This window comes from Sesamum indicum, linkage group LG13 (genome assembly GCF_026168435.1).
Source record: "Sesamum indicum cultivar Baizhima isolate 11 linkage group LG13, ASM2616843v1, whole genome shotgun sequence".
Lineage (NCBI taxonomy): Eukaryota > Viridiplantae > Streptophyta > Magnoliopsida > Lamiales > Pedaliaceae > Sesamum > Sesamum indicum.
In genome coordinates, this window is record NC_142669.1 from 2,637,988 (window position 1) to 2,707,419 (window position 69,432).

Here is a 69,432-nt window from a genome sequence, read left to right on the forward strand (position 1 = left end):
AAGGCTTCCATATGACAACACCTGTGACTCAGCTCAGTTGGTTGACCACCTAGTCAACTAACCTACTGAAATTGTATGGACGTCCAACATCTGTTGCTGATGAAACGCGACACTCATCCAATGAATGCAATACTTAGTGCAATCTCAATAGGACTCTTGATGCCCAATCTCGAGGCCCTCGATTTGAAACGTTGCAGTTCAACCCTTAGAAGTTGGTTTCATAGCTGTTATCCAATGTGTAGCCCAACTACATGGGTTATTAAATTGTACGTGGACATCTATTGTGACGTCAAAGCAATGCTTAACATAATTTGGCAAGCACAACAGACGCATGCGCTAAAGGTGAATACTTACCATATTCATCGGGACAATATTGCTTAAATAAAAATTACTTGAATGGTTTTCAAAACCGCCAATCTAATTGACTTTTGGTCACCTATACTAACAATCTCCCACTTGACCTTAAATCCAATTACTCATGTTTTCAGATTAATCTGATTATAAGGAATCTGCAATACCGGCTAGGTCTTATGGGTCTATTATAGTTTCTACCGATGTCATGTTGTCCAACCACACGTCATATCTTCCTGTCGCTCCAAGCAGATGATGGTGTCTATGATTTTTTTTGGATCTGTAATCAGATCTTGGGCCTTTTATCTTGTGCCATAGCCTAGTTGTCATCCTCCAAAGTGACAACTAACGTGGCTATGCTAGGTAGCATACCCAACGATCGTGTCTCATTTTTCAATCCTACCCATTTTCTAATATAACTTTTAAAGTTGACATATATTCAATTTTTCCTGATGAAGTTCCTTATAGTATTCCTCTTTGTAGCTTTCAAATATTACCATATCATCATTAATGCTTGAATGTATGCTTCCTTTGAGATTAAATATTATTCATATAATGTTGGAAGCTACTATCGCTATAGCCTTCTAGATAATGTGCGTCAGGAGCTCTTCTTTAATCCTTATTCAAGTATTGAAGATAGCCCTTCAACAGCTTTCTGTTGCCTCGTCGGTGCACAATTGATATCCGTTGTTATGCTTAAAAAGCATAAGAAACATCGAGTTCAGTGCATCGAAGAACGTTCCCATGCTCCTTACAACAAAGACGTAGGGGATGTCTAACATCTAAGCTCTTGATGAGTCTACCATGACTGAATCTTGGATAGCTTATCCCTAGATAGGAATCCAATTCCTATTATAGAGAACTTTATGAACAATATTCGTGTTTTAGAGTTGCAACACGTCTTTCTATCATTCCAAATTATCGAGACATTTTTAACATCTAAAATACTTGGAACACAATTGAGCTCCCACTAACCTTCCATCTTGTTTTTGACCAAGTCATGTACCTCATGAGCTTGTCAAAACAAGTATTCTAGATGCAGGACGTTCAAATCTAGTTAGGACTCCATCAGTTCTCTTTGTCCAATTTCAGAAACTCATACCTTTCAGGTAACTGGAACTGTTTGATCGTCTGGAGAACTTAGACATGGTCAGTGAACCCATATAAATCAGACTCTGAGTCTAATTTGCCTCCCACTAGTCCTTTGACGTATGCAGGACCATTCCTCATACTCAAGACTTTTGTAGGACACAGGTTTGCCAACTCGTATCAAATATGGTGTCTGGATTACGACCTTAAGAAAATACCATTTTTTCTCAACTTGATGATTTTCGAAAGTCCACATCTAGATGAGCTAGCTAATTCAGTAAAACACCGATAAAATCATGTCCAATCAAGGTTCGATTTCTTCCTTACCAGAGACAGATATGAAAGCACCGAAAAGTGTGAGTGGATCGGTCTGGGAACGCGCAAGCGGAAGCGCTAATATAAAATTACGTGAATTAAAACAAAACGCAATAAAATTATAATTCCAAAGGGCGTACTCTTGGAGGTTCGGACATTTGATGTAGTTAATAATAACAACAATAAATGGGTCTAATGGTAGAATAAAAATGAGAGTTACAAAATTGTAAATCAAGAATTACCTCTTTGCTTGATTTACATCGAACCTTCTTTGTTTGATCCGTTCACATCATATTTCAATGTACAAGCCTTCTAAAATTGCGTCCAACCATATTGGAATTTGGAATCTCTCAATTCAATTTGTTAGAAAAGAATGGTGAAAAACACACCAAGTGTTTGAAAATGAGGGGTGGCTAAATTTTTTGAGGTTCTAGAGGTAGGAAATTATTTTTGTATGTTATGTATTCATTAGTCATTTCAAATAACTAATATACATATATATACCTTATATGGATGCATTAGAATGTGTCTAGGTTCATTCTACAATCCATAAGGTAATAAATTCTTTAATCCAAATAAAGGATGACTAACATGGCACTTTCCAAAAGTGAAGTTGTTAGTCAATAATTTCCTTCTCCTAGAATTTCCATCAACTTAATTATGGCTTGGCTGATTTTATTTTAAACTAAAATATAAGGGCCAAATAATTTTGATTAAATTGAATTTAATTAAATCTCATATAATTAAGCCCATCATATATTTAATCCAATTAATATATGACCTCAATAAGCCTTTATTAACTAATAAGTTCAATTTATTAAATAATAAAGATAAGCCCAAATATAAATTAATCCTATTAATTTATTCTTGGTCTCCTCTATCCAATGGATTGCTCTCATTTATAAGTAATCCAATTACTTATGGACTTAATTCTCAATTAATTCCTCGTCCCTTCTTGGAGATTTGTGTGTGACTCTTTAGGTTCACCTTTCAGCTAGACTTGGGCTAGTGTCGAATATTATTATTAATTAAATCTAATTTAATCAATAATTTTCGATCAACCGTTGATCAAGAAAGCCCATCAACATGGGTGACCGTCTAACAACAGTCCATGGCACTAGAGACTAGGAAAATATTCATGTGAACTTTAAGGCTCTCGAGTCCATACGGGTACGGTCCTTCCTTGTACCATTTCCCATCCTTAGTCTAGGGCATGAAATTGGGTATCGGTTCCCATCCTGGACTAGACGTCTATGCTTAGTACTTGACATCTCGTCACGCCAAATTGCTAGACAAGGAGCCTCTTTTTCCTATTCGATCAACGACTGTGGCCACAAGTTTTATAGAGCGTTAACACATCTTCAAGTTCATAGGAGATATGGTGACCAAAAAGCCAATTCGACTGGCGGTTTTGGGAACCATTTAGCAAACTTTATAAATATGATATTATTTTGATAATGTAGTAAGCATTCATCTGTCGCACCATGTGTTTGTTGTGCTTACTATTTACGTTGAACGGTATTTTAACGTCACAATAAATGCCCACAAATCAATTGAATAACCCATGTAGTTAGGTTGCACATCGGATGGCAACTATGAAACCAACTTCTGAGGGTTGGTCTAAAACGTTCCAAGTCGAAGACCTCCAGACTTGGCATTGAGATTCCTATAGAGACTTGCACTAAGTATGGCATTCATTGGATGAGCGTCGTGTTTCATCGGCGAAGGACTTGGGATGTTTTTGCAATTTTAATGAATTGATTTACAAGGTTGTTAATTGATTGAATTGACTCACGAAAATTGTCATATGGAGGCCTTGGAGGCTTGGTCGGACTAGTATTCTCGGCTCCGATAGTATGGGATTAGTCCTTGGACTTGAGGAATCATGGGAGTCACATGCATATGATGGCTATATCTTGGATCTGATGGATGACTTTGTCTTTAATGTGGTCATTATAAGCCTTATCCAGTGTAGTCGGATTATGTATGGAGGATGGTGGACTTCAAGATAGAATCCATCCCCTATCAGTATATGATGGATATATCCCCTATCCACTCTGAGATGGTTCAGACTCTCTAAGTTTATTGTCATAACAACTGGTTGAGTAGAAAATGGTTTTCTTTGTCGATCAATAGAGTAAACGCATCTCAAATATTCAGCATAGTTGCCTGGTCCAGAATGGGAACCAACTTCCAATTTCATGCCCTAAAATAAGACTGGGAGATGGTAGATGGAAGGAACGTACCTTGTATGGAACTCGAGAGCCTAAATATTCACGCCAATATTCACTTAGCCTGTAATGCCATGGACCGTTGTTAGACGACCACCCATCGTGATGGGTATTTCTGATTAAAGATTAATTGAAAATTAATTAAATTAGATTTAATTAATTATTTGTGTTGGACACGATTCTCAAGTTTAGTTGAGGGTGAACCTAAAGAGTCATGTAGAAATCACTATGGAATTGGTGGAATTAATTTGAAATTAATTCGAGAAGAAACGAATTAATTTAATTGGATTAAATTAATTCAAGAAAAATATATAAATGATTGGATCATTTATTTAATAATCTATTTGATTGATGGATCAAGAATTAATTAATTGAATTAATTAATTTTGGGCTTAACACCTTTAAATTAATTGGATTAATTTATTTGGTTTGGCTTAATTAATTGATTGGATCAATTAATTACAGTTTGGGGTTAGATTAATTTAATTGGATTAAATAAATCTTTGGACTTAATTGGAGTAAAAATAATTTAATTAATTATTGTGCAATGGACTTTGGTTGGACTTAATTTAATTTGATTAAATCAAGCCCGGTCCATACTTGAAGTCCAAACCCATTTGAGGGAGGTTCGAGCAAGTTAATGAGTTGAAACTCCTCACCATGATGAAGATAATGGAGTGGTTATTTCATCATAGTTGAAGGTTATATGCATATGTGTGTATCGGTTGCCCCAACGGCAAACTTGGTAGTTATTTGAATTTTGAATTCAATTGCATATAATATACAAACCTGCAAACATATCATGTATAACCAAGGTAAGCCACGAAAATTTGCTCTCTTTTCTCTCCAAAAATGTTCTCCTTTTTGTTCTATATTGAATTGGATTCAATTAAACACATAAAATATTCCAAAAGCACTAATCAATAGTATTAGTTTGGAGTTGTTTTTCTTCTTGTTCTTCGTTCTATCTAGCAATAGAAAAAGAATTATATCTCTTCCTGAACTGTCCAAAAGCCTTCTCTTCGAGACTAGGTCGCAATATGTGACTGTGATCCCCGATTCGAGCTTCGAGACAACTCCTGAGAACACAAAAGACGGGTTAAGCCAGTCGGGAGGTTTCCCGACGAAGGCTCTCCGACGCTCAAGTCAGTATAATTTGCCTGAGAAGGATATGATGAATAATTTAGTTCTTAAGAAAAATGAACGTTACCCGGTTAAGAGCCTTTTGCCTACTTTATGTATGATCCCCGTCCATGCGTAGAACTGGGTAAGTGCGGATATATGGCATTCTTGCTTTATTTTCGCACCCCAATTTATAGCTTAATTGGATAATCCCATGATCGTAGCATCCATAAATTTCTCCTAGGGAATAATTAGTGGGATTTTACCCCCTTTCATGTGGGAGAGTAATTTACCCCAATCATCAGTCCCCGGAGTTCTGGACGCGATATTAAGTTGCGTGTAGAACTCGAACAATTTCGTGGGCATTAATGACCTCGGATATGGTGAGCCACGTGTCAGGGATGTTGTGCCTCTTCGGGTACCTGATGCCACATGTCGCTCAATGTGTGGCTAGTTTTGAATTTGAAACTCACTTTTCCCCATATATATCGATACATATTTCAAATGGGGTTTTTACCGGCATCTTCTTCCTCAAGTCATTGCTCCTGCTTACCCTCGATTATTCAGACATCGACCTCCTGCTTCTCCAGGTACAATGCCTTCCTCAAGTTTTGATTCTGGTTCTCATTCTTCTCCTCCCCCCATTTCCCGTAGGATCGAGTCCGATACGCCCAATGAGGGTCCGTCTAGGGTTAGGTTAAGGCGTGTATCGCGTAACCCCCCTCGCGCTGTGTCGGGCTCTGATGGTACCCCCGATGCTGCTTCTGAGTTTAAACCTTGGGAGAATATAGTCAGTACGGTTAGACAGCAGGTTCATCTGATACGTGAAAAATATCATATTCCTCCGAGTTTCGAGATCGTTATCCCTGCCCCTACCGATCGTATGCATCGCCCGCCTCGGGGTTTTTGTTCTCTGTCTCTAAACCATTTTGATGCAGGTTTGAGGTTGCCTCGTGCCCCTTATGTTTCCCAAATCCTTAGGCGTCTAGAATTGTGCCCTATGCAACTTTCGCCAAATTCGATCCGCCATATAATCATTTTCATCATCATAATGAGGGTTCACCGTTACGAGCCCAGTTTCGACAATTTCTGGTCTTTGTATTCCTTCACTGCATCAGCGAGATCAGCAGATAGTGGTTTTTTCTATTTGTCCGCTCGTAAAGAATGTAGGTTTCTAGCCCCCCTTACCTCCAATGTAGGTCCTTGGAAAAAAAGGTTCATTTTTGTTCGACCTCCACCTGGTCGAGGGTGGCCCTTTTGCTGTGATTGGGTGTTAGAGAAGCCCAAGCCCGTGGTCGAAGGGGGAGGGTTAGAAGATGATCTAATTAGGAGTCTCTCCTCTTACCGATACGACCCGAAGAAAATCTTGATGGAGGAAGTCCTCCGACTCGCGCATCTTTCTCCTGCTCCTATTCCGGTTGAGGGCTCTTTAGGTGAAAGATTTCTCTTTTGCTTCAAATTTTTGAAGGTCGTAGAATTTACTAACCCTCCTCCTTCTTTGAACTGTAGACGACATGGTTGGCCAGGCTCGCCTCACTAAACGGATTCGAGCTATCCGAGCTCAATCGAATGCAGCAGTGGTTACACCGGCTGCGCCTTCATCCGCGACATCTCGTCCGGTCGAGGATCCTATGATACCGGAGAGTTCGAGACCTAGGAGCCCTCCGATCGAGGTAGGAAGTGAAGATATCCGATCGCGCACACGCCTTCGAGCTGCTCAACCGGGGTCTGGGTCGCCCGACCGCTCTCGCACGGACGAATCCGAACCGGGTGGTCTGATTACTCGCCGACGGCGAAGGGACAAGAGCCCCATGGGATCCAACACAAGGGCTCGTACTCAACCTCTGGTCGCGAGTTCGTCAGTATCCGCTGCTCCTGGTGATCGTAGAGGCTTAGAAATGCTAAGCGATATTTCGGAATGCTGGCGTAAGGCCCGCGAGGATCTCAGGGCTCCCAATCATCCTATGGCCGCGCGTGTTGGGGAGAAATTTGTCCCTGACTGGAATGTATCACCTAATAGCTCGGTGCTGGGGTCCCACTCTGGTCAAGAATCATGGGAACTATATAACGCGACCTGCCTGCCTTTCGATCAAGCAGCTTTGATTCAGAGCCCTTTTACCCGATTGGAGGAACATGCTGCTCATTCTCTCATTCAGGTATTATTTCGTTATTGCCCGTCTTCCTACTGGCTTTCCCCTAATTCGTATTTTTCTTTTTCAGACTGCCAACTTTGTCCGTAGCATCTCTTTAAAGTGTGCTGGGTTCCGACGAAACCAGCTTGCGTCTGAACGTGCGAACGCTGATATGCGGACTAAACTCGGTGAAGTTACAGCTCGGGCGGAGAGCTCGGAAACTCAACGTGCGATCTTGGAATCCCGAGTTAAGGAGTTAGAGGAGAAGATGGCTTCTGAAATATCGAAAGCTACTGAGCTAGGTCGAGAGGCAGGTTTTGCGGCTGGTCGATCGGCTGGCAAGGTAGAAGGTCGCGAAGACTTTTTGAACTCGGATGATTTTGCGACTCGCCTTCGTGAGGCCCGTATTCAGGGCGCTCGCGATTTCCTCAAAGCTCCTGCCTTCGACACTGCTTTAGAGATCAGAGCAGCAGACTATCTTGTACAAGATTTTGAGCGATGTAAGGCTCAGGTATCAACTTTACATGGATATGTCCCTAATTTTGATTTGTCCAAGCTAGATCCGGGTGTAGATGGAAATATGCAACCCTTCCCTGAGGAAGATGATCCCCCTGTCGGTGAGGACGAATTTGCTGTTTTATTGAATGAAATCGAGAACATGTAAAATTTCAGACTCGTTTTGCATATTCGAGCTTCATTTGTAATTGTGGAACCCATGGCCTTTCAGGTCTTAATACATGTTGCTTTCGATAATTGCGCTTTGTTATTCGACTTGTTTTGGAAGTAAACATGATCGTATTCCTACGATCCTAAGTTTTATTTAACCTTTTTCAGGTAACCGGTGCGATCGAAAATAGACGATCATTTAAGTAAACACGATTATATGCCTACAATCATAGGTTTTATTTAACCTTTTTCAGGTAACCGACGCGATCGCACTAAGCTATTACATTATTTAGCCTTTTTCAGGCATCCATAATTTATTCTGCTGCATCTTTGCACGGCTTTTCTCTGGCTCCTGCAACTTGGCCTTTTTCAGGCGTAAAATTTCCTCAAATTTCGAATATTCCAAGGTCGAGGAAGATTCCGACCATTGGTGTCTTGTAGAACATATGACCCCTTTCTTCGGATTTCGATTACCTTGAACGGTCCTTCCCATTCAGGATCGAGCTTTCCTACATGTTTTGAGACTTCCACTTTCTTAAGGACCAAATCACCTATTTGGAGTTCTCTCGGTCGCAACCTTTTGTTGTACTGCCTCATCATCAAGGTTTTGTGGTGGAGTATTTTAGCGTATGCTGCGTCTCTTTTTTCTTCTACTATGGTTAAGTCGAAAGCCCTCGCCTGGTCGTTCTCACCCGGGTCGTATTGCGCGATCCTTTGAGTCTCCTCGCCGATTTCTGCAGGAATGATAGCTTCAGAACCGTAAACCAAACAAAAAGGGGTCTCACCTGTAGACGACCTCGGGGTCGTCCTATATGCCCACAGGACACCTGGAAGTTCTTCGTCCCATGATCCCTTCGACTTGATCCTGGTTTTTAAGTATTGCATGACAGTTCTGTTGGTCACCTCCGTTTGCACGTTCGACTGAGGATGACCGACCGATGTGAAATTCTGCTGGATTTTTAACTCTTTCAACCAATTCGTGATTTCCTTACCCTGAAATTGTGTGCCGTTATCCGAAATTAGTATCCTAGGAATTCCAAACCGACAGATAATATTTTTTCAAATGAAGTTAATCATCTCTTTCTCTGATATCCTAGCCACCGCTTCGGCTTCGACCCATTTCGAGAAATACTCGACCGCGAGTATTATAAATTTTTTCTGTGCCTTGGTGGGAGGTAGGGGTCCTAATATATCGATCCCCCACTGATCGAATGGACATGAGATCTGCACTGGTTCTAGGGGCGTGGCAGGGACGAGTATACGGGAAGAAAACTTTTGGCAGCTCTCACATTTCCGCACTAGTGCCTTCGCATCTTTCATCAAGGTGGGCCAGAAGTACCCTTGCCTGGTGACCTTCAGTGCCAGCGACCTTGCCCCCGAATGGTTTCCGCAACTGCCTTCGTGAATTTCTCTCAAGACATATTCTGCCTGCTCATGGTTTAAACATTTGAGAAGTGGTCCCTCGTGCGTTCTTTTATACAGTTCTGACTCGATCATAGTGAACCTTGTTGCTTTCAGCTTTATACTTCTCGCACGCGCTGGGCTCTCCGGCAAGATTCCTTTGCTAAGAAACGTCATCAGTTCATCCTTCCACGTACAGGGTTGTTTTACGGCCTTTATATCTATCGTCTCGAAGATAGCCGGTTTCTCCTTTATCATTATTGTGATACTGCGACTTTTTACACCGGACAATAACGCTCCAAATTTGGATAGAGAGTCCGCTCTGTCATTTTCTTCTCTTGGTATCTGCTGGACAGTACATTTCTCGAATCTTTCCATCCATGATTTAGTTTTCTTGAGGTACAAGGTCATGGTTCGCTCTTTTGCTTCATAACGCCCTTCGACCTGCATTGCCACCAATTGGGAATCCGTGTATACTTCTAAGTTTCTTGCTCCCACCTCGTGGGCTAGTTCTAACCCCAGGATCAACGCTTCATACTCCGCCTCATTGTTAGTTGCTTGGAACGACAATCTCGCAGCTACCTCTATCTCTATCCCTTTGGGTCCTTGTATCAGAATTTCGGCACCGCCATTACTAGCGTTCGACGATCCATCCACGTGTAGCATCCATGATTCATTCTTCGGTGCGTTCTCGTTTGACATTTCGATCACAAAATCTGCCAGGATCTGGCCTTTTTCAGAAGTCCTAGCCTGGTAATCAATGTCATGTTCCCCCAACTCTATCGCCCACTTCACCAAGCGACCCGAAACCTCTGGTCGAGATAGAATGTTCTTGAGTGGTTGGTTCGTCAATACTACGATTTTATGCGACTGAAAATATGGCCTCAATCTTCGTGCTGTAACAACTAACGCGAGGACCAATTTTTCGATCATGCTGTATCTTAATTCGGCCCCTTGCAACATCTTGCTGACGTAGTAGACTGGATTCTGGATCTTGTTCTCTTCCCTTACCAGGGCCGAACTTACTGCGTGCTCGGATACAGCCAGATATAAAAACAAAGTATCCTCCACTCGAGGATTCACCAACAATGGCGGTTTTCTCAGGTAATCCTTGAGTTGGTTGAACGCTTGCTCGCATTCATCCGTCCATTCAAAGTTTTTTGGTTTTCTCAATACTTTAAAGAAAGGTAAATTCCTATCTGCGGATTTAGAAATAAATCTACTGAGGGATGCGATCTTACCAGTTAACTTCTGGACGTCTTTTATCGAGCTTGGCGACTTTAGCCCGAGGATCGCTGCAATCTTTTCAGGATCGCTTCAATTCCTCGACTACTCACCATGTAGCCTAAGAACTTCCCTCCTCCAACTCCAAAGGTGCATTTTGTGGGGTTGAGTTTCATTCCATACGCCCTCATTATAGCAAAAGCTGTACCGAGATCGCGCATGTGCATTTCCGGTCGCTGACTTTTGACCATCATGTCGTCGACATAGACCTCCATTGTTGACCCAATTTGTTTTTCGAACATTTTATTCACGAGCCTTTGGTATGTCGCACCTGCATTTTTTAGACCAAACGGCATTACGTTATAACAGAATATACCTTGCTCAGTTACGAACGACGTTTTGATGCGATCCTCTTTTGCCATATGGATTTGGTGGTAGCCCTGATACGCGTCCATCATCGAAAACAATTCAAATCCTGCTGTTGCGTCAACTAATTGGTCTATCCTGGGCAACGGGTATGGGTCTTTTGGGCATGTTTTATTCAAGTCCGTGAAGTCGGTGCACATCCTCCATTTCCCAGATGCCTTCGGTACGACTACTACGTTCGATAACCATTCCGTATAATGGACTTCAGATATGTACCCAGCTCCCAGTAGTTTATCTACCTCTGCTTGGATGATACGGTTCTTTTCGATCCCAAATGCTCTCTTCTTCTGCTGAACCGGTCGGGCGCTGGGGTTTATGTTCAGCCGATGTACGATGATTTCTGGGTTGATTCCTTTGAAATCTGACGGGCTCCATGCGAACATGTCAAGGTTGCTGCGCAAAAAGGTAATCATCATTGTTTCGAGTCCTCTTTCCAACTTTGAACCTATTTTCGTAGTTTTCGACGCATCCCCTGGAACTAGCTCGATCTCTTTGTGTTCATTGATAGGTGTTATTCTCTCCTCACTCTTGTTCACTAGTGATTCTTCAAATTTCCTTTTCCTATCCACAGTCTCTTTCTTCATGGAAAGATTATAGCATCGTCGAGCCTCCTTCTGGTCGCAGGCAACCTCTCCTATTCCGGCAGGGGTGGGAAACTTCATCCTCAGGTGGTAGGTAGATACGATGGCCCATTAGTGTTTAAACCTGGTCTACCCAAGATAACATTATAAGCGAAAGGAGTTTCAACCACGAGAAATTTTACCATTAGTGTTCTCCTCCTCGGTTCGTCACCAATGGAAACGGGTAACTCGATTGTTCCCAATGAATCCACTTCGCCTCCTCCGAAGCCGACCAGTGGTGACCTCACGGGGCCTAGTCTGGTATCACCTAGGCCCATTTTGGTCAATACTTCTCGGAGGATAATATCTGCTGAGCTCCCATTGTCCACCAGAACTTTATGGACCGTGAAGTTGGCGATGTCCATTTTGATTACCATTGGGTCGTTGTCGTCTCCCATCTTTTCTTTCAAGTCTTGAGCCCCGAAGGTAATGTCCACTTCTGGTGATACGTTCATGATCTGTCGATCGGTGATCATAGCCATCCTTCGTTCGATCTTCTTCCTTGCTCGCTTTGAGTATCCTTCGTCAGGTCCTCCAGCTATCGAGTGAATAACCCCTTTCACAGGGGCGTCTTCGCGAGCATTATGCCCTGCACCCATACCGTTTCCTGCTCGCCTTTCTCGGCTCCGCGATCTGCTTTTGCGACTTTCATCCTGATAATTTCTTGCTATCAGATCCTTGAAGTATCCCTGGCGGATGAGATGCTCTATTTCGTCTTTAAGTTGGTAACATTCGTCAGTATCGTGGCCTCGTTCCCGGTGGAATCTGCAATACTTATGTGAATTTTTTCTAGCTGGGGTTGCCCTTGTGGGTTTTGGCCATCTGAGCACGTCTTTTCTTTCTAGCATAAGCAGTGCCTTCGCCCTCGTTGTGTTGAGGGGTGTATATTTTTGGTATTTACGCTGGTATTGTTCTCTGTTCCGTTCGTGCCTCGATCGTCGATCCTCCTTATCATAAATCCTGCGACCTCTTCCCTCATCGGATCTCCATTCGCCATCCTTCAAGGCATTCATTTCTTCTTCGTCTATGTACTTCTGGGCCATGTTCATGAGTTGCTCGATATCCGACGGGGGGTCGCGCGCTAATGCAGATGCAAATGCTCCCTTTTTCAGCCCATGGATCAGGATGCTTACCATCATGTCGATTCTTAAATTCGGCACTTCCAGCGTCCCATTGTTGAAACGTCCCATGAAACTTTTTAGTGCTTCATTGTCTTGTTGTCTGATGGTGAATAGGTGGGTAGCAGACCTTTTCTGCTTCCGTTTGCTGGCAAAGTGGAAAGCAAATTTTTGCGTGAGCTGCTCGTGTGACTCGATGCTCCCCGGCGGTAGAGTGACGAACCATTCCTGGGCTTTACCTGTCAGAGTGGTAACAAATAATTTAGCATTAATTGGGCCTGGTTGTCCATAAAGGTTCATCACCATATCAAATGCCGCTAAATGTTCTAATGGATCTTTTGTTCCATCATATTTAGTGAGATCTGGCATCCTGAAGTTCGGTGGTACGGTCTCTGTTAGAATTTGGTTGCAGAATGGCGAGTTTCTATGTTGAGACACGATCTCTCCCCTTTTTTTTAGTTCGTCAATTTGCCTCCCCAGATTGACGATCTGCCTCGATACACTTTCGACCTCCGCACGCGAGATCGCAGGTCCCCTAGCTTGGCTCTTCTCTCTACTACTCGAACCCACCTCCGAGGGTAGGCGTTTGTTCTGATCCTTTCTGCCTGTTCCCAGTGTCTTTTCTGGCTCTCTTTCCTCGAATAGTTTCCTCCGCGTACCACCTCTTTCAACGGGTGTGGTGGTCCTTCGTTTGTATGCCACGATAGCTTTCCTTCCTGCTTCTTCCATCAATTGCTGTAGCTCCAGCTTCGTCAACTGAATGATGGGGTCTGTAGTCCCCATTGTTGTATCCAATCCCAGGATATTTCTGCCTGATTCGCCTTCCATGTTCTCCAAAACCATTGTTTCCCACAGACGGCGCCAAATGAACTGTCCAAAAGCCTTCTCTTCAAGACTAGGTCGCAATATGTGACTTCGATCCCCGATTCGAGCTTCGAGACAACTCCTGAGAACACAAAAGACGGGTTAAGCCAGTCGGGAGGTTTCCCGACGAAGGCTCTCCGACGCTCAAGTCAGTATAATTTGCCTGAGAAGGATATGATGAATAATTTAGTTCTTAAGAAAAATGAACGTTACCCAGTTAAGAGCCTTTTGCCTACTTTATGTATGATCCCCGTCCATGCGTAGAACTGGGTAAGTGCGGATATATGGCATTCTTGCTTTATTTTCGCACCCCAATTTATAGCTTAATTGGATAATCCCATGATCGTAGCATCCATAAATTTCTCCTAGGGAATAATTAGTGGGATTTTACCCCCTTTCATGTGGGAGAGTAATTTACCCCAATCACTTCCTTAGTGTCATGTGGTCAAATTAAAGGGGTTCTAATTTAAATTCTAAAGTGAACGGGAGAACATAAAGGGAACAATGCACGTTGTTGTTTAACGATAGAAACAAAAGGTAAAGTTTCATGTTTTGTTTCTATGCTTTTTGTTTCATCCTCTAACCACTTGTCTAGTATGTTTATTTATTTATTATTATGCTTTCGGGAATTTCAAAGGGAACACCCCTTTGATTCGTTTTAAATAATTCTTTATTTCACACTTTCGCCCTGTTACCGGCCATACCGATTCTTTCAATAACTCTGTCATATTCTGACAGGGGACGGATCATCTTGTTGGAACTCACCGTCCTCACTACATACTCCGATCGTATTGGATAAGGCTTATGATGATCGTGTCTGTGATATAGTCACCTCTCGCATAAACCAAAGATACAATCATCGTATGCATGCGACTGCCATGATTCCTCAAATCTAAGGACTACTCCCGTACTATTGGAGCCGGGAATTTGAGTTATAACAATCAAGCCTCTAGGGCTTCCATATGATGATTCTCGTGAGTCAATTCAATCGATTCGACACCTAGCCAATCAACCCACAAAGATCGCAGAGGCATCTAACATCCGCCGCGGATGAAATACGATACTTATCAAATGAATGTGACTCTTAATACAAGTCTTCATAGGGCACTCAATGTCCATTCTCGAGATCCTCGACTTGGAGTATTTCAAACCAACTCTGGGCAGTTGATTTCATAATCCCCATCTAATGCACGACCCAACTGTTACACGGTTGTTATAGTGGTCTATGGGCATCTGTTATGAAGTCAAAGCGTGCTTGACGTAATTTGGTAAGCACAATGAAAATGTGTGCCAAAGATGAATACTTACCATATTCGTCGGGACAACATTGTTTAAATAAATTTGCTTGAATGGTTCTCATGTTCCCCAATCTAATTGGCTTTGGTCACCTATTCCAACAATCTCCCACTTGGTTTTAAACCCAATTACTCATATTTTCAGATTAAACTGATTATGAGCAATCAGTGATACCTGCTAGGTCTTATAGGTCTAGTTTTGAATCTGCCGATGTCCCGCGGTCCAACCGCACGTAATATCTTTGTATGATCGCTCCAAGCAGATGAAGGTGTCTAAGATTTTTTTTTAGACCTATGATGAGATCTCGAGCCTTTTACCTTGTGCCATAGCCCAATTGTCATCCTCCAAGGTGACTACAGGTGTGGCTATGCTAGGTAGCACATCCAACAATGGGGTATTGTTTTTCGGTCCTAACCGTTTTCTAATATAACTTTTAAAGGTTGCCATATATTTAATTTTCCATGATATGGTTCCTTGTGGTATTCACTTGGAACCTTTTTAATATTACCATATTATCATAAATCTCGATGTACGTTTCTTTCGAGATTAAATATTATTCATATGATCACGGAAGCTAATATCTCTATACCAATCTAGAATCAACACTCCATTAATGTGGTTCAAGGGCTCCTCTTCAATCCTTATTCAGGTATTAAAGATAAACCTTCAACAACAGTTTGTTGCCTCGTCGGTGCACACTTGACATCTGTTGTTATGCTAAAAAAGCATAAACAACATCGGGTTTAGTGCACCGAAAAGCATTCCTTGCTGCTTACAGCAAAGACGTAGGGGATTCCAAATGTTGTTACCAATTTACGCGCTACTTTCTTTCTTTATACATTTCTCCTTTCTTTTCTGATAGAAATTGTTTTATCTGGATCTGGATTATGTTTCATTTCCAATAGAAAACCTTAAAAAATGCTGAGAAAGTGCATACATGCAATCAGTTTAGTAACTCAACATTTAACTATGGTTATATTTACGTTAGCTTATACTTTTCTTGATTGAATCATAAGCTAGTTATGTTAACAATATCATGCAAAAATGTTGAGTAAGGCACAACGTGAGTTTGGGGAATAGATACCACTTCAAACGCATTAATGGTGTGAAAGTTTGATTTTCCCTAAGTGAAGCTAATATACCACGATACCCTTAAACAAAACAGGGATTTCTTTGACATTGACCAATATCTTCTTAAATTATATATTACTGTGCAATTTCCAGTTTCAAAATCTGTCTATACACGCCGGCGGATGCACCAAGTTTAATTATTACTTTTTATCTTCTTTTGCAAGCAGTAAGCAATTTGTACAATACAGACCACTATTGGATGTGGTTTGTTTGATCTGAAATATTCAATGGTTCGTGTTATTAAGTATGTTAGAGTTTTTCAGTCTGGCCACATGCATTTTGTACTTTGCTAGTAACCAAGAAACAAAACCATCAAAATTATTCTGTATCCCCATTAAAATATTAGTGGGTAATAAAGGAAATTTTGCACAAGGTCTTAACTGTCATATACTTTTTCATTCATACAAGTAGGGAAAAGTATTATTTTAGTTCGCTAAGTATGCCTAATTTTAATTTTAGTCTGATAACTATATCTATTTTTTTTAGGTTCAGTAATTTCGAAATTGGTTACTTTTAGTCCTCTGACAGATTTTTAAACAATTTTACCCCTATTCAACTTTTGAAAGGCAGTTTAGTCCATATGCACTCATAGGGGTAAAATTTTCGGAAAATCTGCTAGAGGACAAAAAGTAAGCAATTTCGTAAGTTACTGGACCTAAACAAAAATGAACATAGTTATCGGACTAAAATTAAAATTAGACATATTTAACGAACTAAAATAATACTTTTTCCATACAAGTATATGGGAATAGAAATGATACACCATTTTTCCAAAGCTAGCCTTCCATGTGCTGTGCTACATGCCGCCTCTCTCCAGCCCCTCTCTTTGTAAGATTTTTGTCATGTCTACACTTCAAAACATGCATGCATAGGCAAATTTGACTTCATACAAAGATGGGTTCGATTCTATTTTTACATTATTGTGGTTACGTGTATAATGATGATCCGGGTCGAAATTAGCGATCTCCTGAGACGATCTCACTATAGATGGACTAACTCTTCCGAACCAGATTTTGGGATCCCTGAGAATAAAACACGAACCGTGAGCTCGTCGGGCACGTCCCCGACAATGACCCTCCAACGCTCAAGTTAGGTTGATCGAGTGAAATGTATGCGATCTCAAAGTTCGAGCTCAATTAATGCGTAACAGTTACCTCATTTATGGCGTATCGGGGTCTATTTATAGAACACAGTTGTACGTCGAGTACTGGGCCACAGGGCCTTATCCTATCGGTGTGTGTTCTGATCGTATGGCTGTCATTGTCCAGGTCTTCGGTCAGTCTGTGCGATCCGGGTCGGGTCCTCCGCGACCCGCCCGCTAAAAAACACGCGGATCCTAATCGCGTAACGACTGTAATACCCTTAATGAAGGGCAAATCGGTCTTTTTGCAGGGTGACATGTGTATACCCATCAAATGACTTATATGTTTACACTAAAAAATTAAGTGACCATTAGAGAGGTAATTCTTCTTCTTGATATAACTTTTTTGTGATTAAAAAGGCTGTGAGAGTGGTTCATGCTAAACATTGACTGGGTCTCATCTGCAATTAAGGAAACTGATACATATTCCATGATATTGGTGAAATCTTTGGTTGACTTGTGCCTCATGAATTGTTTAGAAGCTTATTTTTGCATACACTAAGTGCTGACGTATAGACAGGTGGAGCTGTATTTGGATCCATTGTAGGAGGCTCTAAGATTGAGGAGCGGAAACGCTGTGCACAGGAAGTTGCGAAGCGAAATGTGTTTATAGCTATTACTTTTTGGGTCTTCTGACAAATTGAATATGATGCCAATTTGTGAATTAGTTTCTCGCGTAATTCGAGGTTCAAATGTTTTAAGCTAAGTTCAGTTTAATTTCCATAGTTAAGAGAATTTGTCAACTGAATTGCAAATAGGATGTGCTAGCAAATGTGAGGAAATCAAAGTATTTGGTCAGTTAATGTGAAAGTGAACCTATTTCTGGGATTGTTGATGTGATAGTTTTTGGTTTACACACTCCCAAAGCTTGGAAGAAACGCATTTTGAAAATGGACTTTTTAAAATGAAAATGGGGGTCAGGGTAGAATAACTTTCTGTGTATTTGAAATCTGTCATGTGTATTTCAAAAGATTTTCAGGATAAGCCACTTGAGATTAACTTAATATAAAACTATTTCACCTTTTGGTTTCTGAAGATATCAAAATTAGGTAAGTATTGAAAATTGGGATCAATGTTGCTTTATGATTTTAGTTTAAATTCTTTTTGGGGGGCGGGGGCGGGGGTGGGGTGGGGTGGGGGCATATGTCACATTTGGATTCTACATAGCGCAATAAATATATAATATGTATCTTAATGGATTCTAAGTACCATTTCGTTTCTAAAAACAGCATTTTCTTTATCCATCCTCAGACTGATTGTATTATGCAGGTGTAGAAAAAGCTCAAGAAATCCATAGAATAACAATCAGTAGTATGAAGGAGAACAACTCTCTTTTCATAGATTGAAAAAGAAAAATCAATCCTTTACAGTTGCAAACTCCCAGTTTAAATAGCAGTAAAAAACAGAGGAAGAAGAAGAAAGAAGAACTGACTAACGACTAAAACTAACTTAACAGCTAACCAACTACTCAAGTGACACGTCAATGTGTTTAAGTAGAAATGCGACAAGGAGAAAACATAAAACTCAAAACATGTTACTGAGAACAGGCTTCTTGTTCTTCATCATCTGTAACATGGTGATCTTCATTACTGCAGCAGCACACATCTTCAACTTTCTTCATCCCCCCTCAAGATGGACCTTGGGAAAAGAAAGCAAACCCATCTTGGTAGGAGATTGGAAAACTGATGGCCAGAGAGAGACTTCGTAAAAATATCGGCAAGTTGATTGGAGCTCGAAATATGTAGAGGGAGGACAAAACCAGCTTTATACTTCTCACGAACGATGTGACAGTCGATCTCAAGGTGCTTCGTGCGCTCGTGGAAGACGGGATTGGCGACAATGTGCAGTGCAGCCTGATTGTCGCAATACAGAGAGATGGGAAGAGGGACTGAAACCTACAGATCATGTAATAAGTAAGAAATCCATAACAATTCACAGACTGTGGAGCCAAGGCTACGATACTCCGCTTCTGCAGTCGAACGAGCAACCGTGGTCTGCTTCTTGGACTTCCAAGAGATTAAAGACTTCCCCAAAAATACACAGTAACCAGTAAGAGAATGACGTCAATCCACACAACCAGCCCAATCCGCATCGCAATAGGCAGTAAGGGATAGGGAATTGGAGACAGGAAAGAAAAGGCCACGCTCTGGACAACTCTTCAGGTAGCGCACGAGGTGAAGTGCAGCATTCATGTGAACAGAACATGGAGCTTGGACAAACTGACTGAGTTGCTGTGCTCCAAAGGCAATATCAGGGCATGTGAAGGACAGATAAAGAAGACGTCCCACCAATCTTCTGTAAGGCTCAGGATCAGCAAGAACCGGAGAATCATGAGCAGAGAGTTTCAGACCTGTGGGCAATGGAGAGAGTGCAGGGCGAGCAGAGGAAAGTCCGGAGTCAAGAATGATGTCTCGAATAAATTTGTGCTGAGTAATTTTTGGTACCCGCAGATGAACAGGCAATTTCGAGGCCGAGAAAATATTTGGCAGGGCCAAGATCCTTGATTGTGAACATCTTGTGCAAATATTGTTTAACCTCTGTAATCTTTGAAACTAAAGAACAAGTAATCAAAACATCGTCGACATAAACAATCAAAGCAATCAAACCTGCTGTAGTCTGTTTTGTGAATAGGCAGTGGTCATGTGGAGACTGAGTAAATCCAAAAGCAATCAGTTTAGTGGTGAACTCCAAATTCCATTGCCGAGAGGCTTGTTTCAAGCCATAGAGAGAACGTTTCAGCTTGCAAACTTTATTAAGGGCAATAGAATAACCATCAGGAGCATGCATGTATATAACTTCATCAAGATAACCGTGAAGAAACGCATTGTTAATGTCAACTTGATGGATAGGCCAATTAAAACTGGAAGCAACAGCAAGAAAAGTACGAACCGTGACTGCTTTGGCCACAAGAGAGAACCTGTCAATGTAGTCGACCCCTTCCACTTGGTTGTATCCTTTAGCAACCAAGCGTGCCTTATAACGATCCACACTGCCATCAGCTTTGAGTTTCACCTTATAGACCCATTTGCAGCCTATAGCCTTCTTCCCCTTCGGTAAATCAACAACCTCCCATGTGTCATTGTCCTCAAGAGCCTGAAGCTCTTGTCTCATGGCATCCTCCCACTCCTTGCAGCCCTGCGCATGTTTATAGCAACTAGGTTCCTGAACAGTGGATAATGCAGCTAAAAAATCAATGTGTGAGGCTGCAACATTAGAAGGGTGAAGGATAGAAGTGGAGGAGGAGTTGCAGTGGAAATCATTAAGCCAAGCAGGAGGTCTAGTAGGTCTTTGTGATCTGCGAGGAGCTGGGACAGAAATAGGACTTGTTGTTAATATCAGGAATATAGGAAGAAGAACTAAGAGGGAGGTCTGAGTTGTCTGAGGGAATTGAATCAGAATGATGGTAAGGATTGTCAAGCAATTGTACAGGCATGAGAACAGGGCCAATTTCAGAAGTGGCATTGGAATTTTGGTATGGAAATATATCCTCATGGAATGTAACGTCCCTGGAAATTATGACTTTCTTATTATCTAAGTCATATAGTTTAAAAGCCTTTTGGCCCTGGATATAACCAATGAATACGCACTTGAATGCTCTAGGAGTGAACTTTGATTTATGTGGGAGGGTATTGGAAGCAAAACACAAACAACCAAAAGTTTTGAGATGGGCATATGATGGACTAGTTTTGAGTAGGAGTTCATGGGGTGATCTCCAACTAAGAACGGCTGAAGGAAGTTTGTTAATGATGTGTGTGGCAGTGAGGATAGCTTCAGCCCAAAAATAATCGGGTAAATGAGACTGAAACATGAGGGCTCTAGCAACTTCTAAAAGATGACGATGTTTTCTTTCCACAACCCCGTTTTGTTGTGGTGTATAAACACAACTTTTCTCATGAATAATACCATTTTTCTGTAACAATTCTTGGAAGGATGAACTGAGAAATTCGGTCCCATTATCAGTTCGAATACATTTTATTTGGGTGCCAAATGCGTGACTATTTGTGAAAGAAAGGTGGATAAGATGACTGTGGTTTGAGATTTATGATGCATGATGTATGTCCAGGCAGTTCTTGAAAAATCATCAACAATGGTTAGTATATAATAACCCCCAGAAATTGAAGATTGTTTATATGGCCCCCATACATCCATATGAATAAGATCGAAGGACTTGACAACATGATGAGTGCTAGAAGGGAAAGGTTTTCTGGTTTGTTTAGCTTTAGGACAGATGGAGCATATACAATCTTTATTCATATCAGTAATGTTCAAATCACTAATGTGGGAAAGTACAAGAGAGTTTGCATGACCTAAGCGTTTATGCCAAATTGCATAATTGCTCGAAGTGTTAGAGGTGTATACAGCAGAAAAAATGGAATGAGGATGAGAGTCAACTGAAGCAAATGAGCTATAGTCCAGAAAGTATAACTTGCCAATTTGTTTTCCTACAGCCATGATTCTTTTACTCATCTGGTCCTGCAAGATACATGAAGATGTGAGGAAAGTGAAGGTGACAGGAAGTTGCTTGCACAACTGTGATACTAATAACAGGTTATATTGGAATTCAGGAATCAAAAGCACATTCATTAAGGTTAGTCCAGGGAAAAATGTGATATTGCCATTATGAGTTGCAAGGGATGTGCTATTGTCAGGAAGATGTATTTCTATGGGTTTATAAGTTTTGAAAGAGAATGAAAAAGTGTTGCATCACCACTCATATGATTAGTAGCCCCACTATCCACAATCCATTCTTTAGTCCTACCATAATCTGATTTATTATTCTGTACCAATGTACCTGCCATTTCGGTGTCTTGAGCAAAATGAACTTTCATAGGATTCTAAGGAGCTTTATTTTGAACCATCTGTAAAGCCTCCAACAAGTCTGACAATAGCTCATTCCTCTGTGATTTTTCCATGGAAATTGGACCATCATTCACTGCAAAAGCTCTGCTGCTACCTCTCTTCCTTTGTTCATTTAAGTCTTTGTACCAGTCCGGAAATCCATGTAACTTGAAACATGAGTCTTTGTTATGTCCTTGTTTGTTGCAGTAATCACAAACCAAGCTTCTTTTATCAGTTATCCCCTTTTTCTTCATGTAGTTCTTATTCCCAGAGTTGAATCGGAATTCCGTTCCTTTCACCTGCATGTTGAGTTCTCATGAATGCCCGCATATTCCAAATTTACGATTCTCTGTCTTTCTACTCGCAACACCATTGAGTAGGCCTTGTTAACATTTGGTAGAGGATCGAGTACTAGAATTTGACTTCTAATACTATCATGTGGCTCTCCTAATCCCATCAAAAATTGCATCAACTGATTGGCCTCATTCTGTTCTATTTTCATGTTGTTGCAGCCACAAGTGCAGTTCCCACATGAACACATAGCAGGCGGCATCAAACAAATCAATTCATCCCACAGCTGCTTCAATTTCGTGAAGTATGCAGTAACACTTAGATTACCCTGTGTTACTGAACTGATTTCCCTCTGAATTTTGTACAATAGGGGACCATCACATTCCCCATATCTCGTTTCTAGTTCTATCCAAAGTGTTCTAGCTGTGGAGGCATAGAGAAAAGCATTGACCATATCTTTTGTCATGGTACTTAGTATCCAGGTTCGCAGAACTGAATCTGCAATCTTCTACTGCTTCAAATCTACCGAACCTTCATTCGGCCTCTCAAAGGATCCATCAATGAATCCTAACTTATCCTTCCTTTCCAAGGCTATGCGAATGGATCTGCTCCACGTCAGCCAATTCGCACCATTGAAAGGTGCAGAAACCATCACTAAGTTGGAATGATCTGCCAGTTGATTTCTCACAATTGATGATTCAGTTCCATAGTTCATCCCAGCGACCGGGATATCAGGGGTTGTATTGGAGGAGCTCGCCATGAGCAATGCTCTGTTTTATGCACGAATCAGCTCAGAAAATAGACAGGATGAAAACATCCTGTAATCAATACAATTATCCGCCTCAGTATGCAGAGACCATCATTACGATGGCTCTGATACCATGTAGAAAAAGCTCAAGGAATCCATAGAATAACAATCAGTAGTATGAGGGAGAACAACTCTCATTTCATAGATTGAAAAAGAAAAATCAATCCTTTAGTTGTAGACTCCCAGTTTAAATAGCAGTAAAAAACAGAGGAAGAAGAAGAAAGAAGAACTGACTAACGACTAAAACTAACTTAACAGCTAACCAACTACTCAAGTGACACATCAGCGTGATTAAGTAGAAATGCGACAAGGAGAAAACGTAAAACTCAAAACACGTTACTGAGAACAGGCTTCTTCTTCTTCATCATCTGTAACATGGTGATCTTCATTACTGCAGCAGCACACATCTTCAACTTTCTTCAGCAGGTTTCTGTATTGGTGGCTTTGGCCTTGGAGAGAGTATGGACGAACGCCCTGCTCTTCTCAATGCTATTACTGTAAGACTTTATAAATTTTCAGTAGAAAGTCATTCCCATGGTGATATCTTCTTTGCATTACTGTTGTACGATTTGAACCTCCGAGATTATGTATAGGATAAAAAGTCCATGTCATCAATAAATTCCCTCAAAGTCACGTATCATGTAAAAAATTAGGTGTTGCAGATTTTTTAGATGGAGAATTTCAAGAGAAAAATGGTGTAATCTGTAAAGGAAACATTAAATTGGCAACTTCCATATTTAAGGCGTAGTGTAGATTCAATTTTGCTCATGCTTATATTTGTTCTTTTGGTCTTTAGTTTCATTACTATCTCTTACTTCACTCTTATAATTTGATGCAATCTGCTTAAACTACTTCAAAAATCTATATGCATCGCCTTTCTCATCTTTGGTTTGTGTCTTGGGGTTTCAAAAAGATATTAATGTTTGTGAAACTTCCTTGTTAAGCCTATTCTATTGATGATGTTGTGCATTAGTACATTGAAAGTTACATGTATTACAGCAGGGAACCATAACGACTCTCTCTTCAACTGAATATGTTAACTAGAGTTGCAAAGTTACACTTGGCTAAAAACATGGCTGTATCAGTAAACATTTGTTCTTTGGGTTTAATAAGTTCCTACGGCAAATTTCCATGCCATAAATCTTGAGGAATTGATGAATTGCATCCTTAGGTGGTTTACATATTAGATTTTAAATATATGTCTAGAAGGCAAAACCAAGAAACTGTTCATACATTGTTTCTGATATTAAAAGTGAAGTTAACTAGCAGTAAGACTGCATGAAAAGCAATTCCAAGCCCGGAAGCATTGTGTTTTAAGTGGTAGACAGAGTAGCTGTTAAAGATGATATCATTTGATGAAGATTTGTAGAGGAACAGCCCTTGAAGAAAGTAAGGTTCTCTGGTTGCCCATATTGCTTTGATGCAGGGTAGTATGACAGCCTAGTGATAAAGGGAAAAATCAAATCTGCTAAGATATTCATATTGATGCTAATTGATAATTGATTTACTTCAAATGGTGCTATTGTTATTTTAGTGACGTTCTACTCTTATTAATGCATTTGTTTATCTGTATAAGTTGGCATATTCTTATGTGCTTAGTCATTTCTTTTCTTGTACCGGAGGAAAAGCCACGCCAAGTATGTGGTCTTGGACTTGCAGGTATTCACTAATCTTATATTTACCATTTGTTTGCCTCTTTCCTTGAATCTCTCCATCTCAAAGTTTTGCAGCTTGAGTAGGTCCACAGGTTTGTATTTGATCCACCATATCGACTCTTAGGCACCTGCGCTTTTGGTTATGATGGAATAATTTTTTTGCATGGACCCTCTTTTTTCTAGTTTTTAGACCTTGACTGTCATTGATCTTCATCTGCTTAGCTATTCTGCAGAGGAAGTCTTGCAAGGTGTTGCTGCCGGCGTTGACCTATTTGACTCCACGTATGTATCGGAGCTTGCCAACACTATTTCCTCTCTCCTTTGCGTACGGTGCGTTGCCTCTTAATATACTATGAGATGTGTACAATTATGGAACTTTATACGAGTGCTCAGCTGTGGTGTAGGAAACAAGAACCTAACCAAGAAAAATCAAGAAGATAAAAAATGTAATTGAATAATAATTATTTGATTTCTTGCTCTTTCGTGGTTGTTCTTGCTAGCACGAAAAAATCATATCCTACTACTGGAAGCGTGGACATCTTGGAGAATATCTACATTGGAATCTCGATTGCGACATCCATTGAAGGAAGGAATCAAGGCTAGTAGCCAATTCAAGAAATCAACAGGGGCATGGTTCCGTTTACTCTCTTGTTCCTTTCTTGTTTTTTCTTGGTCTATATTTGTTTCTGTTCACTGGACTCCTAGAAAAGATCAGGGATACACCCCTTGATCGAGAATTGTATGCCTGTACTTTGATTTATTTCAATTTTGCGCTTTCGCTGTGCTGCTCGGGCCGATCCACTTCCTTCCATCACGTAGGATCTTTGGTGGCACACCTCACAAAATCAAATAAGGACCAGCAGCCCCCACGGGCACATGTGGCGCCTCCAGAGAGAAGTAACCTATAAACCCTAAAAGTTTGGACTCCGAATGGGAGAATCCACAACGAACTCGTACGAACCCTCGAGAATCGTAGATCTCCAACCGCCAAGAGATAATCCTCCACCGAATTCGGGGGGGATCCTCTAACTACTGGGGACTCTCCACCGAATCTTAGGGAGATTCAGCTTCATCTAACAATTTTGACATCATGCTTCCCCAAATTTGTGTTATTCTTCAACCAACTTAGGGTTACGTATAAATAGAGATCTCTCCCTTTGGGGAGAAGATATATTTCTATACTTTGAGCTTACACCTACAACTTTCACCTTTATGCTACAACTTTAGTTGAAAAAAGCATTGTTCATATTTAGAGCTTTATTTCAGTTTCAATATCTCATTTGTACACAAGAATGAGGAATATTACTCTCCTTTTGACTTATTTTCGCTCACTTATTCCTAGCATTCTACTTCACTATTTTTCATTTCAAGTGGACCCGAGAACCTAATTTTTTGATTGCATCAAACGGGGCCCATCTATGGGACCACAAAATTAAGACATGAGAGGAAGCTACCAACACCGGAACTAATATCTCCTCTGGGAGAATGGTCCCCCCCCTCCTCCGATAGAAGACCTCCAACAAATGCTTACTACTTCCATTCAGGGCCCAACTTCAACGACCTCACCATTATCATTATCTACTGTTAATGTCCCTACTAACCAAACTTTTAATGTGCAAGGAATCTTGCGATAGGACATCCCCTCTTGAGCATGACAGGAGCACCTTCCCTTATGAAAAGGTGGCCCCAGGGACTAAAAGGCACATTGATAAGCTTAAGCAGGAACTCTTAGACCTGTAGAGGTGTGTCATTGGGGTCCCCTTGGGGGAGGAAGAGGGCAGCCCATTTAGCAAAGAGATCCTAGCAGATGAACTCCCCCTCAACTGTAAGGAGCCCAATCTACTAGAGTATGTTAGAACTATTGTGCCTCAAGAGCACCTGTCCTACATCGAGAATGTTGCCCTTCTCCATCGTTATACTGTTAGGATAAAATATCTTATATTCATAACCACATTCACACGATTGACCCAAAAGTAATTCAACCAATTACACACGTGGTCATCTAACCATTTGGAGAATTTTGCTCTATCTTTCTGCACCAATTTGTCAGCAGTAGACGGCATCGATGGACAATCATGAGCCTTTTTCCCTATAGCAAAAAGAAGGACAATCGCTGAGGGAGTATCTTCAATGATTTAACTTAGCGGTCTTATAGGTTTCTTAAGCTACCTCTAATATACTAAATTGTGTTTTTACCAGCGTTTGAAATATGGGGGCTTCTTCAAGTTCTTAGCAAAGAAGCCCCTTCTCAATTTTGACATTCTCCCAGCCCGAACAAAAACATGCATTATCTTGGGGAGACAAAGAAGTACAAGCATGAAGTCTTTGGTCAAAAATGTGACGAGCAGGAGGCCCCACTCCACACAGACCTCGAGGCATAAGTCCTGCCTTTGAGCAGGCACCCTAAACCCTGATGCTAGCAGGCACTTAGGTCCTTTATTAGGGAGACGCATAAGATTTGTTCAGTGTAGGCACAGAAAGCCCTGTCTTCCACACATGAACATAATTGCCCTGTGTCAAATGGACACCTTATCCTCCCTTCGGTGAGGCCCCTAAGTCTTGCTCCAAGGAAACACCCTCAAATAAGCTCTCCTTTGTGGAGGCGCACAAGCCTTGCTCCCTGTAGGCATGAAGTAAGCTATTCTTTCTCTAAGCGTGCTTATGCTACTCATATTTCTTTGTAGGAATGCAAAAAAAACAAAAAAATGACTCTTTCTTTGAGCCAGTCTCTTGCCTCTAAGACGCCTACTCTAATAAGTGTCAAAACCTCCACTTATTAGGGACGGGCTAAATTATGCTCATAAAAATAGGTTAGCCTAAAGAGGCCCAAACAGCCCAAAAAGAATAAAGGAATACAAGGCCCACAGTGCCTCCAAAGAGGCGCAATTTGAGAGAGGGCCCATGAAAATAAATTGACCGAACAAAATCCACTCGACCCAAATCCAAGAGGCCCCCTATCCAAGAAAGGGTTAAATTTATTTTGACAAACCTGTGAAAATTTAAATATTAAATATTACCACTCTGTTAGGAACAAAGACTCATATTGTTTTAGGAACAATGATTAGAATGCCCCTCCATATATATGAGGAAAAATTATATATTTATATAATATATTATATAAATTCTAATAAAATGTACCTATAATATATCTATAATGTATAAAATTAAAATTTTATATAGGAAAAGTTATTTTTTAGTCTGTTAAAATATACTCAATATTAGTTTTATTTTGATAATTATTCCCAATTATTTTACGGCCATTAAGTTTCAAAATTGATGAAATCTAGACCTTTAGTGGTCGGAATTTCGATTTTGATCGAAAAATGACATGGCATGGGAAATTGGACATTTTTTGGGAGTTTTATTCCTACGTGGCTTTAGAAAATGAGTTGGATGAGATGTTGGATATAATTATATTACATATATTATTATAATTTATAAAAATAAAATTATTATTTCAAAAAAATAATAAACAAGAACCGCCCCGCCCCCCCCAAGACCAACTCCCCCTTTCCCAACCAGTTTACCCTCACCCCCCATCCGTCTAGGCGGCCCCTCATCGTTTCAATGAGTTGTCAGTCATTGCTCCTACCATTCAACTCCCAGCTCATTGCGATCATTCCCCCCAATCAATTCTCAGTTTCATCAACCATAGCGATTGCGCTCTCATCTTGACCAGCGCAACCTCTTGCTGTTGATTAGTGGTCCCCGACGTAACCTATGGTTGAGAACCACCACCATTCGAACCGCCACCTTCTTGCAAGTTGAACGAACCCCTTCCCATCCAATTTCATCAACTCTTCACAAAGATCTTAGGATCGTCAATGTTAGAATAAATGACATGGAAGCAATTAGATTGGCATGTAATCCATTCTAACAATAACTCGATTTCATGTAATATTATTTAGTGAGTAAAATAGTATTCGCTACTGGCATTTTCTTTGTTCTGCTCATTATATATGTTTGTATTTCTTAAACAGAACAACAAAGCCCACAGGCCACTTTAACAACCATGCAACATTTAGATTGCACATTGAATGGCGGTCATTAAATCCGACCAGCACTATTTCACGAAGGGAAATAGAATAGCTGGTCTACTGATCTATCCCCAATACACCATGGACTATGAGCTAACAAACCAGTGGACCTTGTTTGATACTAGAATCGACATCAGGTTCTGCCTATGAAAACCGCAGGAAAATGACCCCCATGATAGATTGTTCATCACAATTGTTTAATAAATTCACAGTGAAATTAACTATATCCTTTCCAGCAAAGTTTTAAATTAAAATGAAATCAATTAAACAAGATTGGACCACAGAGGGACCTTATGTAAAGAGGAATAAGTTGAGGACCTGAATTAAGTGTCGCATTCATTTGATCAGTACCGTGTTTCATTGGCGACAAACGTGGATATCTATGTGATCTTAGTGGGTCGATTGGCTAGGTGTCGAATCGACTGAACTTATTCACGAAAATCGTCATATAGAAGCCTTGGAGGCTTGATTGGTATGACTCAAATCCCAGGGTCTGATAGTACGGGAGTAGTCCAGAAACTTGAGGAATGACGGTAGTCATATGTGTACGATGACTGCATCTTAGATTTGTGAGAGAGGTGATCGTGTCTCAGACATGGTCATCATAAGCTTTGTCTAGTGTAGTCAAAGCATATAGCGAGCACAGTGAGATTTAAGAAGAGGATCAGTCTCCTGTCAATACGTGACAGAGATATCTCCTATGCGCTTGAAGATGTGTTAACGCTCTATAAATCTGTGGTCATAGTCATTGGTCGATTAGGAAAAGAAGTTCTTATGTCGAGCAATTTGGCATAACGCGATCTCAAGTATTAAGCATATAAGCCTAGTCCAGGATGGGAGCTGACACCTAATTCCATGCCCTAGACTAAAGTCGGGAGACGGTAGATGGAAGGACCCGACCTATATGGACTAAAGAGCCTAAAAGTTCACAAGGATATTTGCCTAGTCTCTAGTGCCATGGACCGTTGCTAGACGACCACCCATGGTGACGGGCTTTTTCTATCAAGGGTTGATCGAGATTATTAACTAAATTAGATTTAATTATTAATATTGGTTAACACTAGCCCCAAATCTAGCTGAAAGGTGAACCTAAAGAGTCACACTCAAATCACCGAGAAGGGACGAGGAATTAATTAGGAATTTATTCCATAAGCAATTCGATTACTTACAAATGAGAGAGATCCATTGGATGGAGGAGCCTAAGGATAAATTTATATTGGACTTGCCCTTATTATTTAATAAGTCGGACTTATTAATTAATAAATACTTATTGGTCTCATGTATTTAATTGGATTAAATATATGATGGGTTTAATTAGGTAAATTTTGATTACATTAGATTTAATTAAAATTAATTGGGTCTTGTATTTTATTTTATTAAAATTGGCCAAGCACCCCTAGTTAAACTCGTCTAATTCTAGGAAAGGAAATAATTGACTAGCAATTCTTACTTTTGAAAAGTGCTATGTTGGTCATTCTTTATTTGGAATAAAGAATATATTACCTTATGGATTGTGGAATGAACCTAAACACATTCTAGTACATCCATATAAGGTATATACATTAGTTATTTGGAATAACCAATAACATTACACAACACAAAAATTAATTCCTAACCTAGAAACCCCCCAATTGGCCGCCCCCTCTGTTTAAACACACTTGCTGTGTTTTTCTCCCTTATTCTCTTCTAGAAAAGAGAATTAAGGGATCTCAATATTCCAGTGTGGTGTGGATGTGTCTCTAGAGGACTTCTACGTTAGAGTCTCGTGTGAGCGAATCAATAGAAGAAGGTTCGAAGTAAATCAAACAAAAGGGTAATTCTTTATTTACGATCCTTGCACTTCTCATTTTTTTCATTTCACCATAAGCCCTGGTTCAGTATTTATTGCTTATTTTATTAACTACATCAAATGCCCAGGAACTCTAACAGTACACCCCTTGGAATCACGGTTTTATTATATTTGATTTTTCATTTATGAATTTTTAATTAACCCATTCACTTGTGTGTTCCCAGGCCGATCCGCTCGCCTTTTGCTTTCACTCCCCAAGTGGGAGAAGACATGTTTCTATACCTATAATACACGAACACTTTAAAAAATTACCCGATGCATTGTCAGGCAAGTGTCAAATCCGCGTGTCCTAGAAAATTAAAAACAAAAATAGAAATAAGGACATGACACCCCATGCCTTTTGGCATGTCCGACACGTTTTGAATTTTTTTATAATTTTAAAAAATTTGCGCTATTTTTTCTAAAATAGAATTTTGGGCTAATAAAAAATAAAAAGAATTAACTCACTCATCTCAAACTAAAAGTTTTGAGAAGAAATTGCTAAAAATTTTAGAGATGGTCATGATAATTTAATTAATTTGAATATTAAAAATTTTCATTGCATACTTTTAAGATAAACTGATTATGTATATTTTTTAAGCCATATTTGGTTAAAAAATATAGATGTAAGACATGCTTATTTGATATTTTATCTTGATATTATTCATATTTCATATTTTAATTTATGAGAAATTGAGAATATATATATAATAAAAATATATATTATATGTAGTCGTGTCAGTACCATGTAGTGTCCTAACTTCTTTACATTTTTCATGTCACCATGTCCATGTCCCTGTATTATAGTTTTACACTTTGAGATAAGAACGTTGGTTAGTGTTTTGACCTAGTCACGACACACTAGAAAAGACCTAGCTTATTTCAACTCTTCTTACTCGCTTCCTGTAAAATCCTAGCTGTTTTTCTAAACATTCTATAGTACATTCTCTAAAATCAACCAATTTCATTTTTGACCTAGATAAGGCCGGTTCGTGTCATGGACTTGGTCTGTGGACTAGGCTCTAATAGATCAAACCCATGCACAATGGACCTAAGTTGAATTCAATTTAAATCTTAAGTCCATCTTAAAGTCCTTTAACCAAATTCAAAGACACAAGCCTACTATCGCACTAAATTTATAAATTAAATCAAGCCTAACTAAATTAGTCCAATTAATTTAAAAGATCTAAGCCCAAAATTGACTAATTCAATTAATTAATTTTTAAAAAAATCCAACCCATGAATTTTTATATAAATGATCCAATTATTTGTTCAGATAAATGACCAAAAAACTAATTAGATTGCTCTGGATGTATTTTATTCTGACAATTAATTGATAATATGTAATATTAAGTAAATAAAAGAGTATTCACTTATTTGGCATTTACTTTACTGTGCTCATTCTGTATATTTGTATTTGCTTAAACATCACAACAAAGCCCACAGACCGATTGGCAGCCGTGCATTTGGTCGCACATTGGATGGTGGTCATGAAACCACCTGCCAATAGGTTGGTCAGAAACGTTTCGAGTCGAGGACCTCGAGATTGGGCATCGAGAGTCCTATAGAGACTTGCACTAAGAGTCGCATTCAATTAGTGAGTATCGTGTTTCATAGGTGACAGATGCGGTGTGTCTATGCAATCTTGGTGAGTTGATTGACTAGGTGTCAAATCAACTGAATTGACTTGTGGGGATTTTCATATGGAAGCCTTGGAGGCTTGGTTGGTTTGACTTGAAACCTCGAATCCTATAGTGTGGGAGTAGTCCTCAGAGTTGAAGAATCACGGCAGTATGTGAATACGATAATTGTATCTTGGGTCTATGCAAGAGGTGACTGTATCACAGACACGATCATCATAAGCCTTATCTAGTGCAATCAGAGTATGTAACGAGAATGGTGAGTTTCAAGAAGTGGATCTATCCCCTGTCAGAATATGACAGAAGTATCTCCTATTCACTAGAAGATGCGTTAACGCTCTATAAAAATGTGTCCACAGTCATTGATCGAATAGGAAAAAAAGGTTACTATGTCGAGCAATCTGGCATGACGCGATCTTAAGTACTAAGCATAGATGCCTTGTCTAAGATGGGAACCGACACCCAATTCCATGCCCTAGACTAAGACCGAGAGACCGTAGACTGAAGGACCTTACCTGTATGGACTCGAGAACTTAAAAGTTCACATGAATATTCGCCTAGTCTCTAGTGTCATGAACCGTTGTTAGACGGTCACCCATGGGGACGGGCTTTCTTGATCAATGATTGATCGAGAATTATTACTTAAATTAGATTTAATTAATAATAGTGTTTGACACTAGCCCAAATCTAGCTGAAAGGTGTACGATTATGTAACCTAGCATGATCGAGTAGTTAGTCAATTGTTTGACAAATTAGACTACAAACTTGATTAATAAAAGATTTTTTTTAGTCTGTTGAGTTATTAAATTATCGTATTACATAATTGGATTATGCATGCTCAAAACAAATTACTGAATGGATGGTCAAGAACATAACTTACAGAGAATGACATGCATGAACTAGGCATATCCCTCTAGTTAAGATGAGTAGGTTAGTAAATTCAGAGTCTAGCAATATATGATTTGAGTTTACTAACTTGTTGAATCTTTTCTGAGAAGGAAGAAAGCCAAGAAAACAATTTGTGGGACAAAGAATGCTTGTAAAAAATGATCTATTGGATTGGATCCAAAATAGACATCTGTAAGTCATTAAACACACAAATATCAGCAGAAAGTTCACACTAAAGACTTGTGGAAAGTTTAGAGAAATTAAACTTGAGGTGGAGAACAAAGCTGGTTATGGAGACAAACCAGTTGATAGGGTCAAGGTGGTGCGTAGTTAGTTCGAAGTTCTTAAAACATCCAAAAATGATAATGAAATTCTCATTCAGTGAAATTCCTCCGGAAGAGAAGATGTTGAACTAGAGTAAGGAAGAAATCGAACCTTATTTGGACATGGTTCGATCGGTGCTTCGCTAAATTAGTTGGCCCTTCTGGATGTGGATTTTTGAAAAACCGTCAAGTTGTAAAACACGGTGTTTTCTTAAAGTCGTAATCCAGACACCATATTTGAAATGGATTGGCAAACTATGTCCTACAAAAGTCTTGAGTATGAGGAATGGTCCTGCATACATCAAAGGAGTAATGGGAGGAAAATTAGACTTGGAGTCTAATTTATACATGTTTGTTACTGAATAATACAAACATCTCTTGTAATCGAAATTTTAAACTGACCATGTCTAACTTCTCCAAAGGACGATCAGAAAAATACCGATTACTTAAATGGTTCGAGTTTCGGAAACCAAATAAGGAAAAGCGATGTAGGACATCGATCTGAATAAATGATTTGGAGCCATAAAATCCACTATGGAATTCAAACTAGGTTTGGATTATAATTTAGTATGGTAAATGATTATTTTTAATTTTATTAATGATTTTCTATTATTCTTTTTTTTATTAGTTTTCATAATTATAAATATTTGCCCATAAGCTTTACAAAGCCATCATACAAAGGTTTGATATTTTCATTTTGAAGAAAAATGCAAATTGTAGATTCCAAATTTATTACCGTTAGTTATGAGTTTTTTCTAGAAAAGACATTTACATTATGTTTGGATTAATGTTTTGAATGCTTTTGTTTTGGTATTTTTGGAGATAGAGAGAGAAAAATAGAGATAAGTAAGTATGTGTTTTGAGATAGATGGTATGTTTGGATTTGTGTTTTGATATAATATAAAATAGTATAAAATAAGTGGTGTAGGTTTGATGTTGGGATTTGGGGGCTATTTATATTAATGTTCAATTAAACATCACATTTGATATAAAAATGATATAGTTGGTTAATTAAATTATTAAATTGTTATATTTAACCAAATACATAATTCTATGTATTGTTGTTTAATTAAATTATATAGTAACGATAAACTGATAGAAAATTCATAAAAATATTTCGGAAATTCTTCTACACAATAAGATGTGCTGGAATCGGATTGTCAAGAATAATTGTATACTTCATTGTATTTTTTACAACTGTACAAAAAAATATACATTATTACATTTGTACTCTTAATTATAATTTTTTAAAGTAATATAATTTTAATTAATTATATATAATTAAATAAAATTATAATTTTAATATGTTAATTAATACAACTGTAACTTTAATATATTAATTATATATATTTAAATAAAATTATATAATTAATTATTCAAAATTTAATTAAATAAAAAAAAGAAAAACAAGCCCAAGTCGTGATTATGAATAATTATTCAAAATTTTGCCCAAGTCGTGATTATGAATCACGACTTGTGATTATGAATCACGACTTGGGCTTGTTTTTAAAAAAAATAATTTTTTAATCGAGCCGTGATTTTAAATCGCTACTCATTATATTATTATTAATATATTTAAAAAATTATATTAATATAATTTTTTTATGATAAAAAAATAAATAACTCGAAAAGAAAGAAGATAGAGAGAAAAGAAGCGACAAAAACAAGAAAACAGAGAAGAATAAAAAATAATAAAAAAAATTTAAATTACAATTGTACACCTAATGAAGGTGTGCAAATCACAAAACCAAACATAAGATAGGCTTTTTGACCCACCAAAAAAGGAAAATGGACCATTAATATTTGCAAACATAAATTTTAAGGCCCATAAATTTATTCAATCTTGATTGAAAAAGAATTAGCAAGTTTGGATAAATTTATTTAAAAAATCTTATAAATTCGTACAATTTATAAGATATATTTAAAATTTATAAAATATTATGTCTTATTTTAAGAATAAATTCATAAAGTATTTGGGTAAAATATTAATATCGAATTCGTAGTTAGTTTGAAGGATTTTGTTAAGATCTTACATATAAGTTAGCAACTCTTAATGTTTCGTAAAGAGCTTATAAGTTCCCAATATTTTAGTTTTAAAGGATATTTACACCGTCGTTTTATAAGATTTAGTGTAATTACATGTAAATCTTCTTGATTAAAATAGTACATCAGTACCCCTCACATTTGTTTCCATCTAACAAATAAATTTATTTATTAATCAGTATTCACTGAATTTGTTGATATTTGCAAAAAATAAAAAAAATTGAATGAAAATTGATATTTACCCCTGGATTGACTTTATTAATATATTGCAGGATAAATAAATATTTTATGATCAAACTGCCCTTAAAAAGGTGATTATACATGCATTAGCACATGAAATATATAAGGGTAATTTGATCAGAAAAAATATATTGATTTGGCCTGAAATAAGTCAGTAACAAGTCAAACGATGATAGATATATATTATCATTTCTTTTTTTGCCAACATCAGTAAAATTAGTGATTTTACTAATAGAGAGATTTATTTGTAAGAAGTAAATAAATGTTAGAGGTACCAGATATAATTTTTTAAATCATAAAAGGTTTGAATGTAATTACACCAAATCATTTTAAAATTTATAAGTCTTTTTCCTAAAAAGTTACTAAACACACTTTGTAACATTTTAGAAGTTTTTAAATATCTTATAAAATGTTCTAAAAATTTTATATGGTGACCCAAATACTCTATAAATAAATAATTTTCCCAGTAAAAGAATATCAATTTCATGAAAGTTGTCTTGACAACGAGATCTTGGTTTGAAGCTTTCATGGTCCATTAATACTTGTATTATTTTTTGTATTTTTCAAAATAAAAAAATTAGTATTTATAAAAATCAACTTTCAAAATTAACAATTTGTGTAAAAAGAAATTTTTTAGAAGTTATAGTAAAATAAATGATAGATAGTATTTTATAAAAAAAAATAAGAATTGAATAGAAGATAAACTGGTTTATATTTGAAGGAAAAAGCACTTCTAAAAGAAAGTTTCCTACTAAAGTAATATAATTTATATGATTGCCAGAAAATAAATTTCTTTTATTAAATAATTATAGTAATTTAATTTATATACTTTTTATGATATATGAATAACATTAGATAATGTAGCAAGTAAATATAAAAAAGTTAAAATATTAGATGTGTGAAAGCATATTATTAGGGTTAAATTATAAAATTATTTAAAAATGTATTTGTAATTTACCAAATTATAAAAGGGTGGTTGTAATCACCCTAAATTTTACTAATAAAAGATCTATTTATTGGATTGTAAAAAAAATAAAACACAATCTGTTTATTGAACGAATTAAAATTAAAAATTTTAAATTTAATTTTTTAAATTATAAAAAATTTATATATAATTACACTAACTATCCATCATGTTATTATAATAACACCACAAAGCCCGTTTTCCTACCTCAATATATATAGACATATATATACATACTAAACGAAAGAAACACATCGCTCAACAGGTTAAGGTTTGTTATGGAGGCGGAGGAGGGAAAGGCCGAATTGGAGGCATCGGAGATAGACTATGTGAGTTACGGCGGGGAGCATCATCTCCCTCTGATTATGAAGCTGGTGGATCAGGAGCTCAGCGAACCCTATTCCATTTTCACCTACAGATACTTCGTCTACCTCTGGCCCCACCTCTCCTTCCTCGCCTTTCATAAAGGGAAATGCGTAGGGACGGTGGTGTGTAAGATGGGAGATCATCGTCATACTTTCAGAGGATATATAGCTATGCTCGTTGTTCTCCACCCATATAGAGGAAGAGGCATCGGTGAGTCCGCACCCTCTACCTCCTTTTTCTTGCTGAAAATGAATTAGTAATACCAGATTTGTGGTAGATCCAACAATTCGATGTGAAATGGGTTGTTGAAGTTTTTATTTTTTGTGGTGGATGTTGATCAATTACTACTCCCACGCCATCAGAATGAAATAGTAATACTCTATCTTTTAGCGATTGCAGCAACCGAACTTGTTAGTAGGTCAATTCAAGTGATGATGGAATCAGGTTGTGAGGAGGTGACTCTCGAAGCAGAAGTGACGAATAAAGGAGCACTTGCATTATATGGTCGTCTGGGGTTTATTAGGGCCAAGAGGCTTTTCCGCTACTACTTGAATGGAGTTGATGCCTTCAGGCTGAAACTGTTGTTTCCTCACCCAGAACCAAACTACTCTGGGTCCGCGCTAGCCACGGGGGATGAGGCCCAGGGGCTTGATGAGGGAAAACATTCTGTGGTGACATGATAAACAACTCGGGATCAGGGAGATAAAATACTGCTCAACATCATCGCTGCATATGTGCGATAATAATATCCATGTTAGGGATTTGTTTTGATGAAGCTGAACTGCACTGATGCTGAATTTAGATCATCACCCTCGATTTTCTTGAATTGGAGTTTGTATTATTGGTGCTACTGTACTGCCTCCATATATAGCTCAAAAGAATTGCTTGAGCTCCTTGTATTGCCACCTTGTAGCCAAGCATAGCAAGACTTCCTGGAAAAAAAAAAAAAAAAGGCACATCACCCAACCACACTCCCTTCTGTACCCTGCAGCCTCCGCCACCGTTGTGTCGCTGCGTTCTCCGGCCCACTGTTGTTCGTTGAAGTCGGCTTCTCCTTGATTTTCTCTGAATAGCGTGTAGTTGCTTTGTGAGAGTGAAATTGCAAAGAAAAGATGAAGTTGGATGTGGACGCGCTGATATACCTCTCCAAAGATGATTTCAGTGTTCTTACCGCCATCGAGATGGGCATGCGGAATGTTTGTGTCTTTTCTCCTACAAATGTTCTTTTTTCCCAGTTTTTCCTATAGAATATCTACTACCATGATTTTGTGTACTGCTTAGATAATAAAATATGTTTTATTTTCTAATGTGATTGGTGGGTTTAGCATGAAATTGTACTGTCGGAGTTGATTGACAGAATCGCGTCCCTCAAGTGAGTTATTGGCTGGTTCATGTTTGATTTCTCATTTATTAACTTCGTTAGTTTCTGATTAAGTTTTAGTCTTGTGTTAAATATGCTGAGCTTCTGAATGCGTTCACATGTAGGCATGGTGGCACCTATAAAGTTTTGAAGAATTTGCTTAAGCACAAGCTCTTGCATCATGATTCTTCCAAATGTTAGTTCTCAACTCTTACTCTGTTGTGTGTAGTTTGTAAGCAACTGTTGGAGGTTACTTTTGCTGCTATCTTTGTTGAGAATAGTACCATATATGTTATTGCTTAATGAGCACTTTTTCTTGTTAATTTGGTGGAAGTCCTTTGTTTCTAAATGTGATTTCTTGATCACATAATTAATTCATTTCCTAAAGATGTATGAATAAATTTCCTTTGATAATTCCCAGATTTTGAGTTGAGCTTTTCTTTCGGTCGCTGTTTATATACTTCGAATAAATCTGAATGTAGCATACACTTGGTGTAGATGATGGTTTCCGGCTGACATACTTGGGCTATGACTTTCTTGCAATTAAGTCATTGGTTAACCGTGGAGTTTTTGCTGCGGTTGGTCGTCAAATTGGTGTGGGAAAGGAATCTGGTATCACTGCCTTGCATCCTTTTGATGTTTTCTTATATATTTTTTTCAGTCTGGAAATCATTCTTGATTTGTGATCCTGTTTTCAAGATATTTTCGAGGTCGCTACGGAGGATGGCACAGTTCTTGCCATGAAGCTGCATAGGCTTGGTAGGGTATCTTTCATGGCAGTCAAGTCTAAACGTGATTATTTGAGGCACCATAGTAGCTATAATTGGCTGTACTTGTCACGGCAGGCTTCTCTCAAGGAGTTTGCATTTATGAAGGTTTGATTACTCTAGATATTCTTTTAGTTGAAACTTATTTGCATTGTTGGAAGTAAGGAAAAAAGTGCTATTGCTTGCATCAAATTAGTCTTATTTGGGTTGGCTTCTCCTGGGCAGGCTTTGGATGAACACGGTTTTCCTGTTCCACATGCTGTGGATTGCAATCGGCATTGTGTCATCATGTCACTCATCCAAGGTCATCCGCTGTAAGTGTTAAGCACTGAATGCCTTGTGTATGCTACCATATAATGAAGGTTTTTGTTGACATGTATATAGTAACTCGATCGCGATCTAAGTAAAAAGTGACCACATAGATGTATGGCGAGTGAATTATTGTGATAGATGCTACTAAATTACCATTTCAAAGAACAAATACCTCATTTATATTTGCTAATCGTGGTCTATAAGCTAGGAGAATGAGAATCTTGGGAGGGTGATTCTGATTTTGAAATAATATTCATGAGCGCTGGTTTGTACTTTGTAAATTACCTTAAAGGAGTATATGATCTTGTACCAAGTTTGTGGATGTTGACTGATAAAGGACTAGCATACTGAAGTTTATTCTGCAAAGATGTGGATGATAGAGCTAATATAGATACTCTAGATCTGTAATGATGTTCACAGTAGCTTTCTGGAGTAGTGGTCTCCGAAACTGGAACTAGTGATTGCATGAGCATATTCTGAAACAATCCTGAAACCAAAATATAGTGGGGCTGAAATTGACGCTTGAATGAGGACAGGCAACTGCAGCGATGTGAATTAATATTATTTTAGGACCTAATCACTTGCATAGGGACTGTTTGATGCATTCAGATGGCTAAGTGTGGACGGCAGTAGGGATGATACAGAACTGGTGAAGATGTCATCCCATGAATCACAAAATATCATTATTGTTTCTTGCTTTTGCTGGTTATCCAAGTAGAATTGACTGTGTCCTATGTGAACTTGATGTGTGGAGCATTTATTCTTAATTTGCTTAGGTGCTTGATGTGTCTCTCCGTGATTTCTCCTTCCAAACCAACCCCTTCTCCAAGGGAGAAATAAAATGAATGACAACTACTTGTTTTCTCTTGTCCAATAATTTCTACTGAGGTCTTCATGATGCTTGGATTCACACAGCATGTAAGATCCTGCTTCATACAGTGTGCAGGTTAAGCAATTGCAAAACCCAGACACGGTCTTTGAAACAATCCTTGGTCTTATTGTTGGCCTGGCAGAGCATGGACTTATTCACTGCGATTCCAATGAATACAATATCATGGTACACTACTGAAGCACTTTCATAGCACATTCATTTGTTCTTTTGAATTTTATTATACTCGATTCATAAGACCCAGTCTGCCTGGCTTTTTGGAACTGTTATAGTATCTTAATACATGCTCCTCTCTGTTGGCTAAGACTTTTTCTGTTGTTCTCAAGGCATCAGTTTTACACAATTTTTCATGCATTATGGAATCTAATTTCCTTTTTCTAGATTGATGACGATGAGAGGTTACAATGATTGATTTTCCGCAAATGGTTTCAGTTTCTCATCGAAACGCCAAGATGTATGATGTGCTCACCATCCACACTACCCTTTTATGCTAGTTGTTTATGCTAAGATTGGGGTGCTTTCGTATGGGCATTTTATCTATATCTGGAACTAATTTCCCCATTTTCAGGTACTTTGATCGTGATGTTGAGTGCATATTTAAGTTCTTTAGAAAGAGGTTAGTGGATTATTTCAAAACCAATGCTTGAGTGGTAACATGGAAAAATGAGTAAATGAGTATTTTCTCTTTTCTTTTTGTTCAGATAGTGCAATTTTTATCTCATGTTATTTGGCAACTTTTTAGAAGCATGACCAGTTAAATGTGTTGTATTGCTCAATGGCATTGTGACCCACCAACATTTAAAGTGTGTTTGGCTAAAATTATTTAAAAGATCTTACAAGCTTATACATCTTAAAAGATGTTTTTATAAGATGTCAAATTTTATTTTGAAAGCAAGTTCTTGAAGTGTTTGGGTAAGATAAGATACCAACTTATAAACTCTTTTTATAAAAAAATTTACCAAACACTTTGTAATATCTTATAAGCTTCAAATATGTTATAAGATAATTTAAAAAGCTTATAAGCTGACCCCAAACACCATCTTAGTTGTGCATTGATTGATAGATGTTACCTCTTCGAGTCCTTCCTCCATATAGATATCGCTCTATCGAGCTCTTCCCTCTCTAGATGTCAATAAACCATCAACGCAGTCCTTTCAGGAGCTGATTGTTGATATATCTCCTCTAGAGAGTATGATCGTTCGCTCCCTTTGGTCTCTCACTTGGTATCGCTAGTTCCTCATGGAAGCTAGCTTGATAGTTTGAAAAGCTTACAAGCTGACCCAAACACCATCATAGTTGTGCATTCTAATTTGATGGAATCCAGTAATGCATGTAAGCATCCAATGATGACTGAAATGCAAAGATTTTGGTCTACCTTATTAGTCAAGCTTGTCTTTGTGGTCTTTCCATCTTCTCAGGCGAAAGGCAATGACTTGTTTGATTTTTGTTGCTATGCTGTGAATCATATTTCTTAGTGCAACCAATATGGTTGACAAATTAATTTGGTTTAAAAGAAACATTTTTGGGAAAATTATTATTGTAGTACGCTAAGTATGCCGAATTTTAATTTTAATCCGATAACTATGTCCATTTTTGTTTAGGTCCAGTAACTTATGAAATTGCTTACTTTTAGTCATCTGGCAGATTTTCGGACAATTTTACCCCTATGCAACTTTTGAAAGGCAGTTTTAGTTCATATGCACTCATAGGGGTAAAATTGTTCGAAAATCTGCCAGAGGATTAAAAGTAAGCAATTTCGTAAGTTACTGGACCTAAACAAAAATGGACATAATTATCGGACTAAAATTAAAATTAGGTATACTTAGAGGACTAAAATAATACATTCCCAAACATTTTTAATTCCTAATAAGTTGGTAATTATGTTGAATATATTGTTGCAAGTGGTTGCACCTTGTGAACCCTGAGTTTAGTACTCGGTGAAGAAGGATATTAAATATTCTCTCTGATCTTGTACAATGTTTCTTGCTTACAGATAGGAGTAGAAAGGAGAAGCAAGAATAATATTGTATTCAAACAATTGGAGTTAAGTTCGTCTTAGAATCCAAACATGGGCTTTATATATTCCTGATTATGAAATGCAAGTTCCATCCCTGTACATAATGTGATTATGGTCCTTACTTTTTCTTCATTTTGGTATTTCAATTAGGTTCAACATCAACTCTGATGAAAATGAAGTTGAACATGACGATTCAGAAGTCCAATCTGATGAAGATTGCAGGCCTCAGTTCTCGGACATACAGAAAGCTTCTGGTTTCCTGGACAAGGAACTTGAAGCAAGTGGTTTCACTAGAAAGGATCAAGATGATATGGAGAAGGTACAACTTCAGTCTTTCAGTGTCTCTTAAGAGGATGTTTTTTGCTATAAAGTAGCAACATAAGTACATGATTATCCTATACAATTTAAATTTCAATGCTTCGGACGACAGCATCCATTAGAGTCATTGCATAAGTTAAAGCTTAAAGGCTTGCTTGTCCTATAACTATCTTGTTTGATGCAATAGAGTTGCCCTTCTTCCTGAGATTTATCAATAACAAATGGTGCTTCAGTAGACCTTTATGGAAGATGTGCAGTCCATTGCTATGAATATACTGTTGAAATCAGCCAACTTACCTATATCATTGCTTACTGTATCTTTTTGTCCTTTTAGTACATTTGTTTGATTTCTTAATCTAAATTACAATGTGAATGTTTCCCCCTAAATAGCTCAACATATAAGGCTCGAAGAACGTAGCTAGTCTAATAGTTGTCCTATGGGTTTCGGTTCTAAGTTCAAGGTCAATGCTGGAACTCTGCATGCTCTTTTCTGCTTCATTCAACCAGCTTTGGTCCTTCAAGCCACTTCTGAGACAACCCATATTATGATGGGGATAATTGAAAATTATGTTCTTCTGGGTATTTCTGACCTATATACTTCACATGGCATTTCTTCAGTAATCATATGATTAGAACTAGAATCACCCTATATTTACTGAGTCTTATCTCAGCTAATTTCAGATTTTCATTTCTACTGTCATCATTGGTATTGGATTTCTACTTGTAGTTTTTTGTTAAGACAATAGGTTGAATTTTCTGTCAAAAAATCCTGAGGTATGATATTTGAAATTTAAGGTTTTCACCTTTTCATATAAATGATATATTTCTGTAGCCAATTATGGTTGTTTGCACCTTTTCTAGTAGTAGTGATTCTATGTCATAAATCATATTTGGTCTTTGGTGACTACGCAAACTCTACCATTTTCAATTGGAGTCATATAATTGTCACTGGTAGTATTGGCATGCTTCATGGAATTTGGTGCTAAAGCATGACGTTTTTGGCTGCTGAAATGGCTTCTAATTTGATCTTTATCATGCAGTTTGTTGATGGGGATGCCGAGGAAGATCCGGGATCTGATTCTGAAGAAACTGAAGATGAACAAGCAATTGTTGATCAGACAAATGATGACATTATAAAAAATTTTGAGTCCTTGAGTTTGGTTAGAGAGGTAAACATTCATACATTTTTCCTTAAAGACTGTCATTTTACGTTTCCTATGAAGGCTTCGGGAGCAGTTGAAATTCGTAGATTGTAGACATCTCTTTATATTGTTTTCTGCTTGACGCCTGACAGGATTGAAATGATGCTTCAGAAATAATAAACTTTATAATTTAGAAAACTGTAACTAAGCGCCACCCATAATCATCCTCTTATAGAGCTCAAGCTCATGATGACAACTATTGTACCTTTCAACTATACGAGGTTCTGGTCCTAATGAGAAGGTGAGAAAGGGAAGGAAATCAGCCGTGAATATGATACTTGAGGATGATGATCATAATAAAGTTCGACTTAACAATATCTACAAGGAAAAGGAAAAGAGAGTACAGAAGCATGCATTATGTCCTGGTATCCTAGGTTTTGTGGGTTGGGCAAATGGCTTCCCTCCTTGTGTTCTTTAACAGTTAGTCATCTGCAGCTGGCATCTACTTATGTCTTATGGTCACCTGTATGCTAAGCTATTTGGTTTGGTTATGTGTTAGACATTCTACCTACACCACAAAAGAATGCATGAATAGCACCCGAGCTGCCACAAAATTTGGCAGTGGTGTCATTCAGAACAAGGCTGGATGAGTTTATTGATAGGGCCAAATTTCATTTTATATTAAAAAAATTCAAACCCCAAAGGTGTAATTCAGAAATTTATTACAGATTCATGACAGAAGTGGTAACTTACTCTTACAGACTTGATTCTGTCGTTATCAATTACTTTACAATGTTTTCCACGGGTTTGTTTCTTATTTTCTATGTTTAGAATTGTTTCTTATGATCTAGAAGACTAAGAAAAATAAGGAGAGAGAGGAAGAGAGAAACGAGATTGATGAGAAGAGAGTTGTAGTGGTCAGTTAGGATTTTGTGTGGTATATATATAACCCAGTCATATACACAGATAGAGATAACCTAGTTATCTCAACCAACAACCAAAACCCCCTCCCAAATCCGGCTCATGGCCGGCCACCTATCCTCCCAAGGAGGAGGTGGACTCCTCCTTGACGTAGCCTAGGTCATCCAAGGCATTGGGCTTCTATTTAATGGACCAGACTCGATTTTATTAAAATTAAATCAAGCCAATGTCTTATAAACTTTAATTAAATAAAATTCAATTACAAGCCCAACATAAAACCCATATCTTTTAATCCAATTAAAAGATCTAACCATTTTTCTCTCTTTCAGTTTATAAGTCCAATTTATAAATTGATCAAATTAATTTAAAGGCTAACTTAAAATTTCAGTTAATCTAATTAATTAAATTTCAAGTCACCCACTCAATGGATTGGTCTAAATAAATGATCCAATCATTTATTCCTCTCAAGATTTAATTTAATCCAATTAAATTAATTCGACTATTCTGGAATGAATTCCATGCCATTCTAATGGTAAGTGTGTGATTCTTTAAGTTCACCCTTAGATAGACTCGGGCGTGTTCCTAACAAAATTAATTAAATTTATTATTTTTTATTATCTCATAACCAAAAATAGCACGTTATCATGGATAGTCATCTAGCAATAATCCATGGCACTAGAGACTAAGTGAATCAAGATGAACATTCAGGCAACGGAATTCATACGAGTAAGGTTGTTCCTATCGACCATCTCCTTACCTTAGTCTAGAGCATTAAATTGGGTGTCGAATCCTGGCCAAGACATCTATACGCAATAACTCGAGATCTCTCGTTTACCCTACTGAATTGTCAGAGGGGAAACTTATCCCATTGACTCAGTCGTCACTATGGCCATAGATTCTCAGGGAAACGTATCTCAGAGCTTATAGGAGATACTACTGTAATTATACTGATAGGGGATGGATTCTCACTTGGAGTGCATCTCCCTCACCACAAATTCTGATTGCACGAGATAAAACTTATCATGACTGTATGTCGTGACACAAACATTACTTGTTAGATACAAGCTACAACTATCATGTGCATGTGACTGCCATGATTCCTGAAGTTTGAGGACTAACCTCGTATTATCGGAGCCGAAAATCGTAGTCATCCCGATCAAGGTTTAAGAGGCTTCCATATGACAATTCCCGCGAGTCAGCTTAGTTAGTCGACTGCCTTGCCAATCAATCCAATAAGTATTGCATAGACAACCTACATCTCCTACCGATGAGATAGGACTCCAGCACATAATGCAAGTGTTTGTAGGACCCTTGATGCCTTGTCTTGAGATCCTTGACTTGGAACGTATCATATCAATCCACAGAAGTTGATTTCATGGCTGCCAATCAATACGCAATCCAACTTCTTTGACTTAACCGTTTGGTTTCTGGGCTTTGTTGTGCTGTTAAAAAGCATTAACATAATATAGTAAGCACAACAAAGAAACATGCCATTGATTGGATATTATTCTTATTCAAAATATAAATACTGTATTACATCTATTGTCAGAAATAGACTACAAAAGCTTAATCTAATTAGCTTTCTGATCACCTATTTTAACAGTGAATGCCACATGATCACTAGTGGACGCCATGTGAGACGACCTTTGACTTTGGCTAGGGGATTCAAGTCCCTAAGCTTCCTTCTGGGCGTATAAGGCGTTCTTGGGTCAGGGGCCTATTGGATTTGGAATATTTGGGCTTGTTTTGGCCAATTTATTTTATTGGAGCACCTACCGGATTTTCTGGGGCTCAACATGAATTGGGCTTTCTGAGGGATTTTTGAGCCCTATCTGAAACTGGGCCTCTTAAAAGGCCACCGTAGACCTTGCATTCCTCTATTCTTTTTGGACAGCTTGGACTATCTATATCTATACTTTTATAAAACGAAAAATTGATTTTCTCTAATAAATGGCATTTATCTCATCATTTTTTAACCTTTTCCAAACTTTATCATTCCAAGAAATTGAATTTGAAGTTGAAGAAATTTATTTATTAGAATTATGAACTTTTTAGAATTATTAAGAGTAAAAATGAATAATTTCAAAATAAAGTAGTTCTCATACCAACATTTGTTAATTCAATTTTGCCATCACTATATATGTGATGCACCACATCTCGCACAAATTAATGCTACGTACCATGGCCTTAAATTTTATGTCCAAAGCCTGACGTAAAAACCCTCATTTATAATTCTCTCTCCCTCAAAATATCATCCATACGAGAGTTACTTCTCTGCCAAATAGTTCTTTTTCTTGTTGTAAATTTTTGAAAATAGAATTATAAAAAAAAATTACATCTTTGTGAAGTAAAATATTTTGTCAACTAGTTCAATATATTACATTTGTAATAAAATATAAAAAAAAAAAGGTAAGAAGAGAGAAGAAAAAATGATGAAAAACTAACCTAATATTATCTTTTCGAATCGATTCTTTTTGGTCACATTAGTTTTTACACATTTTTAAGATGCCCTTAATTTATTAATAGTGTCGAAAATAGATTTTCTGAGGTATTAATTTTTTTTTAGTTATTGAAACTTTTTAATATTAACAAGTTACTTATTAATTTCATATCATAGTACTTAAATGATAATATGTAGATTTAATTTGAAGGAGAAATTTGGGGATATTTCTTTAAAATTAAATAAAGTTATACTACATTAACTGCAAACTAAATATGAGTTACAAAAACAACATAGTATGCAGAATTTTTTGTGCATGCCTTAATTTATACTTAAATGATATTATGCGTGCGAATACCGCGTACAAATGTAGCTAGTATTTATACTATTATAAAAAAAAATTATCGTACTAATTTTTTAATACTTAAATTTATTATTAAATTTATTGCTTCCCTTGAAATTTTTTTTATCAAAATAGTAATTTAATTTTTTTTAATAATCTCACATTTTACAAAGTTTTTTGTGTTTTCTTTTGTTTTACCTACTACATGTTTGTCTCTTCGCAAACTTCTCCATATTTGGTTTTCTAACAAACTTCTATATTTTTAATAAATTTATAATTACAATATATTTTTTCTCCGTTAACTCACCTCATATTTCTTTGTTCGACTTTTTTTTCTTTCTTATCATAAATTTCTTTTTTTTCATAATTTTTTTATATGCTCGTTGAGATCAGAGTGCAACGATAACTAGTTTTATATCTATACTCTTTCAGGAATCAAAATGAACCAATTTTGATAATTTTTAAATTATTATTTTATTAAACTAATTTATTAAATTTATTTTTCTTTCCCTTCTTGATTTCACATTTTTTCTATTCTCTCATTCTTCTTTCTTTATTTTTTCAATTATTTAACGAATGTTTATTTTTTTTTTCTCTTCCCAACTTCTACAATATTCTATTGATATCTATTTTTTTCAAAAAAAACTTCTCAAAGTTTTTCAATTTTTTATTTATTAATTAAAAACTTTTTTTTAAGTATTAAGTTTTTCTTCTATTAGTGCAATTATGTTAGTTTGAATGAAAACTTGATGGTTGTGTGCAAACTTAATAATTTTAGGGAACAAATTTATAAAAATAAATTTAAATCCATGTAATAAACACTCACAAGAACTAGCAACTTGTTTCTCGATCGTTTCTATAATATTATGTAAAACAAAATATTTATTATTTGATAAAAGATATATAAAATAATAAGTTAATGTTAAGTTTATTAAAACACGGTAACAAAAAAAATGACTGAAAATTATAAGAAAAATAACTATAAAAGATAGTGCAAGAGTGGAAAATTAGATGGATAAATAAAGAAAGTTAAATTGTATCTATTTATACTAATAAAAAGAAAATCCTAATTCTACTTACAAATAGCGATTACTTACATCGCGACTCCACTTTTTCAAATTACCAAAAATATCTCATATGTATTTCTCAACTACCCCTACTCAAATTCTTCTTCCAAATTATATATAGCTATATAAATATATATAAAAAAACATTTTTTTCACTCACATACAACGGTTTGTGACACCGCGACACTAAATCTTTTTTATATAGATAATATTCCTAAGTTAATTTTTTTTTTTTATTTATTTACTGAATTGTGATATGTTTGTTTTATACATTTTTATTATTATGCATAATATCTTTTAAAGTGTAAAATTTTATTTATTATATGCACGTCAGGACAGCTACCATAATGGGTAGTACTAATATAAAAGAAAACGCTCTTCACACTCATAAATGACAGTTAATGACACCACCGCACCAATTTTTTGTGAAGCCAAAAAAATACCCTTCAACTAATAAAATAACTAACTTATTCAACTTTTCAAAGTTTACGTTAATCGATACATTAGTTTTTGTTCTTTTTTACTTTTAATATAATATATTGATTTATATATGTCTCTCTACTTTATCTACACTGCTATAAGAAGAACAAGCCATCTACATTTACAAACGACGGTTAGTAACACCTCCACCTTTTTTTCTTGTGAAGTCGAAAATGCCCTTTTACTGATATGATAACTAATATATTAAAGTTTTCAAACTTTATATTAGCTGATAAATTAGTTTTCTTTTCTTTCTTTCCTTTTTTTTCTTTCTCTCTTTCTTTTGTTTTATGTAATATATGTATTAATTTATATATTTTATTTTTATTTATAATTTATTTTAAAATATAAAAAATTATTTATTATATGCACGTCAGGACAGCTACCATAATGGGTAGTACTAATATAAAAGAAAACGCTCTTCACACTCATAAATGACAGTTAATGACACCACCGCACCAATTTTTTGTGAAGCCAAAAAAATACCCTTCAACTAATAAAATAACTAACTTATTCAACTTTTCAAAGTTTACGTTAATCGATACATTAGTTTTTGTTCTTTTTTACTTTTAATATAATATATTGATTTATATATGTCTCTCTACTTTATCTACACTGCTATAAGAAGAACAAGCCATCTACATTTACAAACGACGGTTAGTAACACCTCCACCTTTTTTTCTTGTGAAGTCGAAAATGCCCTTTTACTGATATGATAACTAATATATTAAAGTTTTCAAACTTTATATTAGCTGATAAATTAGTTTTCTTTTCTTTCTTTCCTTTTTTTTCTTTCTCTCTTTCTTTTGTTTTATGTAATATATGTATTAATTTATATATTTTATTTTTATTTATAATTTATTTTAAAATATAAAAAATTATTTATTATATGCACGTCAGGACAGCTACCATAATGGGTAGTACTAATATAAAAGAAAACGCTCTTCACACTCATAAATGACAGTTAATGACACCACCGCACCAATTTTTTGTGAAGCCAAAAAAATACCCTTCAACTAATAAAATAACTAACTTATTCAACTTTTCAAAGTTTACGTTAATCGATACATTAGTTTCTGTTCTTTTTTACTTTTAATATAATATATTGATTTATATATGTCTCTCTACTTTATCTACACTGCTATAAGAAGAACAAGCCATCTACATTTACAAACGACGGTTAGTAACACCTCCACCTTTTTTTCTTGTGAAGTCGAAAATGCCCTTTTACTGATATGATAACTAATATATTAAAGTTTTCAAACTTTATATTAGCTGATAAATTAGTTTTCTTTTCTTTCTTTCCTTTTTTTTCTTTCTCTCTTTCTTTTGTTTTATGTAATATATGTATTAATTTATATATTTTATTTTTATTTATAATTTATTTTAAAATATAAAAAATTATTTATTATATGCACGTCAGGACAGCTACCATAATGGGTAGTACTAATATAAAAGAAAACGCTCTTCACACTCATAAATGACAGTTAATGACACCACCGCACCAATTTTTTGTGAAGCCAAAAAAATACCCTTCAACTAATAAAATAACTAACTTATTCAACTTTTCAAAGTTTACGTTAATCGATACATTAGTTTCTGTTCTTTTTTACTTTTAATATAATATATTGATTTATATATGTCTCTCTACTTTATCTACACTGCTATAAGAAGAACAAGCCATCTACATTTACAAACGACGGTTAGTAACACCTCCACCTTTTTTTCTTGTGAAGTCGAAAATGCCCTTTTACTGATATGATAACTAATATATTAAAGTTTTCAAACTTTATATTAGCTGATAAATTAGTTTTCTTTTCTTTCTTTCCTTTTTTTTCTTTCTCTCTTTCTTTTGTTTTATGTAATATATGTATTAATTTATATATTTTATTTTTATTTATAATTTATTTTAAAATATAAAAAATTATTTATTATATGCACGTCAGGACAGCTACCATAATGGGTAGTACTAATATAAAAGAAAACGCTCTTCACACTCATAAATGACAGTTAATGACACCACCGCACCAATTTTTTGTGAAGCCAAAAAAATACCCTTCAACTAATAAAATAACTAACTTATTCAACTTTTCAAAGTTTACGTTAATCGATACATTAGTTTTTGTTCTTTTTTACTTTTAATATAATATATTGATTTATATATGTCTCTCTACTTTATCTACACTGCTATAAGAAGAACAAGCCATCTACATTTACAAACGACGGTTAGTAACACCTCCACCTTTTTTTCTTGTGAAGTCGAAAATGCCCTTTTACTGATATGATAACTAATATATTAAAGTTTTCAAACTTTATATTAGCTGATAAATTAGTTTTCTTTTCTTTCTTTCCTTTTTTTTCTTTCTCTCTTTCTTTTGTTTTATGTAATATATGTATTAATTTATATATTTTATTTTTATTTATAATTTATTTTAAAATATAAAAAATTATTTATTATATGCACATAAAAAATAGCATACCACAACAACTAATATTAAAAATATAAACAAAAAAAGAGATGCATAAAAAATTTGATATCCCTTAACATATAATATAAATATTACACGCAGGACATAGCGAGTTACTTGAACTACAACCAGAAGACTGTCTTCTTTTCTAATCACTCATAATTTGTGACATATTTTACCACCACTTTGCATATCACCCGAAAATATATTGTCAAAAAGTACCTCAGACAGAAACAAATTATGGGAAAGGTAAATTCCAATTTCAAGATTCATGGCAACTTAAGAACTAAACTTTCCAAAATGGAAAAAGAAAACATGTCTGGTTAGGCTGTTGACTTCGTTGGATGTGGTTCCCTCATTGTTGATATGCTCTTTGGTTATCTTTTGTCAAAGATACCGTACAGAGAAGGAAGAATGTGCGAGTATTATTTTAGTGGGAGAAGAAAAAAAAGAAAGAGACAAAGAAAACCAATGGAGGTAATCATTGGCAGGAGGCTCCTCTAGTGTGAGGGGACCATCCTTCCGGGGTGGTATCGAGGAGGTGTTGTCTTTTTGCAGTGTTCTCATGTCTTAGTTCTGTATTTTCTACAGATGTTGTCAATTGATGCGTGCAAAAAATACACGTAGTGAATAAATGACGCGAGGTGCTTGGCCCATTTGAAATGGAAGTGATGAAACAAGTGCTAGAAGATAAAAACGGTAAAATGAGTAAAGAAGGTAATGGTATTGCTAGATTTGTGTGTATAAGAGAGGTTGATACGAAATCAAAACTCTAAGTATGAATTACAATTCTCCTATATGCTAATATGGGGGCAAAAAAGCGAGAAGGACAGTAGTCATGTCCTTCTGGTCGTGGCTGTCCTTCTCCCCTAGGGAGCTCTCTATTTATAGGAAACAAGAAGTTTGTTGGAGAAGGTCACGAATTTGGGGGTATGATGGCCTCAAAGGTGTTGGATAATGTTGATCCTCCCTCAAATTTGGTGTAGAGTCCTCTAGAGGCTGGTTGGTCCTCTTCGGATTTGAAGAGGTGGTTTGTGGAGCCTTCTCTCAACTGGACTCCAAGTTTATTAGAATTTATAGTCCTTCTCTCTTGGGGGGGCTACGTGCCCCTGAGGGCCTACTGGTCCTCTATTTTTAGGGGACGTCTGCCTTGACCTCCTTGTGGGCCTGTGAGGCATCTTAGATCAAGGCCCTCTCGAATTAGGGAGGTTAGACTTCTATTTCCTGGGGAACGTCTGCCTGGGCCTCTTGGGCCTTCTCCCGAATTGAGCCCTCTGGGGGCATCATGGCCTTTGCATTTTTCTTTTCTTTTGGACTACTGGGATCTCTTTTGGCCAGCCTACCTTTTGTACATTAGTCGCCCACTTAATAAATGGAGATTTTGTCACTTGTTAGAGTAGGCATCTTAAAGATAAGAGTCTGGCCCAAAGAGGGAGCTATTTTTTTTTTTTTCCAAGCTCCTGCATAGAATATTAGTAGCATAAGCATGCTTTGAAAATGAAAAGCTTACCTCGTGTTGATACGAAGGAGGGCTTAATGAATGGCCTTGTGTTCCTACTCTAGTGTATGACTTTATTTTTCTACAAGAAAATATTAATAATAAATGTCTATATATTAAGAATAGGCCTTTCACGGAGCAAGATTATGGTGCCACCTCGGAGGAAGGCTCATTTGAGGTTTCCAACTTAAAGCAGGACGTAAGGACCTCGTTGAAGGAAGAATAAGGTGTCTGTCGGAAGCAGGGCTTAGATACCTCCGAGGAGGAGAGCTTAGGTGTTTGCACAGAACACATCTTACAAGTCTTCTAGAGAAGGACCTAAGTGTCTATCAGAAAGAGGACTTGAGTGCCTCCACGGAGGAGTGCTTCTATGCCTATGTGGAAGACAAGTCTTTTTATGAGAAGGTGTCTGCCTGGGGTAAGGCTTTATTCTTAGAAGGTCGAGAAGGATAACTGCCTGGGGATCGGACTTTATTCTGAGGAGGCTGAGAAGGATGCCTGCCTAGGGCTGTTGGATTAGGTGACCAAAAGCCAATCAAATTGGCGGTTTTGAGAATCATTCAAGCAATCTTTATTTAAAAATTATTGTCCCAATGAATATGGTAAGTATTTATTTTTGGCGCATGTGTCTGATGTGCTTATCAAATTACGTTAAGCACTGGTTTGATGTCACAATAGATGCCCACAGACCACTTAATAACTCATGTAATTGGGATGCACATTGGATGGGGACTATGAAACCAACTTTGAGGGTTAGACTGACACGTTTCAAATCGAGAACCTCGAGACTGGGCATCGAGAGTGCTATAGAGACTTGCACTGAATATTGCATTCATTGGATGAGGTTCGCATTCATCGGCGACAGACGTTGGACGTCTATACAATTTCAATGGGTTAGTTGACAAGGTAGTCAACCGGCTGAACTGATTCGTGGAGATCATTATAGTGAAGCCTTAGAGGCTTGGTCAGCAAAATTTGAGTCCCTGGCTCGGATAGTACGGGAGTAGTCCTCAAACTTGAGGAATTACGACATTCATGTACACACGATGACTGTATCTTGGATCTGTGCCAGAGGTGATTATGTCACAGACATGATCATCATAAGCCTTGTCCAGTGCAGTCGGAGTATGTCATGAGAACGGTAAGTTCCAAGAAGAGGATTCATTCCCTATTAGTATGTGACAGACGTATTTCCTATGCACTTTAAGATGTGTCCACATTTTATGAATCTGTGGCCACAGTCGTTGATCGAACAGGAAAAGGAGGTTCCTATGTCTAGAAACTTGGAGTAAGGTGATACCTAAATCTATGCCCTAGACTAAGGCCAAGAGACGGTAGACGGTAGACGGAAGGATCATACCTGTATGGACTCGGGAGCCTAAATATTCTCATGAAAATTCATCTAGTCTCTAGTGTCATGGACCGTTGCTAGACGGCCACCTATGGAGATGGGCTTTCTTGACTAAAGGCTAATCAAGAAATATTAATTAAATTAGATAAATAATAGTGTTAGAACTAGCTGAATTTTAGCTAAATGGTAAACATAAAGAGTCACACACAAATCAGCGAGAAAGAACAAAGAATTAATTTTGAATTAGTTTCATATGATATAAGTAATTTGATTACTCACACATGGGGGTCCATTGGATGGATGACCCAAGTTTAAATTAATTGAATTAATTTAAATTGGGCTTATCTTTATTTAATTAATAAATGGGATTTCATTAATTATAAGAGACAATTTGGGCTTGAGTATTTAATTGGATTAAATACCTAATGGGCTCAATTAAATAAATTTTATTAAATTGGATTTAATTAAAATTCATTGGGTTTTGAATTTATTTAACATAAAATCTGCCCATAAGTAAGGCTCACTAGCAATATTGATAGAGGGAAAATTGACCGAAGAATTGCATTTTTTAAAAGTGCTAGCTTGGTCATAATTAGACTCTTCTCTATTTGGAATGGATTGAAGAGTTACATTGTGGATAATAGAATGTATCTAAACACATTCTTGTTTTTCTATTCAAGGTATATAAATATATCTTGTGTATAATTATTAGGGTAATAATTGATTATACAATACAACACAAAAACCTTCCTCCTCCATCACCTAATTTGGCCACTCCTCCATTATTCTTAAAGGATGAGTTTTTCTTTGATCTTGATTCCTTCTAGCAAAGGGATCAAGGTCTCATTTTTCAGTGTAGCGTGGATCATCTTTAGAGGATTCCTATGTTGGAATCTCGGGTGAACGTTCAACGAAACTAACCGGTTGAAAGCTCGAAATTTAAGAGATAAATTTCGAATTTAATTTTCGCTTCTACTTTTATCTTCCAAACTATAGCCTCATATGATTATATTTTGTTGTTGCATATTTTTTATACTACATCAAACGCTCGAGAATTCCAAGGGTACACCTCCTTAGATTCGTTTGCTTTTATGCTTCAAATTTTACTATTATACGTTTTTATTTATCGCTTCCGCTAGCGCGTTCCCGTGCCGTACCATGCGACCCCTTCAAGTGGTATCAGAGCCCACTTCGATATAGAGGCTATCAGTTTTAAGTGAATAAGCATGCCAACGTATTTTAACGACTTTTGAAGCATGTTTTAATTGCTTGTTTTATTGATAATTATGTGTAGAAATTAACTTGTTTTATTTTGTGATTAATTGGATTATTTTAGTATTTAAGAAAAATTGGATTTTTCGGTAAATACTAGATTTTCATTTTTCAATTTAATGTGTGGAATAATAAAAAATTAAGCACTGTTGTAGTGCACTGCCGGTTGACGCTGCACAGTGTGCACGCCTAGGCAGGCAGCCTTGCGCACGCGGGCCGTTTGCGCGCTGTTGCATGCTGGCGATAGTTGGCTGGGCCGTTTTTCACCATTTCTCCGAAAAATTAGATTTTTTGATTTTCTGCAAATTTTATGAAAATCATTAATTTGATGATTTAATTTTGGATTAAAATGGATTTTTTTTGTAATTAAGTTGCTTTATTAATATGGTTTATTTTTGTGCATTGGATGCACATATTTTGATCATCCTTTGGATTACAATTTTAAATTTGTGTTTTCTGTATATAATTACTTTTTATGATATTGGATATCCTATTTTTTATCCATGTATTATTTTATGTCTAGCATGTTTAATTGAATTATTATGCTAGTTGATAAAAATGGATGATCACAGAGCCTTTGACCGTTTGAATGTGTTTAATTATTTTATTTATGTTGGGTGGGCTCGTGTACCCTTTTAATTATCCCTCTCCTTCTCTCTTTTTTGCCTTGGAATAATAAGGTATGCTTTCCTCCCCACTTTGTGCTCCCCCAGACTACTGATCGGGCTTTTGAAATTGTAATAACAGAATAATAGATTTTCCAGTGAGGATTTTAATTTTTTTAAGCAAGCCCATGGAGAAGGAGGCCCATGGAGGACTTACAAGGCCCATTTGTATGTAGATGGGTAAATTACATTATTAATAACAGAGGGCTACCCTAGACAGACCTTAGATTCACTGGGGGCTTAGTGGGTCGTAGGTTAGACTCGTGATCATCCAACAGGGGTATGCTTAATTTTTTTGCATGCGATACTTTTAATGCATTTAAATATTTGATATTTATGCATGCAAACTTTATATGATGAGGTCTCGGTCAAATACTAAAAAATTTAACTCTCACTTGGTTGGACCAAGTTAAAGTGTTAGGGCCCAAAATTGACTTAGATCAAAATGATTTGATCTGTCCAAGGTTTTCATCCACGATAATATGGTGAGGAAGCTTTCACTACCCAAGTGTGGTCTCACGAGACGTGGCACATTCGGACTAGAGGCAAACTACACCATTATTGTGAACCAAGGAACATGCTCACTGTTGCCATGTCTCACGAGTCATGGGGTGCGACAATTGTGGTGTGATTTGATTTATGAGATAAGCCCAACACTAATTAAATATTAAGCCCGTAAATGGACTTGGATCGAAATGGCATTTCGATCTGTCCAGACCTTCCATCCATAATAGTATCATGAGGAATCTACCGTTATACAAATATGGTCTCACGAGTGGTGACACATTTGGATAGAAGGCAAGCTACATTACTGTTATGAACAAAGAAATACGCTTGTTGTTTTTCTGTGTCACATGGGGGGGGGGGAGACAACTGAGGTATAATTTAATTGATGGGTCGGGCTTACTACCCGAGTAGCATGATTCGCTTGGAGTCCTCGGGATCATGTAAAGAGGTGAGACAAAATATGTTGAGAATCTCATGGAATGAGAATGGCGTCGATTGCCTCCCACAAGACTTTTTTCATGTGAATCGTAAAAGTGGGGCATGGTAAATTGTTCTTGTGGATCCCAAGCCCACTACGAAAGGATTTTTCGAAACCCCACTTGAGAGCGGTGGAATTTTGTAGAAATAGTGGGAGAAGTTAATGACTAAAAGACCAAGTCTTAACTCCAAACAATATTGCAATAATCTACTTATTTTCTTCTTTGCATTTAGAATGTATGTAGTAGATACCGTTTTTTACTTTTTCTTTATTTTTGAGATTTATTTAATAGGACACAATTATTAAAATTGACTGCAAAAATTGGAGGATTGTTCTCGATTTTCGAACCTAGGCTTATGTCATGGAAAAGCCACTTCCATCGGACTTGCAAAACGTGTCTTTGCTTAAGGAACATTTGATCGAGATTAAGGCATAAGGACAATGGTAAGGTCCGCAACATCATACCTGCTTCTGTCATCCATGAAAGGTATGATAGATTGGACGTTGTTGGTTCAATAAATGCTCCACATAAATCAAATTTATACTGCACCTAACCGGCATATTGGATATGCCGTAACAAAAGCATTTCTTGAAGCCAAGATGACTGAGGGTCATCTGTACACAAACATGTGGTTGGGATGCTATCCCTTGTGGAAGAGCTCGATAACCTCTATGTTGATCATAAAAGGAAATGTACATTAATGTAATCCTTTAGTTCCCTTCATCCCTCCTTCGGTCAATTTATTATAAATTCTAAATGGGCTTGAGAAGATCATTCATGAGTTGATAAAAATGGTTGGACCAATATGAGGTAACCATTGAAGAATCTGCACCGTCGGTATTAGATTTGGAGGCTACGACCTCAAGAGCGAAAGGCAATGGTGCTGGATGCTGAATGAGAAAGAAAGATGAAGCAAAGTCAGCCGCTACAAGCACTTTGAACGCTATTGTCACCTTGGGCGTGGGTAAAAGGAAAATAAAAAAATAGTTCGAAAGTCAAAATTTACATATAATGTTTGAATAAAATTGCCAAAGAGCATTACAAGAGGGAGTATTGTAAACTTTCCTTCACCCAAGCTACGATATTCGTTGAGCAAAAATGATTATTATTTCCAAGTCTTGGACACATGTTTTGGAAGCGCATTTCAACAAATAGCTTGCAGAAACAAAAAGAAATAGAACACTAAGACATATAGTCTTAAAGCTAGAGGATGGCTAGGCCATTACTGCAGAAGCAATAAGACTAAATAAACTTAGCTATTAATATTCATGTTAAAAATAGTATACAATCATGTAACCTAGCGTGATCAAGTTGTTAGTCAATTTTGGACAAATTAGACTGCAAACTTGATCAACAAAAGATTTTTTCTGAATTTGCTGAGTTATTGAATTGTAGAACTACATAATTGGATTCTACATGCTCAAAACAAATGACTAAATGGATAGACAAGAATAAAATTTACAGAGAATGGCATGCATCCCTCTAGTTAGTTGGTTGGTAGATTCAAAGAGTCTAGCAATAGATGATTTCAGGTTACTAACTTATGAATCCTTTTGAGAAGGAAGAAAACCATGAAAGCACTTTGTGGGAGAAAGAATGCTTGTAAAAAATGATCTATTGGATTGGATCCAAACAGACATCTATAGGTCACTAAATACACAAAAAAAATAGTAGAGGGTTCACAAGTCTTAGGACTTCTAGAAAGTTTGGAAAAATTAGACTTGAGGAGGAGAACCAAATAGGTTATGGAGATAAACCCTTTGATGAGATCGACGGGTATGTATTTAGTGGGAGTTATTGAATATCCAAACGAGAATGGAATTCTCATTCAGTAAAATTCCTCCAAAAGAGACGATGTTGAACTGTCTCTGGTAAAGAAGAAATTAAACCTTGATTGGACATGGTTCGATCGGTACTTTACTGAATTAGTTCACCCATTTGGATGTGGACTTTCGAAAAGTGTCAAATTGAAAAACATTGTATTTTTTTAAACTCGAAATCCAGACACCATATTTGATATGAATTGGCAAACATGTATCCTACAAAAGTCTAAAGTATGAGGAATGGTCCTGCATACGTCAAAGGACTAGTAGGAGGCAAGTTTGACTTGGAGTCTGATTTATACAGGTTCAGTATCAATTAATGCAAATATCATTTATAATCAAAACTTAACTGACCATATCTAGGTTCTCCAAAGGACGATCAAGAAGCTCCAGTTACCTGTAAGGTACAAGTTTCTGAATCGGACTGGACAAGGAGAAGCGATGTAAGACATCGATATTAATAAATGGCTTGGAGCTATAAAATTCACTATGGAGTTCAAATTATGTTTGAACGTCCTATATCTAGGATACTTATTTTGACAAATTCGTGAGGTACATGACTCGGTCAAGAACAAGGTGGACGGTCAGTGGAAGCTCAATTGTGTTCCTAGTGTTTTAGATGTTAAAAACATCTTTGATCATTTGGAATGATAGAAAGATGTTTTGGAACTCTAAAACACGAATATTGTTCATAAAATTGTCCATATAGGAATTGGATTCCTATCTAGAATAAGCTATCCAAGATTCAATCGTGGTAGACTGATAAGGAGCTTAGATGGTTGACATCCCCTACATCTTTGCTGTAAGAAGAAAGAGAATGTTGTTCGGTGCACTAAGCCCGATGTTGCTTATGCTTTTTAAGCACAATAATAGATATTGAGTATGCACTAATGAGGCAACAAAAAACTATTCAAGGGCTATCTTTAATACTTGAATAAAGATTAAAAAAGAGCCCTGACACATCTTAATGGAGAGTTGATTCTAAAAGGCCATAGCCATAGTAGCTTCCAACATAATAGAATAATGTTTAATCTCAAAACAAGCTTAGATGCAAGATTTAATGATGATGTGGTAATTAGGAAAGATTCCAAGTGGAATACCACATGGAACATCATCATGAAAATTCCAATTGTTGAGTGTGCTACCTAGCATAGCCGCACCAGTAGTCACTTTGGAGGATGACAACTTGGCTATGGCAAACGTAAAAGGCTCGAGATCTCATCACAGGTCCAAGAAAAAATCTTAGACACCATCATCTGCTTGGAGCGATGATAGGAAGATGTAACGTGCGGTTGGACCGCAAGGCAACGATAGAAACTATAGGAGACCCATAATATCTAGCTGGTTTCACATATTGATCATGATCAAAATAATTTGAAAACATGAGTAATTGAGTTTAAGGTCAAGTAAGAGATTGTTAGAATAGGTCACCAAAAGTCAATTACATTGGCGGTTTTGAGAACTATTCAAGCAATATTTATTTAATAAATATTGTCCCGATGAATATGGTAAGTATTCGTCTTTGGCACATGTGTCTGTTGTGCTTACCAAATTACGTTAACCACTGCTTTGACGTCACAACAGATTCTCACAGACCACTTAATAGCCCATGTAGTTGGGCTGCACGTTGGATGACGGCTATGAAACCAACTTCTGAGGGTTGGTCTGAGACGTTCCAAATTGAGTACCTTGAGACTTGAAATCGAGAGTCCTACAGAGACTTGCACTGAATATTGCATTCATTGGATGAGTGCCGCATTTCATCGGCGATAGACGTTGGACGTCTATGCAATTTCAGTGGGTTAGTTGACAAGGTGGTCAACTGACTGAATTGACTCGTGGGGATCATCTTGTGGAAGACTTAAAGGTTTGGTCGACATGACTTGAGTCCCTAACTTCATAGTACGGGAGTAGTTCTTAGACTTGAGGAATCACAATTGTCATGTATCTACGACGAATGTATCTTGGATCTGCACGAGAGGTGATTGTGTCCCAAACATGATCATCATAAGCCTAGTGTAGTATATTATAGTATGTTGCGAGGACGGTGAGTTCAAAGAAGAGAATCCATTCCCTTTCAGTATGTGACTGAGGTGTCTCCTATGCCTTTGGAGATGCGATCACACGTTATGAATCTGTTACCTTAGTTGTTGATCGAAAAGGAAAATGAGGTTCCTATGTAAAGAAACTTGGCGTAATAGGATCTCGAGTATTAAGCATAGATGCTTAGTCCAGGATGGGAAACGGTACTTAATTTCATGTCTCAGACTAAGGCACAAAGATGGTAGACGGAAGGACCATACCCTTATGGACTTGGGAGCCTGAATGTTCACAAATTCACCTAGTCTCTAGTGCTATGGACCGTTGCTAGACGATCATCCATGGTGATGGTCTTTCTTGATTAAGGGTTAATCAAATAAATCTTAATTAAATTAGATTTAATTAATAATAGTGTTGGACACAAGCCCACGTCTAGCTAAAAGGTAAACATAAAGAGTCACACACAAATCAACAAGAAAGAACATGTAATTATTTGAAATTAATTCTAGAAGATATAAGTAATTGGATTACTCACACATGGGGGTCCATTGGATGGATAGCCTAAGTTTAAATTAATTGGATTATTTAAGTTGGGTTTTTCTTTATTTAATTAATGAATTGGATTTCATTAATTAATAATGGATAATTTGGGATTGAGTATTTAATTGGATTAAATATCTAGTTTGCGCTATTAAATAAATTTTATTAAATTGAATTTAATTAAAATTCATTAAGCCTTGAATGTATTTTACAGAAAACCGGCGAATAATTAAGGCCCACTAGCAAATTAGATGGAGGGAAAATTGATTAAAGAATTACATTTTTGGAAAGTGCTAGTTTGGTGATAATTAGACTCTTCTCTATTTGGAATGGATTGAAGAGTTACTTTATAGATAATAGAATGTATCTAGACACATTCTTGTTTATCTATTCAAGATATATAAATATATTTCAGGTATGATTATTAGGGTATTAATTCATTACATAATACAACACAAAAACATTCTTCCTCCATCACCAAATTCGGCCGCCCCTCCATTATTCTCAAAGGATGGGTTTTTCTTTGATCTTGATTCCTTCTAGCAAAGCGAGAAATGTCTCTTTTTTTGGTGTGGTGTTGATCATCTTTGTAGGATTCCTATGTTGGAATCTCAGGTGAACGCTCAACTAAACTAACCGGTTGGAAGCTTGAAATTTAAGAGGCAAATTTCGACTTTAATTTTCACTTCTACTTTTATCTTTAAAACCATAGCCTTGTATGAGTATATTTTGTTGTTGCGTATTTTTCATACTACATTGAATGCCAGGGAACTACGAGGGTACACCCCTTGAATTCATTTGTTTTTACGCTTCAAATTTTATTATAATACGTGTTTATTTATCACTCCGCTAGTGCGTTCCCCGATCGTACCACACGATCCCTTCAGCAACAGGACTTATTTTCTGAGGAGGATGCCTGATTGGAGGGCAAGACTTATTCTCTAAGGAAGATGCCGGCTTGGGGTAGGGCTTTTGGCTAGAGTCTTGGAGAACTATCCATCATGGAATAGTTGAATATAAATAGAATTGAGTCTAAGCATTCAAATTGAACCTACAAAATGTATGATCCGAATCATTATTCATCTGATATTTTTACTTTTATTTTATGAAACCCAAATTATCAAAATTTATTGTGTTACAAAAACTATATTATATGACAAAAGAACGTGTAATTTGTACTGTTGTATTTGCAAAAAAGTAGTTCCTAGAAGGTTGATTTTAAGTAATTTGAATAAAATAATATTAATAGTAAAATTTGTGAGTATTTGAGAATTCATAAAAAATAGATAAAACGAAAAAATAGTGTTCGAAAAATAACTTATGCTTGCGATTATTTAAAAAGAATCTCCACCAATTTTCTCTTCTCACTTCTCTTTCATTTCCACTCTCTCTCCTTTCCCCCTTCTTTTCTATCTCGTTTTTTCCTTCCTTTCTCTTACTTTTGCCTTCTCCCCCTTTTCCCATTCACTTTTGTTTCTTTTTTTTTTTTTACCTGTTTGCTAAAAACTAACACTGAAAGTATCTCATTTTTAAACAAGCAATCTTGAAGGATGTAGAAATGGATTATCAAGAAACAAGAGGATAACTCTTTATTGATTCAGGAAAAACTCACTTGCAGAACAAAAGGGTCTGCAATCCCTTTTATAATAAGAAAAGAGTACAACTACCTTTCTAACTAACAAGAAGGAGTAAAAAAAAAAACGGATAGTAAAATGCGTGCTTCTAAAGACACGTTTTTATAAGTAAAAGCCACTTCTTCCTGTGCCTGCTCTTTCTTCCTCTGTTCTGGTTTTTTGCAACTTTTTGCAGCTTCATTGTAATATGAAGCTTAATTCTCCTCTTGAATACGAACTCCAGCAGCCCCCTTGCAAGCTGGAATTGCTTCCTTAGTGATCAAATCAAGCTTGGAGTATAAATGGGAGAAAGTCTTCCATATTAGAACCTTGGTAAACAGGTCTGCTATTTGTTCCTTTGAAGCTAAATAAGTAGGTGAAATGAGCCCTTCCTTGTACTTATCCCGCACAACATGACAATCTATCTCCACATGCTTTGTGCGTTCATGGAAAAATGGGTTCTCAGTTATATGCAGCGCAACCTTATTGTCACAAGAAAAGGGTATGGGAGTTTGAACTTGTATCTGTAAGTATTTAAGCAGATTGTTCGCCCAGATTATCTCACATACAGTGGCTGCCATGCTCCTGTATTCTGCTTCAATTGAGGATCTGGAAACTGTGGTCTGCTTCTTGGATCTCCATGAGATTGGGCATGCTTCCATAAAAATGCAATAGCCAGTAGTTGACCTCCTAATTCTTTTACATGTTGCCCAGTCTGCATCAGAAAAGGATGTAAGATTAGTTTCATTATTAGCTGGGAAAAACAAACCTGGTGTGGTGTTTCCTTTTAAGTATCTGATCAAATGGACAGCAGCATGCCAGTGTTCTTCATAGGGTTCTTGCACAAACTGGCTTAGCTGCTGTGTAGCAAAGCAAATGTCCGGCCTCGTGAATCCAAGGTATAGCAACTTTCCTATAAGCCTCCTGTACCTACTGACATCTTTCAAAGTCCTTGTAGGTCGTGAGGAAAACTTCAAACCTAGAGGCAAAGGTGTCATCACAGATTTTCCTTCACTCAGACCAACATCTCTAACAATATCTTGAGTGTACTTGTTTTGTGATACAATTAATCCCTTTTGTGACCTGAATAGCTCAAGTTCAAGGAAGTATTGTGCTTCCCCAAGGTCCTTTATAGTAAAGAGGTTGTCCAAATACCTCTTTACTTCTCCTATCAAAGATTTTGTTGCTGCAGCAATAAGAACATCATCAACATAAATGAGCAAAGCAATGAAATCACTATTAGTGGCTTATATAAATAAGCAGTAATCATATTTTGATTGAGTGAACCCCAATCCCTTTATTTTCTCTGTAAACTCACTGTTCCACTGCCTTGAGGCTTCTTTCAAGCCATACAAGGACTTCTTAAGCTTGCACACCATTCCCTTTCCTACTTCATACCCTTTAGGAGGTGTCATGTATATTGTTTCTTCTAAGTTGCCATGAAGGAAGGCATTATTCACATCTAAATGATGTAAATGCCATCCCTTTGCAGCAGCAGCACCAAGGAAAGTTCTCACAGTCACTGTTTTGGCAACAGGAGCCAAACAATCACTATAGTCCTCACCTTCAACTTGGTGAACCCTTTTGCTACTAACTTTGCTTGGTACCTTTCCACACTCCCATCTGGTTTGAGTTTGATCTTGAATACCCACTTACATCGTATTGGATTCTTTCCATTTGGTAAAGCTGATAGTTCCCAGGTTTTGTTTTTCTCTAGTGCATCAATTTCTTGCTTCATAGCATCTTTCCACTCCAAGTATTGCTGAGCTTCTGAAAAACATTTAGGTTCCTGCAGTGGACAAGTTTTCTTTACAAAGCATCCTTGAACTTGGTAAACATGGTTATTAGAAAAACAATCAGAGTAGCAACAACAAGAATAATCTTTCATCCACACAGGTATATGAGATGTTCTAGTGGACCTTCTAAGGCCTATGGCATTTTCTTGAGGTTCTAGAGTCTGTTCTTCCTCTTGAAAGTCTTTGTTATCATCTTCTTCATTAATGGTGGGCAAGGGACAAGAATTGTCAATAGGTTCAATATCATTAAAGGGAAAGGTATCTTCATGGAAGACCACATCTCTTGCAATATGTATTAAGTTAGTGTTTAAATCCATAATTTTATATCCCTTCATGCCTTGAGCATATCCCAAGAAGACACATCTCATGGCCCTTGGTTCAAACTTCTTCTTGTGGGGTGTGACATTAGTTGCAAAACACAAACAGCCACAAGTTTTAAGGTGAGTGTATTTAGGAGTCTTGTTATGCAGTACCTCATAGGGACTTTTCCATTTTTAAATAGCTGTAGGCATTCTATTAATCAAGTATGTGGCTGTTAATAAGGATTCTACCCAAAAACATTGAGGCATGTTAGCAAAAAACATAAGGGATCTAGCAACTTGCAACAAATGTTGATGTTTTCTTTCTACAATGCCATTTTGTTGAGGGCTATATACACAAGTTCTTTGATGGATGATTCCTTTATCTTGAAATAGAGTTTGCCATTGTTTGTTAGTGAATTCAGTACCATTGTCACTTCTAATCCTTTTAACCCTTTTATTGAACTGAGTTTCAACCATATTCAAGACACATTCCAATTTTTGTTGAACTTGTGATTTATGCGTCATCATATAAATACATGTAGCTCTACTGCAATCATCAACTATGGTCAATATATATGTGCAATGTGTGATGGAATATTGATTGTAAGGCCCCCAAACATCAATGTGTATGATATCAAAAACATTGTCAGAATGATTTTCATTGAGCTGAAAGGGATGTCTATTTTGCTTAGCAAGTGGACATGTTTCACAAGTTTTGATAGAGTCTATAGTATCTACTTTAAAAGGTAAATGTGAAACCACATCTTTGCTAGGGTGTCCTAGCCTATTATGCCACAGGCTAGCATGTTTGGTTTTGAGATAATTCTGATCCTCAGCACAGTTTTGAAAGTGAGCCACATGCTTTGGAAGGTCTTGTTCCTTGCAATATTGGGAATGTTTCAGTAGGTACAGCCTTCCTCTTTTATATCCTATGGCAATGACCTTTTTAGTCACAAGGTCCTGCACAAAGCAATGAGAATTTGTAAAAAGCACACTAATATTCCCTGCTTCACATAATGCATTGACAGATAAGAGATTATACTGGAGATCAAGAGTATAAAGCACATTTCTTAGAATAAGTTTATCAGAAATCCGTATGTCTCCTATCTGTCTAACTTTATAAACATTACCATCAGGTAATTTGACAGAACTTATGATATCAAGATTCCTCAAGTTATGAAATAAATCTGCATTCATGGACATGTGAGCTGAGGCGCCACTGTCCATGATCCAATTTTCATTTAAATCAAAGCATTCTTTATGGAGGAGTGTACCTGCAAGTTCACAGAGTTGTCTGCGTACACGGTATTGGAATAGTTCTGTGAAATGTCTGAATTGTGCAGTGCTCTTCTAACCTCAGCCTTGATAAGTTCTGACAAGTCACTTTCATTGTGGGAAGTGCCTTGGATGATCCTTCTTCTGTCTTCAACGCAGGCATTAAAAGATTTTTTTGTGACTGGTTTGTTCAGTCCTCTTCTTTGCTTCATCAAGTCCTCATACCAGTCAGGATAGCTATTTAACTCGAAGCAATTTTCCATTAGGTGGCCTGTTTTCTTACAGTGTGTGCAGTACATCTGTTTCTTTTCAATGACATTTATTTTCTTGACAGGATTCTTGGGCACAACCTGTTTTCTTGCATCTGCAAATTGAACAACCATGACTTCTTCATTGTCAAGTTCTATGCTTCTTGCATTAACCTCTCTTTGCTTTTCGACCTGCAAAATCATATAATATGCCTTTCCTATCGATGGTTATAGGTCCATCAATAAAATTTGGTTGCGAACATGATCGTAAGCATCATTTAATCCCATCAAGAATTGGATTCATTGAGTGAAGTTGGCCTTTTCTACAAATTTTGTTCCAGCTCCACAGGAACACACCGGTAATGGGTCTAGATTCAATTGCTCGTCCCATAATTTCTTGAGCTTAATGTAGTAAGCAGCTAGTGTTTTATTTCCTTGGAAAACAGAACAAACCTCTCTTTGTATTTGATACAGGAGTGGCCCGTTAGTTTCATCGAATCTTGATTCTAAATCAAGCCAAAGATTTCTCGCAGAGGAGGTGTAAAGAAACGCTTCAGCTATATCTTTTGTAATGGAGTTGAGTATCCAAGACACCACCATACAGTCTGCTTTTCTCCACTATTCCATCTCAATGGGGTCTTGTTTAGGTTTGGGGCATGTCCCATCTATAAAGCCTTCTTTACCTCTAGTACCGAGGGCAAATCTAATGGATCTCACCCAGGTAAAGTAGTTGCTTCCATCAAATGGTGCTGTTACTAGATTGACGCCTCGATTGTCTCCTCCCTGTAGTTTCATATTTTTTGAAACAAGTTGGGTTTCGTGTCATCTTGTTTCCTTGCTTCCATTGCCCTTTTGTCAGTCATGGTCTGCATTTCTTTTCTTTTGTTTCTGGTTTAAAGAAGGTTATGGATCTTTTCTGCTCTTGATACCATGCTAAAAACTAACATTGAAAGTATCTCATTTGTAAACAAGCAATCTTGAAGGATGTAGAAACGGATTATCAAGAAACAAGATGATAACTCTTTATTGATTTAGGAAAAACTCACTTGCAGAACACAAGGGTCTGCAATCCCTTTTATAAGAAGAAAATAGTACAACTACCTTTCTAACTAACAAGAAGGAGTAAAAAGAAACGGATAGTATAAAGCGTGCTTCTAAAGACACGTTTTTATAAGTAAAAGCCACTTCTTCCTGCGCCTGCTCTTTCTTCCTCTGTTCTGGTTTTCTGCAACTTTCTGCAGCTTCATAGTAATATGAAGCTTAATTCTCCTCTTGAATACGAACTCCAACACTGTTTTTTCCCTTATATTTTTTTGTTTATTGTTTTTATTCTTATTCTTGATTTGTCCAACATCCATAATGCATGGACACTTTGAAAATTACTCGGTAAAAATATTTTTATTTTCTACTTTAAAAATTAAAACACAATAAAATTGTAACACAATATATGAGTTCGAGAGATAAAAGTGGTTATAATTCTTATTCAATTCTTCTATTTTTCTTTTTAAAAATGACAAAATATATATTTTTGACAATTTGAAGATTCAATCTCCTTGTAGATGTCCTTTAGAATTTAATTGGACTTTTGATAATATTAATTTTATGGCCCACACCTGTAATTTTGAATTAATCACTATAATCTTAAGTTTGGAATTGAGAACTTGAAAGCGGAATCAGTTGTGACCTTCCATCTTTTCAAGGTTGGTTTTAAATACTTATAAGTTAATTTGAGAATTTAACTCCTGCAGTTACAAATTAAACTCTATATATAATTTGATGCGTTTGTTTTTTTAATGATTTGATCTCCACCTTGAACGCCTTGAATATTCCTAAGTTATGTGAACTTGTTAGAGAAAATTCCTTGAGGCCTTTCTTCTCTAACTCTATTCTTCAATCTTTGTTGCCAATATAAGTTTCAGGGACCTCTTTATACAGTTGTTTGCTCTATAGTGTACTTGAACAAGTTTGATATTATTCCTTAGTAATTTATTTTAAAAAGATAGATATATATCAAATATTTGCCATTGATGTTTATTGGAGTCCAGTAGCACCATACAGTAGAGGTCAATACTCCGATGCTGAAATTAGTAAAGTGTTTTAAGAAATAAAATAAGATACTCAAAGTAAAAACAGAAGATCTAGCAAGTTTGATGTAACAAAATAGTGTCGGGGATGCTCAAAATATAAAAAAGAATGCTAAGGACTTGTGTGTGGAGAGTGAAAATCGAGTGAACTTGGTAAATGAATGTGCTACCTCTTTGACTGACTTGAACCCGTATTTATATGAGCAGGTTTCGAGAGAATGGGTGGTTGAAGAAGGTTAAATATTCTTGAATTTTTTTTTTATGTCTATTTTGTTGGGATAATGCTTATCCACTTTTTTGCCACATATATAGGCCCTATGCCAACAAAAAGAGGATTCCCAAATCACTAGGAAAATAGGATAAAAT

General features: G+C 36.9%; 4 protein-coding genes across 4 annotated transcripts; 2 read left to right on the forward strand and 2 right to left on the reverse strand.

Moving 5' to 3' along the window:
- Positions 1-11,621: 11,621 nt before the first annotated feature.
- LOC105162782 (uncharacterized) lies at positions 11,622-13,538 on the reverse strand. The gene has a single exon (XM_011080903.1). The coding sequence runs from the start codon at positions 13,536-13,538 to the stop codon at positions 11,622-11,624; it is 1,917 nt and encodes a 638-aa protein (XP_011079205.1).
- Positions 13,539-21,962: 8,424 nt separating this feature from the next.
- Positions 21,963-23,017, reverse strand: LOC105162783 (uncharacterized). The gene is made up of 3 exons (XM_011080904.1): positions 22,789-23,017; positions 22,310-22,680; positions 21,963-22,265 (listed from the first exon to the last, which is right to left on the reverse strand). Exons 1-3 carry the CDS (start codon positions 23,015-23,017, stop codon positions 21,963-21,965), a joined length of 903 nt encoding a protein of 300 aa, XP_011079206.1.
- A 13,890-nt stretch (positions 23,018-36,907) lies between these two features.
- LOC105162665 (N-alpha-acetyltransferase MAK3-like) lies at positions 36,908-38,359 on the forward strand. Its single transcript, XM_011080749.3, has 2 exons — positions 36,908-37,259; positions 37,449-38,359. The coding sequence occupies exons 1-2, from the start codon at positions 36,962-36,964 to the stop codon at positions 37,727-37,729; spliced, it is 579 nt and encodes a 192-aa protein (XP_011079051.2). The 5' UTR covers positions 36,908-36,961; the 3' UTR covers positions 37,730-38,359.
- LOC105162664 (uncharacterized) lies at positions 38,106-44,058 on the forward strand. Its single transcript, XM_011080748.3, is given in 12 exon segments — positions 38,106-38,245; positions 38,375-38,421; positions 38,535-38,605; positions 38,908-39,021; positions 39,109-39,284; positions 39,402-39,490; positions 40,428-40,545; positions 40,759-40,771; positions 40,774-40,831; positions 40,946-40,993; positions 42,545-42,713; positions 43,753-44,058. Coding segments are annotated over 12 exon segments (1,203 nt in total). The 5' UTR covers positions 38,106-38,161; the 3' UTR covers positions 43,969-44,058.
- The last annotated feature ends 25,374 nt before the right edge of the window (positions 44,059-69,432 follow it).

Bases quoted from the DNA above. Each gene is read 5' to 3' on its own strand.
- LOC105162665 (XM_011080749.3), top strand. From the start codon at position 36,962: ATGGAGGCGGAGGAGGGAAAGGCCGAATTGGAGGCATCGGAGATAGAC. The intron at 37,260-37,448 runs GTGAGTCCGCAC...TAGCGATTGCAG, and splicing joins ATATAGAGGAAGAGGCATCG to CAACCGAACTTGTTAGTAGG.
- LOC105162782 (XM_011080903.1), bottom strand. From the start codon at position 13,538: ATGGTTTTGGAGAACATGGAAGGCGAATCAGGCAGAAATATCCTGGGA.
- LOC105162783 (XM_011080904.1), bottom strand. From the start codon at position 23,017: ATGGCGAGCTCCTCCAATACAACCCCTGATATCCCGGTCGCTGGGATG. The intron at 22,681-22,788 runs GTTCGGTAGATT...ATGCCTCCACAG, and splicing joins CTTTGAGAGGCCGAATGAAG to CTAGAACACTTTGGATAGAA. The intron at 22,266-22,309 runs GTAAATTTGGAA...CTCAACATGCAG, and splicing joins GAGTAGAAAGACAGAGAATC to GTGAAAGGAACGGAATTCCG.